Source organism: Globicephala melas, chromosome 3 (genome assembly GCF_963455315.2).
Source record: "Globicephala melas chromosome 3, mGloMel1.2, whole genome shotgun sequence".
Classification (NCBI taxonomy): Eukaryota; Metazoa; Chordata; class Mammalia; order Artiodactyla; family Delphinidae; genus Globicephala; species Globicephala melas.
In genome coordinates this window covers 170,435,545-170,502,695 of record NC_083316.1, presented here as the reverse complement: position 1 = coordinate 170,502,695, position 67,151 = coordinate 170,435,545, and the positions used below count along the sequence as shown (strand labels likewise).

The 67,151-nt window shown below is 57.3% G+C and overlaps 4 protein-coding genes and 2 non-coding genes across 16 annotated transcripts in view; 4 read left to right on the top strand and 2 right to left on the bottom strand.

The window, feature by feature from the left end:
- The first annotated feature begins 18,076 nt into the window (after positions 1 to 18,076).
- PWWP3A (PWWP domain containing 3A, DNA repair factor) lies at positions 18,077 to 43,401 on the top strand. Of its 5 annotated transcripts, none has more exons than XM_060297455.2 (14): positions 18,077 to 18,192; positions 25,567 to 25,695; positions 26,270 to 26,355; positions 27,660 to 27,730; positions 29,238 to 29,969; positions 31,103 to 31,204; positions 32,884 to 32,954; positions 34,263 to 34,339; positions 34,784 to 34,844; positions 36,285 to 36,360; positions 36,699 to 36,749; positions 37,164 to 37,600; positions 38,747 to 38,835; positions 40,044 to 43,401. In XM_060297455.2, the coding sequence occupies exons 2-14, from the start codon at positions 25,642 to 25,644 to the stop codon at positions 40,252 to 40,254; spliced, it is 2,118 nt and encodes a 705-aa protein (XP_060153438.1). In that variant the 5' UTR covers positions 18,077 to 18,192; positions 25,567 to 25,641; the 3' UTR covers positions 40,255 to 43,401. The 5 variants fall into 5 exon arrangements, with proteins under 5 accessions (XP_060153438.1, XP_060153440.1, XP_069901461.1 ...); XM_060297457.1 differs by lacking the exon at positions 18,077 to 18,192 and adding an exon at positions 24,509 to 24,558; XM_070045360.1 differs by lacking the exon at positions 18,077 to 18,192 and adding an exon at positions 24,541 to 24,681 and having other exon boundaries at positions 41,945 to 43,401.
- Positions 43,402 to 45,840: 2,439 nt separating this feature from the next.
- Positions 45,841 to 45,913, bottom strand: TRNAF-GAA (transfer RNA phenylalanine (anticodon GAA)). Its single transcript has one exon. It is a non-coding gene; the product is annotated as a tRNA-Phe (tRNA).
- Positions 45,914 to 46,045: 132 nt separating this feature from the next.
- On the top strand, positions 46,046 to 46,119 carry TRNAN-GUU (transfer RNA asparagine (anticodon GUU)). The gene has a single exon. It is a non-coding gene; the product is annotated as a tRNA-Asn (tRNA).
- Positions 46,047 to 52,640, top strand: NDUFS7 (NADH:ubiquinone oxidoreductase core subunit S7). 2 transcript variants are annotated; one of them, XM_030845459.3, is made up of 8 exons: positions 46,047 to 46,398; positions 48,075 to 48,108; positions 48,789 to 48,857; positions 49,377 to 49,494; positions 50,796 to 50,975; positions 51,146 to 51,192; positions 51,995 to 52,083; positions 52,471 to 52,640. In XM_030845459.3, exons 1-8 carry the CDS (start codon positions 46,383 to 46,385, stop codon positions 52,566 to 52,568), a joined length of 651 nt encoding a protein of 216 aa, XP_030701319.1. In that variant the 5' UTR covers positions 46,047 to 46,382; the 3' UTR covers positions 52,569 to 52,640. The 2 variants fall into 2 exon arrangements, with proteins under 2 accessions (XP_030701319.1, XP_060153437.1); XM_060297454.2 differs by lacking the exon at positions 46,047 to 46,398 and adding an exon at positions 46,465 to 47,421.
- GAMT (guanidinoacetate N-methyltransferase) lies at positions 52,312 to 56,548 on the bottom strand. The gene is made up of 6 exons (XM_030845463.3): positions 56,298 to 56,548; positions 55,126 to 55,271; positions 54,852 to 54,915; positions 54,497 to 54,564; positions 54,198 to 54,308; positions 52,312 to 53,640 (listed from the first exon to the last, which is right to left on the bottom strand). Exons 1-6 carry the CDS (start codon positions 56,476 to 56,478, stop codon positions 53,500 to 53,502), a joined length of 711 nt encoding a protein of 236 aa, XP_030701323.1. The 5' UTR covers positions 56,479 to 56,548; the 3' UTR covers positions 52,312 to 53,499.
- Positions 56,549 to 62,615: 6,067 nt separating this feature from the next.
- The window catches only part of DAZAP1 (DAZ associated protein 1), a 20,621-nt gene continuing 16,085 nt past the window's right edge, over positions 62,616 to 67,151 (top strand). For 2 of the 6 annotated variants that reach the window (XM_060297450.1, XM_060297451.1), the window contains exon 1: positions 63,451 to 67,151. This exon is cut by the window's right edge. Coding sequence is in view for 3 of the 6 variants with exons in the window: in XM_070045359.1 (XP_069901460.1) it covers positions 62,855 to 62,883 (29 nt within the window). In the remaining 3 variants the exon portion in view is untranslated. Of the gene's footprint in view, positions 62,884 to 63,450 lie in introns of those variants that run through there. The other 4 variants (XM_070045359.1, XM_030845649.3, XM_030845648.3 and 1 more) reach the window with 4 other exon arrangements.

The window sequence follows — 67,151 nt, the reverse complement described above, 5'->3', positions numbered from 1 at the left end:
CCGGTTGTCCTCCTGCGCTGTGCGCCCAGAGCTCTGCAGGTGACTGGGTATATGGTTTTCTGGGGCAGCCGTGGCAAATGACCACAAACAGGGTGGCTTCAAACAATAGGATTTAGGGCTTCCCTGGTGGCGCAGTGGTTGAGAATCCACCTGCCAATGCAGGGGACATGGGTTCAAGCCCTGGTCCGGGAAGATCCCGCATGCCGTGGAGCAACTAAGCCTGTGCGCCACAACTGCTGAGCCTGCATGACACAACTACTGAAGCCCACACGCCTAGGGCCTGTGCTCCGGGACAGGAAAAGCCACCGCAATGAGAAGCCTGTGCACTGCAACAAAGAGTAGCCCCCGCTCGCCTCAACTGGAGAAAGCCCACGCGCAGCAACGAAGACCCAACACAGCCATAAATAAATAAATAAAATAAATAAATTTAAAAAAACCCCAAGCTCATAGATGCAGAGAACCAATGGGTGGGTGTCAGAGGGGGTGTGGTGGAGAATTGGGTGAAGAGGGTCAGAAAGTACAAACAAGATAGGTAACTTACAGCTTGCTGACTATAGTTAACACTGTATCCTGTGTTTGCAAGTTGCTGATAGAGATATTTAAAGTTCTCATCACAAGAAAAGAATAATTTGGGACTTCCCTGGTAGTCCAGTGGTTAAGACTCCAAGCTTCCACTGCAGGGGGCGAGAGTTAAATCCCTGGTAGGGGGGACTAAGATCCTGCATGCGGCACAGCATGGCCAAAAAAAGCAAGAAAAAATAATTTGTAACTAAGTGTGGAAGGAGATGAACTAGACATCGTGGTGATCATTTCGTAATATGCACAAATATTTATGGAATCATTGGGTTGTACATCTGAAATTAGCACAAGGTTATATGTCAATTATATCTCAATTTACCAAAAAAAAAAAAAAAGGCAACACAGAAAAAGTTTCAATGCACTGGAGGGCACGTGGCCCCACATATCAACACGAGCACGAGTCCTTGACCCAGTGGTTCCACTTCTAGAAAAGCGTAGTCCGAGAGTCACAGCAGTCAGTGGGCACCGTGTGTCTGGGGCTGCGTCCCCGCCAGCGACCTGCACGTTCATTCCCAAGGAACCCAGGGGCTCACCTCTGTGTGGAGGGGATCCCGAGCAGCCGCTGTGAACGAGAGTATCCAGCGGTGAGGGATAGTGTCCTTGATGTGCTGGTGTCAAGCTCGCCAAACAGCATGGAAAACACTTAGGATGCGCCCCAGCAATTGCTGTGTTTATCCCTGGCGTGCATCCCAGAGAAATGAACATTCACGTCCTGCACACTATCTGTGTACAAATGTGCAGGGCAGCTTATTTTCGAAAGCCCCCAGTGGGAACCAACCCAGATGCCCTAAAGAAGTGACCGGCCGTGCCGGCTGGGACATGCACGCCATGGAATGTTCCTCAGCCGTGGGGATGGGTGCAGGCCTCTCCTGGGTACTGCGCTAAGCTCCAAAGGCTCCAAGCTGCATGGTTGCCTCTATAGAACATTCTCAGGATGACAGAGACAGAGAACAATCGTGGTGCTGGGGGCGGGGGGGTGAGGCATGGATCTTGACTGGGGTGACGGTTACAGGAATCTACACAGGAGATGCAGTGATACAACCGATACAAAGAAGTCTACACATGCTCGACATTATGTAGCATCTTAGCATCAGATTCCTGGTTTTGACCTTGGAGGGAAGCTGGGTGATGGGTAGACGGGCCTCTCCGTGCTGTCTGTGCACGTTGATGTGATTCTGTCATTAGCTCCAAATAAACAGTAGAAAAAAAAATAAAGCAGCATAAAAAATATGATCCTGTTCGTATAAAAACACACAGACTCCCTGATGGGGTGTTCCCGGGATGGTGACATCCATCTGGTCTGGGGGAGTGTCTCCTTTCTCCTTTTTCTGAATGTTTACAAAGTTTTTACACAAGGAGATATTTTTACCATACAAACAAACAAACAACAAAAAAAGCAGTTTTTAATTTTTGGAAAATACACGCCTATATTTTGGGCAGCCTGTGCGTGTGTGTCACGTCCTTCAGCGCCCGGATGGATGACTGGAAGCTGTCATTATACGTGGTCTCCGCAGACCCGACAGTCTGTGATTTTCCAGTTGTCACCGTTTCCCAGAGGAGGGTCGTGCAAGGGCAGTGATAACCCCTGCTCCGACAGGGAATGAGTGTCAGTGCCGGGCCGGGGTGCAAAGCCGGCTTCTGGATGCCTGCCCTTTCGCCTGCGGGCTGGCCAACTCCTGGGTCTCCCTGTGGCGCGTTGCCCATTACAGACACTTCTTGTCTTCTTACTGCTTGTGACAATGGCGCACCAGCATCGGAGAAGGCGTGAAAGGCACAGAAAAGCACTCCAGACCAAGCCACAAAGTTTGGCTACCAGGACCTACACTGGCACCGTGGAGTGTGAGCCCCTGGCCCCACCATGTCCGTGTGTGTGTGCGTGCGTGTGCGTGTGTGCGTGTGCGTGTGCGTGTATCTGAGCGCCTGTGTGCACGTGCTCATCGACTTTTCTTTTCCCGATCAGAGGTGTTTCGCCTGCTCATCTGTAACCCGTTTAAAGCGTAAGTGTTTCACCATCATGGCCCTTTCCCCACGTGGATTGTTCTCCTGGGACAGAACTTTTGGTGTCTGCACCGTCCTCCTTCCGGTCAGGGCCGTGGCTTGACGCTCGCTGGGACTTTTCCCAGGGGGCAGCCCCCACCCCCTGAGGGCTCTGGACAGATGTCACCTAATTGCTCTCCAGGAGGGCGGCTCAGGTCCGCATGCCTGCGGGCCGGGCAAGGCTGGGTGGACCTCCTTTTTCATCTTGGCCTATTTTAAAAGCCCCAGAGGTAGGTGGTTACTCTAACTTGTGTGCGATCACAGGCGATGCGATCCTTCCCCCCCCCCCCGGGGTATCTTTAGTGGTTGTGTCTTTTGACACCTGCTGCCTTGTCTCTGGTCCATTTTTTCCTCTGGGTCTTTGTCTCCTTCCTTCTGGCCAGGGCTTAGCTCTCCCGTCTGGCTTGGATGGTGGGAGAGAGGTGTGGCGGTGCTGAGCGGTGTGGTTTGGGGTTGGCGGGACATTCTGTCTCCTTTCTCGATGGCCCCAGGATGGCCCTGGGGGCAGAGGTGGTCCGTATCTGCAAAGTGGAGGGGACGAATGAATGGGGCTGTGCAGGTTGGCTGCCCACCCCGTTCCCCTGCCCAGGAAGCCCCATGTGCAGGCCGGAGAGCCGCTGCGCCCCCCCCCCCACCCCAGCCCCCCTGCCCACTGCTCCAGGCAGGAAATTCCATGCCGGGTTCTGAGTTTGTTTCCCTTTGGCTGCAAGCAGAATGTTGCTTCCTTTAACCTTCTGGAAATTTTCCTGCAGATTACATTCAATCCTCCCTGAACAGCCCCTGAACATTGACCCACAGCAAGCAGGCAGAGCTCCCTGATCCGATGCGGAAGGGAGGGCAGACTGGCACCTGGAGGGGGACCCTGGTGGGCTGAGAGGGGATGAGGTGGGCCGGGAGGGACCGAGTGACCTACTGGGGGGAGGGGGTGACCTGCCACTGCTCAGCTTGTCGTATGACAAGGGGACAAGGCCCAGGCCTCGGCGTCCAACCCCGGACATGCCGTGCGGGCCAATGCTCAGCGGGACCCCAGGCGTGGGGGGGCGTGGAGGGGGAGGTGGGGGCACAATGGGCCGCTGAACCCTCCCCCGGGGTCCGGTTCTCGCGAAATCGGATGGACACGGTTGCGGAAAGCTGCGGCCTGTGGCGCGGTGAGGAGAAGGGCGCACAATGCGGACTGTCGTCCCGAGTTTTCTGCCGTCCCCGCCTGCTGTCTGCCATCCCTGCAGCCGCTGCGGAAAGCGGGGACCCGGGGCCCTTCCTGGCTGGCTGTCTTTGTCGCTGATCTGTGCGTCCCTTGGGGGAGACAATATGGGACACCTTCCTTTCCACCCTCTGAACAAGGCGGGGTGACAGCTCTTGGCCGATGGTGGTCACAGTGAGACCCTCGTCGTCCGGGCACTGGGGGGCTCTCAGGGGAGCAGCGGGGGAGGGGTCCTCGCAGCCCCTCCGGCCAGCTCTGCGGGTACCGGCCACACCCCTGCCCAGCAGCGTCCTGACCCTTGATTGGTGTGTTTCCCTCGGGGGCACGGGGTCTCCCTCCACGCACAGTGACAGGGACGGTGCAGGCAGTGACCAGCTGTGACAGGGGCTGGCAGCAGGGTGGGCTTGGGCTGAGGGCAGGGGGCGATTATCTGACCACCAAGGATCGTGGCTCCGATCTGGGGGACCAGGTGGGAGGGGGGCTCTGGAACCCCCAGTCCAGCTCAGGCCAACCCTCCGAGCTGCCTGGTGCAAAATCATAGAAAATACAAAATTACAGAAAGGCGCTGAAAAGAAATGAGGGCAGACCCAACTTCCGAGATGCTTAGAGAGCAGACTCACAGGAAGCGGTGAGTCTTATTTCTTTTTAATAAGCAGCCCTCTGTCCCCCATCATCTGCCTCCAGTTGTCGGAGCAGAACCCGCGGTGGGGTTGCAGCCTGGAGGTGCCAGCTGTCCCTCCCCTGACCTCCAGAGAAGCCTGGCGGCGTGGGGACCACAGCTCCTTGTGCCGGCCTGGCCTCCCTGCTAAAATCCTGTAATGGTTACACAGAGCCAAGAACCATGAATAAAACACAAGGCCGGGCGTTGGCGTTTCCTCTCCTCCGGCGAATGCATAATTAGTGCAAAACAGCAGGGACGTGGGGCTGTGCGTGGAGGGGCCGCACCCCAGCGACTGGCAATGATTCACACCAGAGGGCTGATTGCCTCGCCGGCTGGTCCTTGCTCTGGTGCACCTCTGGGGACCGGGGGTCCGAGGTGTGCATTAGGCACCTGGCCACCATGTGCCCCCTCAGGGCCAGGCTGCGCCCCCTTCCTCACTGTGGTCTGTATTCCTTTTTTTTTTTTTAATTAACTTTTATTGCAGTATAGTTGATTTACAGTGTTGTGTTAGTTTCAGGTGTGCAGCAAAAATAATCAGTTATACATATATCCATATATCCAGTCTTTTTAAGATTCTTTTCCCACATGGGTCATTACAGAGTACTCGGTACAGTTCCCTGTGCTCTACAGCAGGTTATCTATTTTATGCATAGCTGTGTGTGTATGTCAATCCCAGTCTCCTAATATATCCTCACCCCCACCCGGGGTCTGTATTTCCTTAACTGGGGCTGCAGGTGGGGGAAGAAGCTGGATGTCTGGGCCCCGTTTGCACACAGAACGGCTTTCTGGGCTGAGAGGTGGTGGCTGTTCCCACTGGGGGGCGGGGGGGGGGTCCCTGTCTCTGTGAAGCCCTGGGTGGGGATGTCATGGCCCCGCCTATGGAGAATATCTTCCGACCAGCAGAGCAGGCCAGGGCCCGTCGGATGCCTGGCTTACAGGACAAATTCCCCCCCCCCAAAGTGGTGCCTGAAGTTCTTTTTTTTCCATTGAAGTGAAACTTGCCTAAAGTGAAAGTAACCATTTTCAAGTGAACAGTTCAGTGGCATTTGTTGTACAACTATCACCTCTATCTAATTCCAGAACATTCCATCACCCCAAAGGAAGGCCCCCCGCCACGTCCCCATCAGCAGTGACCCCCACCCCCTCCCCAGCCCCTGACAACCAGGAACCGCTCCCTGTCCCTGTGGCTCTGCCTGTCCTGGACGTTTCCCATCAGTGGGGTCGCACGCTGGATGGCTGCAGATTCTTGGTAAGCAGGCCCCAGGTGCTGCGGCTCACGCTTTCACTAAAGTTACCGGTCGTCTCTCTGAAACCCCCTTTCGGCCGACAGCCTGGGTTCCTACTCGCTGCACCTGCAGCCTCTCCGGACAGAGCCCCTCGGACACACACACACATCTGTGTGCAGCACTGCCAGCTGCAGGGGGTCATCTGCACTCCTGCAGGGCCCAGCGAAGAGGCGCAGGTGAGGCCGTGGTGCGCACGCGGGAGGGCCCACCGCACCGGGAGACCCTGAGCCCGGGAGGCCGGACCTTGGAGCTGCTGCGGGCGTGGGAATCTCGGGACGTACAGCAGAGCTTTTGCACAGGCCTGGGCAGGAAGGACCAGGCTCCTGGCCCCCAGGAGCGCACCAGGTACGCAAATTGCATCACAGAAATCTGCTTCCAAACACGAGTGAAACCCATCATCTGCCTGGAGGTGAAAATGTAAATAGTTTCAAAACTGCGGGAGACAAACGCCTCCGTGTGCCGCCTGGGGCTCCGGCGGGGTGGGAGTGGGGGCGTGTGGATGCCTACGGGTACAGAGGGACCCCCGACTCCCAGCCCCAGGTCAGGGCGGGCCCTGGTCCAGGGTGGAAGGATTAGTGGCTCTAGGGGACCGGATGTGCGGCATGCAGCGCAGGCCTTAGCCGGGCGCCCACTGCCCGTGAGAGAATGACCCCTTGGCCGCCCCCAGGACAAACCGGGCTGACTGCTTCACAGGCCAAGGAACGCCATGCTTGTAAAGAATTTTCTGGACCTTTTATTATTATTAATAGACTTTATTTTTTCAGACAGTCTTAGAGTCACAGAAGAGTTGCAAAGACAGCGCACGGTTGCCATGTGCCCTGCCCCCAGTGCCCCCCATTTGTAGACAGCATCTTACCGTGTCCTGGTACGTCCGTCGCTCACAACTAACAATCCCACACTGACTGCTGCGTCAGGGTTCGTGGAAGCCCACATGCTCTCTGCCCCAGGACCCTGCAGGGTCCCCCGAGACGCCCAGGCCCTCGTCTCCCGGGCCCCTCTGGGCTGTGACAGTTTCTCAGATGTGCCTTCTTTGGAGCCCTGGGCATTCGTGAGGGGAACGGGTCAGGAGTTATGTGGACGCCCCTCTCTTGGGGTTTGCTGGTATGTTTTTCACGGTCAGACTGGGGTGATGGCTTTTTGGGAGGAAGATCAACGCATCATACGTACCAAGGGTCCATAAAAGCAATTTTTTTTTTAATTTATTTTTTATTGAAGTATAGTTGATTTACAATGTTGTGTTAATTTCTGCTGTACAGCAAAGTCATTCATTTATACACATATATACATTCTTTTTTATATTCTTTTCTTTATATTCTTTTATACATTCTATCACAGGATATTAAATATAGTTCCCTGTGCTATACAGTAAGACCTTGTTGTTTATCCATCCTATGCATAATAGTTAGCATCTGCTAACCCCAAACTCCCAATCCATCCCTCCCCCACACCCCTCCCCCTTGGCAACGACAAGTCTGTTCTCCATGTCTGTGAGTCTATTTCTCTGTTGTAAATACGTTCATTTGTATCATATTTTAGATACCACATATAAGTGACATCATATGGTATTTGTCTTTCTCTGTCTGACCTACTTCACTTAGTGATAATCTCTAGGTCCATCCATGTTGCTGCAAATGGCGTTATTTTGTTCATTTTTATGGCTGAGTAGTATTCCATTGTGTATGTGTACCACATCTTCTTTATTCATCTGTCGATGGACATTTGGGTTGTTTCCCTGTCTTGCCTACTGTAAATAGTGCTGCTGTGAACATAGGGGTGCATGTATCTTTTTTAAAAAAATTTATTTATTTATTTTTGGCTGTGTTGGGTCTTCGTTGCTGCACATGGGCTTCCTCTAGTTGCGGCGAGCGGGGGCTACTCTTTGTAGCGGTGCGCAGGCTTCTCATTGCAGTGGCTTCTCTTGTTGCAGAGCACGGGCTCTAGGTACGCGGGCTTTAGCAGTTGTAGCATGCGGGCTCAGCAGTTGTGGCTCATGGGCTCTAGAGCGCAGGCTCAGTAGTTGTGGCGCATGGGCTCAGTAGTTGTGGCGCACAGGCTTAGCTGCTCCGCGGCATGTGGGATCTTCCCGGACCAGGGCTCGAACCCGTGTCCCCTGCATTGACAGGTGGATTCTTAACCACTGCGCCACCAGGGAAACCCCCATATATCTTTTTGAATTAGAGTTTTCTCCAACTTACATCCCCACCAACAGTGTAGGAGGGTTCCCTTCTCTCCACACCTTCTCCAGCATTTGTTATTGTAGGTTTCATAAAATCCCTTTTTAAGTTACAAAGTTTTGAAGTGGTAGAAATTTTGGAGAAAACTCAGAAAAGAGAGCAGAAAATATTCACTAAACTAATTACACATATACAAACATGTGTAAATATAAAATGTATATGTATATATTTTAAGAATAAAATATATAAATTAAAAGGTTGAGGCCATAGCATAATACTGCTTTTAAAACAAAACAAAACAGCTTTGCTGAGACATAATTCACGTATTTAGGGCGTACGATTCAATGGTTTCTGGAATATTACATTATCAATATTTTTAAAAAGCGTGTCAAATATATTGAACATAACATGCCATTTTAACCACTTGCGTCGGCACCAATTCTTGGTATTATTTTTGAAAACTGACTATTTGGAGTTAGTCCCTATTTTTAATTTCCCACGCAGGGTAACAATACCTTTCTCACGAGTTTATTGGCCATTTGTAATTCTTTTCTTATCGGCCTCCCGCTCATCTTTACGGAACGCCCCTTTTTCTTGGGGACCTGATGATTCTCTGCAATAGGGTGATGACGCCCTTTCCCAGCAAAGCTCTGCAAACACCCTTTCTGGGCGACAGCACTGCCTGTGTCTCCGTCCTCTGCACTGCAACCTGGCTCCCGGTCCTGGGAAGTAGGTCAGGGTTTCAGTTCATGGTCTACTTCCAAGTACTCTGGGAGCTGTTGAGAGGATGGTTAACAGAACAACTTGGGAACGCTTGGACAAGAAGCATTGTTAGTTTCCTGTTGGGCTGAGAGCTACACCGGCTTGTGTGCGGCGGCCGTGTGGGAACCGGCCGGCTGGTGGTTCTCAGTCCCCCACCCGGGGTCCTGGACTCGTGGTGTCCTCCTCAAATGTCTGCTCGGCACTTTTGCAGCACCTCCTGGTACCCCCACTCGGGCAGGAACATGTAAAGCGTTTCGATAAGCAGACTGTGTTTTTACTGTTTAGGACAGGCTGTCATTGAAGCATTAGGTCCTTGGAGCCAGAGGGAGCTCTGCGTGACCCTGAGGCTGATTTTCTGGGGCTTCTCACTGTAGGGCATTAACGATGGCGGCTGGAACAAGTCACCACAGTCTTGGTGGCTGAAAACCACACAGCTTGGTTCTCTCACAGTGCTGACATCAGGAGTCCGACTCGGGTCTCACGGGGCTGAATCCAGGCGTGGGCAGGGCTGGTCCTTCCGGAGGCTCCAGGGCAGCATCGGTTCCCGCCTTTTCCAGCTTCTAGAGGCGCCGCATCCCTGGTTCGCGACCCCTCCTGCATCCTCACAGCCAGCAGCGCAGCATCTCCCGTCTCTCTCGGCCTCAGACCCTCCTTCTTCCCTCTTATGAGGACCCTCACCGTGTGAGATGACATGTCCACAGGTCCTGGAACCAGGGTAGGGACACCTCTGGGAGCTGTGTTCTAACACCTGCTCTGGAAATTGTGAATGTTCTATCTGGGCTCTCAGCAGCCATCCCTGTGGCCTTGAGACAAACTATATACAAAGCTTTTGTGAGCTGGGGAATGCTGGGCGTGGCCAGGGGGCAGACACAGAGAGCCCCTCCACCCCTAAGCCTCCCCCAGGGACCCAGACCGAGGCCCAGGCCTCAGAGCGTGGGCCCTGGGAGACTAGATGGGGCAGGGAGCCACCTGGGCCCCTGCAGGCTGGCTCTGAGAATCCTGCCGAGAGAGGGGCTGCATCCTGGTGCCCGAGTTGGAGGACCGGGGAGCGGGCACTGCAGCGGTGTCAGTCCCTGCAGTGCAGGGCCTGGGGTTTGGGAGCCTCTGGGCCCACGCAAGCTTCTCTCCTGGTCCTGGCATGTGGTTTCAGGTTGATCTTTGAGCTGCCCCAGCCTCTATGCTGTTTGGAAATGGGGTCGTTGCCACAGAAGCTGACAACCAAGGGGCGGGACCCCTGGCTGGGCTCTGGGGGTCAAGGTGGACCTGCGGCCTCAGTATCACTGTCATGCGCACAGCCAGGGGTGGGGCCCCCATGGGAGAGCAAAGCTGCCCAGCAGCGCCCTCAAATCCCACGGCGGAGCTCACGGGGCAGCTGCGGGGGAGCAGGCGTAGAGCAGGTGTCCCAGCACGGGAGGTGAGGATGGGCGCCGGGCCAGGTCCAGGCAGTGGGAAGGAGCGCGCAGGTGCCCGGCCGGCCCTTGAGATCCCAAGCGAGATGCCCTTGTGCCTCCTCCCGACGTGAGAGGTCACGTGGCCACGTGGGGCTGTCAGGACAACGGGGCCTTGTGCCGCGTGCCCAGGAAGGAGGGGAGAGAACGGTCTGGGCGCCGGTGCTGGCTTCGGTCGCATGTGGACTTACGTCCTTAGAGTTCGGGTTTTGTTATCGATTGAACTGTGCCCCCCCAGAAAACTCAGAAGTTGAAGTCCTGACTCGGCACCTCAGAGTGGGACCTGTGTGGGAACGCGGTCTTTGCAGGAGTACTTAGTTAAGGGGAGGTCACACGGGAGCAGGTGGTCCTAACGCAGCAAGACTGGTGTCCTTATGAGGGGGGACGTTTGGACACAGACACACTCGGAGGCACCGTGTCCCCCGGAAGCCGGGAGAGAGCGGGGATGGGGGTGGGGTGCAGGTGGTCCCTCGGCGGGAGCCATCCTGGGACCCCTGATCTCAGGTGTTGTTTTAAGCCTCCCTGTTCGTGGTGCTTTGTTACGGCTGCCCTTTAACCGAACACAGGCATTGATTTTTACTATTATTGCAGAAGACATGCCCGTTGTCCACGTCCCTCCCTCACCGGGTCAGGGGAGAGCCCGGGGTGGGCACTGTCATCGGCTCGGTGTGTGCCTTCCCCAGGTGGCCACGGGGCTGGGCTGCACGGGGGCTGGGACCTGGCCGACCCCACGCCTGCTGCTGGCTCCTCCCCCCGCCCCCCACAGTCGGGGCCTTGTCCCTGCCCTGCGGGCGCTAAACCCGCCCTGGGAGCAATGGCTCCCTCCGCCGCAGTCACGAGGCATCGTAAAGGCCACCACCCTCGGAAGGACCAGGCGCCGGCTTGAGTGGGTCCTGGAACGGAGAGCTTACCCCGGCCTCTCCCCGGTGCTCTGCCCTCGCACACAGGGCGCCTGGACACCGTCCATCGGCCCGTGGCCACCCAGTCTCCCCTTGGGCCCACTGTCCCCGCACCTCTGTGCCCATTTCTCAAAACCAAACTCACTTTCCTTGTCGCTTCGGAATAAGTTGTAGATTTCAGAGGGGTTTTAGATTTACGATAAAATAATGATAGGAACTGGGAGCCCCACACCTGGTTCCCCTTGTGCAGAACATTTGTCACAAACAACGAACTCGAGACGTGATGAACTGACACCCATGCTTTGTTCAGATCTCCTCGGGGCAGCACCTCTGGCATATTTCACGTCATTGATAACCGGGCTCTTCTGTTTTCTAAAATTATTTCGTTTTGGCGTTATGTATGTTTTACTCATATTTTATGACCTTTAAAAATGAAAGGATACCACTTGTATCTGCAATCCTAAAGGAAATGTCTACTTTGTCCTGTGTTTGAACTTCAACGGGAATCATACTCTGAAAAAAAATAAATAAATAAAGGAAAACCTCAGATCTCAGAATCTGAAAACAAAAAGTAACATTTCTGTGTCCTTAAAAAAAATACTCAAATGTTTGGTCATTCATATTAAAAAAAAAAAGCATGCGCCCTTCCTTGGATTTCAGAAGGAAATACTTCTTTTAATCGCTGGTGGCGTCTCTCTAGGACCATTTTAAAGGAAACTGTACGTTCTTTTAAACTGAACAAGGCAGCACATCACCTGAGACACCTTTAATAGAGATTTACCCGCAGTCATGGGTCTCACTGGGGCAGTCCTGCCCCCAGGGGACACTGCGCGACGTCTGGGGACATCTGTGGCTGTCACACTGGGGGGCGCCTGGCATCGAGTGGGTGGAGGTCAGGGAGGCTGCCCCACACCCCACAGTGGCCAGGACGGTCCCCAAAGAGGATGACCGCAGATGCAGCAGTGGGGGGGGGGGAGACCCTGCCCTAGGCTGACAGAGCGCTCCCCTGTGCCCATCTGTGTTCACATGTTCCCTTTTTGTAAGGACACCATCGTGTTGGATCAGGGCCCCCTGATTACACCTGCAACGACCTTATATCCAAACAAGGTCTCCGTCTGAGGTCCTGAGGCTCAGGTCTTCACACGTGGACTTGGAGGTCCGATTCAAGCCCCACACCCACTTTCTCTTTGTACACTGGACTCGCCACTGCTGAAGGGTGTCTTTATCTTGTCAAGGTCGTTGGGATTCCAGTCCTGTCCTTGCCGGCACCTTTGTGTTGGGACTGTTGGCTTCAGGAGACGGGAGCAGCACTTAAAAGCTTCCTTTCAACTCGCCACCTCCATCCTGGGGACAGGCACTGTTTTTGGAGAGCTCTGAGGGCACCGTCCCGCCGCGACAGCCTCCCCGATTTCAGAGACGGTGCCCCGATGGGACAGGTGCTTTCAGGGAGTCCTTGCAATTTCCAGGCACCCAGAGCCAGCATGGGGGTGTCGGGGTCACTGTGGCGGTGGGGCACTTCATTTTAAGCCACTGCCCTCCTGAGGGGCACAGCGGTGGCCTCCCTCTCACCTGGAGTCCTGTGGGTTCCACCATGGCTGCGTTTTCAGGACGGCGCTTTCCTGTTGCTTCCAGAACCTCCGGTTGCTAGTAGAATGTTAACGCCCTCCTTTATCCTAACGAGGACACGCGCACCGTCTCCAAGTAGGGGACGCCGACCTTGACACGGGTTTGCAGAAACACAACGTGCTGCGGGGTGTTAGATGCGTTACAGGGCTCTGTCCCCACGGAGCTGGGCTCCATCAGGGACACCCCACAGTCCGGGCCCTCTGAGCTGCCCGCTCGCGGGTCGGGGCACAGGCAGACATCCTGCGAACGCTGAGGTCGGGAGGAACCTGGGGCGGGGGGTAGCCAGGGCTGCTCAGAGGCCCCCAAGTCTCCTGAACAGATGGGAACCGTTCCTGACTTGAGTGTGAGGGGGACGCAGAATCAGGACAGTGCAGCCCCCAAGAGGAAGGACCTGCCCATATCCCCAGGCCTCCCGCTCCCCGCCCCACCGTGCGGGCTCAAAGGCCTTCTCCATGGCGTGTGGTCACACAGGTGTCCACTCGCCTCTGTCTACCTGCAGCCCCGCCGGCCTGGGGAGAGAACTGATTTCTGGAGCACTGCCTTCATTTTTTTAAATGCAGTTTCAAACTTTTTACTTGAAGTAATTCTAGAGTCACAGAAAGGTGCAAAGAAATGTACAGGCAGTTCTGTAGGTACTAGAGCACCCTTGCTCCAGCCTCCCCAGCTGTGACATCTTGTAACCATGGCACCGAGATAATACAGCACCTAGATACCAGAGAGTAGCTAGATCCCAGACACCAGGGTAACCAGACAGCAGAGCATCAAATCCAGGCCACTGCTGCCGGCACAACCCAGGAGCCCATTCGGATCCTGCCAGTTCCACGTGTGCATCTGTCTGTGTTTCCCTGCCATTCGGTTACATGTGCAGATGTGAATCATGGCTCCTGCAGTCAAGTTACAGAAGGACACAGGCCCCCAGCACAGGCCCCCACCACAGGCCCGCCCTCGCCAGGCCGTGTCTCCATCCTGAGAGCTACTTCTGCCACTTCGCGCGCCCCCGAGGACGAGGCAAATCACCGAGCCAGCGGCAGCACGATTGCGAATACAGCAAACGCACTCTGTATCCAAACAAAAGTTTATTTTTATTATCTTTCCTCTGTTTCCCTCACTCCCTTATATTCTGATGTATGGCGCTGTTGAAAGCGGGTATCAGAGCCTAGGATTTTCATACAAAAAGAAAAAAAAGAAAAGAAAGAACAAAAGGGACTGTTTACGGAAACGTTCACAGCTATATTGTACCACCGAGGCAGTGCGTCCTGGTGAGCGCTGATGGGTGACGTGGGGCCGTTCAGCGGCCAGGCCGAGGGCGTCAGCAATTGATGTCCCAAACGGTGGGAGACACACAGACCTGGGCGGCCTGGGAGAGGGGTGCACTCGGGGGCGCGAACAGGGCAGCAGCGTGTCCGTCTTCCAGATGTGCTCGTCATCAGCTGGAAACTCGACCATTCTCCAGCTCTTGTCGCTCTGACATGCAGTCGTGGGGTTTTCAATTTTTATTGATCAGTTTCACATTCTAGAGAATGGAATTCTGGATGGTAGGGAGACCGACACCTCCCGGCGTCGTCCCACTTTGTTTTAGTAAGATTGTACAGTGAAGTCGTCTGCTCCTTATCAAAAGAATTAAAAGCCTAAATATACCACGGTGCGTGTCGTAAGCTGACCCGTGAACCGTGGCGAATATAAAATATGCCTCAACTAAAACACTACGTGCTTGCAGTTCTTATCTCTTAACCAGATCCATGATGGCCTATTCTGTCCAACGACAGACGTGTATGGACACGGAAAGTTGAACCCAAGCTTCAAAACGGCCCCAGTGTCGCCGGCGGGGGTGGGGGACGGCAGTCAGGGTTTCATGGGGACGGGCTTTCAGTTTGGGAAGATGGAACGTTCTGGGGATGGAGGGTGGGGATGGCTGCACGACAGTGTGAATGTGCTTAGTGCCACTGAGCTGTGCACTTAGATGGTAATTTTAGATTATGTGTGTTTTACCACAATTTTTGAAAACTGCCCCCGTGTGACAATTAGACACAGAAATAAACAATCCTTCGAATCCACACGGTGGAACTGAGGGGCACCCGCCCAGTGAGACGCAGGCGACAGTCACGGTGCCTCTGGTGTGCAGCCCGATTCCCGCTGGGGCCCAGCCTGGAGCCAGGAGCCAGCCCGGTGCTTCAGTTCTGGGGTCCTCCTGCAGCTGGCGGCCGAGAGTGGCTGCCGAGCTTCTCGGGGACTTAGAAAGGCAGAATCCTTATTTCCTCTCCGTGTGTCTTGGGTGGGACCGAAACGGGGCTGGGGTGACCCTGAGAAATTTGGGTTCTCGGTGCCACATTGAGTGCTGGCTTGGACCCTGGGGGGACTGGACGGGGGCGATCAGTGCCGTGTCCTGTGGACGAGTTGCAGACAAAGAAGAAAGTTACTGCCTGGAACAATGTGAGATAATATGATAGAGGACCTTGAAGAAAACAAAAGACGGTTGTAGATTACCGACATCAGGGAGAAGAACAAGGAAACAGAAAAAAGGAAGAAAACAAATCCTCACAGCGGCGCTTTTTTGAAATGCAGGTGACACTGTGCAGCCTGCCCTGAAATGCCTAATAGGTAAAATGAAAGGCTTTTTTAAAAAAATCAAAGGCAAACAGGATGGAAACTCAACGGGGCCTAATCCTGGACTCTTTGTTGAAGAGACACTGCAGCGCACCGCCCTTTCCTGGTCTGGGATCGCCGGGGATCTCCGTGGAGTGGAGGACGCAGCGACAGGAGAACTGAAGGGGGACCACGACGGGGTCATGTTCCTGGCGGGGTGTCAGTCGCCCTCTGATGCGAACAGTGAACACACCAGGAAGCATCCCACACGGTACAGGAAATGCTTGCTTGTAGGGATGAATTTAGAGAGAAAAACAATTTTATGTGGTAAAATATAAAATGTATCATTTTTAAGTGCACAGCTCGGTGGCATTAAGCACATTCACATTGTCGTGCGACTGTCCCCACCATCCATCTCCTGGAGTCTTCCATCTTCCCAAACTGAAGCTCTGTCCCCATGAAACACTGACTCCCCACCCCTCCCCCAGCCCCTGGCCCCCACCATCTACTTCCTGTCTCTGTGGATCTGACTCCTCCAGGGACCTCATGTGAGTGGAACCAGACAGTATTTGTCCTTCTGTGTCAGCGCGCCTCTCTGAGCATCACGTTCTCAGGGTTCATCCACGTTGTAGCAGGTGTCAGAATCTCCTCTTTTTATTTAAATTTATTTTTATTTTTGGCCGCACTGGGTCTTTGTTGCTGCATGCGGGCTTTATCTAGTTGTGGCGAGCGGGGGCTACTCTTCGTTGTGGTGCGTGGGCTTCTCATTGCGGTGGCTTCTCGTGAAGCACTGACTCTAGGCGAGCGGGCTTCAGTACTTGTGGCTGTCGGGCTCTAGAGCGCAGGCTCAGTAGTTGTGGCGTATGGGCTTAGTTGCTCTGCGGCATGTGGGATCTTCCTGGACCAGGGATCGAACCCATGTCCCCTGCATTGGCAGGTGGATTCTTAACCACTGCCCCACCAGGGAAGTCACTCCTCTTTTAAGGCGGAATAACATGCCAGTGTGTAGATGGACCACACTGTGTTTATCCATCATCCGTCCATGGACACTTGCGTTGTTTCTACCTTTTAGCTGTTGTGAGTCATGCTGCTATGAACATGCGTATGCAAATATCTCTGAGTCCCTAATTTCCCTTCTTTTGGGTACGTACCGAGGAGTGGGATTGCTGGAGCATACCGTGATTCTATGTTTAAATTTTTGAGGACCCTGCAGACTTTCCACAGCAGCTGTACTTTTTTCATTCCCCCCAGCCACACAAGAGGGTTCCAATTTCCCCACATCCTCACCAATTCGTTATTTCCTGTGTTTTTGTTGTTGTTTAGTATTTGCCATCCTAATGGGTGTGAGATGGTATGTGTTTTTGAACTGTGTTCTTAGTAATATCACCATGCTTAATATTTTTGGTATTTATAAAGGTGGGTTGGAAATACATAAAATGAGGATTAGAAAGCATGGATAAATTTCTTCTTATTCTATTGTCCACAACTGCAATTTTTTTCAAAGGCTTAAAACTACACACATTGATTCTCTCACAGTCCTGGAAATCAGGAGTCTAACATGGGTCTCAGGGGCTAAAATCCAGGTGTGGGCAGGGCTGCATTTCTTTCTTGAGGCTACAGGGGAGACTCTGGTTCCTGCCTTTTCCAGATTCTGGAGGGGCTGCATCCTTGTCTGGTGACACACTTTTCTCTCCAAGGCCGGGGGTAGCTGGAGCGCTCTACAGACGGGATCTATGTTGTGTTGGGATTCCCGGGCCAGGCACTCCAGCTGCTGCCCCGTTAGCATTTCATCTGAGGTGCTAGTCCCCTGCCAGCACAGCCCCCGTGGATGGCACCAAGTCCTGAGCCCCGAGCATAACCATGTGCCAAATGCACACGGCTGGTTACTGAGGTGCGTGGCTGGACTGTCTCGGGTCTCAGGCAGGAAGGTTTTGCGTGAAGAGGAAAACCAAGTTCCATTTGCCAAAATCAGGTTGGGAATGCCAGGAGATGGCGGAGGGAGAAAGATGGGGTGGGCTGACATTGGGACCTGGTGAGGGACGTCCCGGGACAGGCCGCCTGACCCCTGGGCTCTCCCCTCCTCCTGCTGTGGCCCCCGCCCAAAGGGCAGGGCTGACCTACACAGGGAAGTTCTGGAGGAAATCTGCCTGCTGTGAGGGTTGCCTTTCCCTTCATTTGTTCAGACCCCAGTAGTCAAGCATACCCTGGGTGCAGGTGCAGGGCTCGTCCTGAGGACACTGCAGGGAGCAAGCTGACCCAGGCACGGCTACTTCCAGGACTGCTGGCAGTGATGCAATTAGTCTGTGGCCGTGGGCCTCACCCGAGGGGGATTCTGCTCCCCTGGGACACTGGGCCATGTCTGGGGACATATGTGGTTGTCACGACTGAGGGTGCCCCTGGCATCGAGTGGATGGGGGTCACGGATGCTGCTCTACACCCCACAGTGCCTGCGCCCCGCCCCGCCCCCCCCCCGAAAACGACTGGCCTCAGCATCAGCAGTCGCAGGGGGAGACCCTACCCTGGCGTTAAAGCCGGCCACTGCACAATGGGGTCAGTGCTGAGAAGGGCACACGGCTCCTTCACAGTGGTCAGTGGAGCCATGGATGAGGCCTGAAGGCCAAGTGAGGAGTCTGGGCTCCCGGGACAGCTGGCAGTGGGGCGGCTGTGGGGATGGGGGTCAACACGGTACGGCAAAGAGCAGTTAGCTCAGCAGCACTTGACGACCCCTTGGGGCCTAGACAGAGGCGGACACAGATCACAGAAGAGCTAGCATTATGTTGGTGGTCTTAAAATTTTTTACTTTTTTTTTAAAAAAAACAGAACAATACAGAATACAGGCCTAAGGCAGCCAGACAAGGCCAAAGAACATGACGGAAGCCCGCGTGCCATCCCTCCAGTTCGGCCCTGCGCCCACGTCTGGCTGACGTCAGTACCAGGTGAGCTGGGCCTCGGCTCTGTGGGGACCTGGGCACATTAGGGTTTCCTTGTTTTAATTAGTAGCTTGGTTCTCCTTGGGTTTCTTGTGAATCGCGGGCGCCTTCCAGCAACCACGCTAGCATTCATCTTTGCTGGACACGGTTGTGCTGCACGCCTACCAGGTGCTGCACGGGGTGCCTGGCTGCTGGGCCCCAGCGGGCTGCTGGGCTGGGCCGTGCAGGCCAGTTCTCTGCTTTAGCTTAGCTGCTCCAGCTCCTCAAGGCTCGGGCCAATCCCGCCTCGTGGCTCGAGGCCCGCGAATGGGATGTTGGAGGTCCCTGACCCCCACCTGCTCCGCCGTCTCCCGCCGTCTCTCTGTCTCTTGATCTCCATGGGTCCCCACCTCTCGTGGCTCCTTTCCCTCTCCTCCAGAATGCAGCTATTTTCTCATGCAGAGTTTAGCTGTCTCCCTGTGGGCCCTTTCATCTCACGTCCTCAGGGCCTCGCTCACCGTCCCCTAGTACTAATTACGGTATTTTCCTAAACAAGCCCAGTTGGTCTCTAAAATGAGTTCTGATACCAGCTGGTAAAATTCATTTTTCCCCCAACCACCCTCTACGATACAGTAACGAAAGACACACTGTCTCTTGTCAGTAGGAGGTCAGTGTCTCGGGTAGATGAGTATGTAGACAAATAATTACATTACGGCATAAATCAGCGAGGCTTCGCACGGTGGTGCTGCAGTGACAAACACCCCGCAGCTCAGCATCTATAAACAACTAAGGTTCATTTCTCACAGACACTAGTGGGACTTGGTTGAACATCACCCCCCCCCCCCGCAAATTCAGGTCCACCCAGAACCTCAGAATGTGATCTTATTTGGACATAGGGTCTGTGCTGACGTAATTAGTTGAGATGAAGCCGTACTGGATTAGGGTGGGCCCTAAATCCAACAACTGGTGTCCATATAAGAGGAGACACAGGGACACCTGGCAGGGAGAAAAAGCCATGTGAAGATGGAGGCAGGGAGGGGAAGGATGTGTCTACAAGTCAAGGATTGTCAGAGCCCCCAGCAGCGGGGAGAGGGGTGTGTGGCAGATTCTCCCTCAAGCCCCCAGAAAGAACCAGCGCAGCCCACACCTCGATCTCAGATGTCTCCGGAAGTGTGGGGTCAGGGATGTCATTGTTTGCAGCCACGGGAACTCATCCACCAGCTGTCCACCAGAGCTGGTGGCGCTCGTGTATCACCATCCTCCTTACTCCCGGGCCCGGCTGGCGGGGCAGCCAGCATCAGGGGCAGAGCCGGTCCCCAGGGTGGACAGAAAGGGGATGAGGGGACATGCATGCTGGCCACGGTGCTCTGCTCACACTTCATCAGCCAAAGCAAGTGCCCTGACCACGTCTGCATCAAGTGGGCAGGATGCGCCCTACGGAGGAGAGAGAACCAAACAGACGGGAGCAGTGCCAGTGACCACCATGCTTTAGGTTCAGACCGGCCGTGGGCTCAGAGGGAGAACCTGCTCCCTGGGCTGGGCTCCCAGGGAGGGTTTCACGAAACTTGAGCTGGGACTGGAGGGGGAGGTGGCCCTGGAGAGAACAGAAACGGAGGAAGGCGGGAGAGGGAACTTGGGAACTCTGCCTCAGTGGACCAAGGGACGCCTGCACTGCAGCAGGTTACCACAAATGGCAGCTTAAAACAACACCATCTGAAAGTTTCTGTGGGTCAGGAGCCCGGGCACGTGTGGCTGGGTGTTCTGCTAGGGTCCCCTAGTGGTGATCCAGGTGTCACCTGGGACTGTGTTGCATCCGAGGCTGGGGCCTCTTCCAAGTTCACAGGTTGTTGGCTGAGTTCCTTTCCTGGGAGCTGCATAACGCATGGCATCTCCCTTCCCCATGGACCACAGGAGAGCCTCTGCAGCCTCCAGGAGAACCCAGTCTTCTTTCTCTTCTAAATGGCTCCTTCGATCTGGCCCGGCCCAGCCAGGATAATCTCCCTTTTAATTAACTACAGGTCAACTGATTAGGGACCTTCATTCCATTGGGAAAATCCCTTTGCCTTTGCCAGAGTATCATATGATCAGGATGTGGTGCTCATCACATCGCAGGTTCTACCCATGCTCAAGGGCGTGAGCCATTGGGGACCAGCTCAGGATTCTGCCTGCCACCCAGTTAAAGACACTGACAGCAGGGGGGAGACTGGGTGGAGAACGGCCAACAGGAGGCCGCTGGCACAAGAGCTTGAGGTGTGGCCATTGGCACCTGGGGTCTCGGCAGGAGCGATTCAGGACACGTAGGTGCCTTTCTCATTGGGGTTTGTTCTTGGCCCCCCAGAGTCACAGCACCAGCCTCCCCTCTATTTTACATGCTATGGTAAGGGTCCCAAGTAACAAAAATGCTGCTCTGAGTTACACAGGGGTGAGGTGTGGATGGCTTCTGCTGTGACAGTTTGTCAGCTGCCCTCCAATATCCCTTCTCCCTCAAATAGAAGAACCCCATTCTTGATTAGGCATGTGGCCCCCAGAATAAGGACAACTCTCCCAGCCGGCCTGCACCTAGGCATAGCTGGGTGGGTATGTTTGGACCCGTGGGATGTGGGGCAGACATGGTACATCCAAGGCCTAGGTGACTCAGACCCCCCCACTGCCCCTCGATCCCTGCAGTGGGCAGATGGGCCTCAAAGATGTCCACACCCTCATCTCTGGAAACTCTGTATGTATCATGTGAGATGGCAAAGGGGACTCTGCAGATGGGACTGAGGTTAGGGACCTTAAGATAGGGAGATTATCCGGCACACACACAGCATGGAATACTGCTCGATAACAAAAAGGAAGGCAGTCCTGATACACTCGAGGGCTTGGAGGCATCGCCCGGGTGTTGCACTGAGTAAGAGAAACACACCTCCAAAGGTTCCGTGCTGCACTGTCGCTTCTGTAGAACATTCTCAGGATGACAAAGATGGAGAAGAGTCCTGGTGCCCGGGGTTAGGCGTGGCGGCGAGGTGAGGGTCTACCCAGGGTAGCTGGAGGGAGCTCTCTGTGGGGAGAGAAATGCCCTGTATCTTGACTGGTGGTTACACAAATCCACACAAGAGATACAATGACTCAGAAGTCTACACGCACTGTCCCCATGTCACCGTCCTGGTTTTGATACTATATTATAGTTACATAAGATAACCTTTGGAGGAAGCTGGGTGACAGGTACAAGGGACCTCTCTGTACTACTTTTGCAAATTTCTATGAATCTATAATTATTTTAAAAATAATAAGATAGAAAAAAAATCTTCCTAGGGCACATCCAAGCCTCGAGGGACTCCTCTGTGTCACTCCACCTCCACCTTGGTCCTGGCCTCACTAGGCTTCACTTAGTTCCTCTGACGAGTTGGGCCTTCTGCCACCCCAGAGCCTTTAAACAGTTCCCTAAGCTCTGAAAGCTCTCTCCCAACCCAATCAGACATCAGGTTTCAGGGTTAAACGTTATTTCCTTGATCCCCACCCACACCCCTGCTCCAGACAAGGTTGTCTCTGTAATTCTCAAAGTTCCCTGCGCTTCTCCTGTATTAACTTCTTCAGAACGTCTATTTATTTTTTGGTACAGTGGTTACCAATCTGGACTCTGGAGTGGGACTTCCTGTTTCAAGTCTTAGCTCTGCCTTAGACAGGTGACTTAACCTCTTTCTATCTTAGTTTCCTTGAAAGTTCCCAATGAATCACATCTGCTGGTATAATCCTCTCCCCTTATATCTGAACTGGCCCTGTGAGTTGCTTTCACCAAGAGAACATGGTGGAAGTGAGACCGTGCCAGCTCCAAGCCTACACCTTAAGAAGGACTGGCAGTGTCCACCGTTGTACTCTTGGGAACCCTGAGCAGCCGTGTAGGCAACAAGTCTGCTTCCCTGCTGAAGCGAGCATGTGGAGGGGCCAGGCCCTGAGAGCATGTGGAGAGACAAACCCGACAGGCCCAGGCTCTGGCTGACTTGCCAGGTGAACACAAGCACCCATGTGGCCACTGGCGAGACCAGCAGAAGAACCACGCAGCTGAACCCAGGCCAGACTGCACAACTGTGAGCAAACAACTCGGTTCTTTCAGCTAATGGGCTTCATGGTCCTTTGCTGTACAGTGATAACCAAAACAACGGGGCTGATTATTATTTTTTATCTTTAAATGCATCATAGTAACGGTATAATTCTTTTTATTTATTTATTTGTTTGTTTATGGCTGCCTTGGGGCTTCGTTGATGCCCACGGGCTTTCTCTAGTTGCAGCGAGCAGGGGCTACTCTTCATTGCGGTCCGCGGGCTTCTCATTGTGGTGGCTTCTCTTGTTGTGGAGCACGGGCTCTAGGCACGTGGGCTCAGTAGTTGTGGCGCACGTGCTTAGCTGCTCCACGGCAAGTGAGATCTTCCCGGACCAGGGTTCGAACCCTTGTCCCCTGCATTGGCAGGCGGATTCTGTTTTTTTTTTTTTCCGGTACGCGGGCCTCTCACTGTTGTGGCCTCTCCCGTTGCGGAACACAGGTTCCGGACGCGCAGGCTCAGCGGCCACGGCTCACGGGCCTAGCCGCTCCACGGCATGTGGGATCTTCCCAGACCGGGGCACAAACCCGTGTCCCCTGCATCGGCAGGCGGACTCCCAACCACTGCGCCACCAGGGAAGCCCGGCAGGCAGATTCTTAACCACTGCGTCACCAGGGGAGTCCCGGGGCCGATTATTATACTAACATTTTAGGGTTCTTGCGTTAAATAAAATTAATAATTGCAAAGTGCATATAGTAGTGCCAGCATAAAGTGTTTCAGTCTTAGTTGTGACTTTATTAAATGTCTTCTCCATCAGGCTGAGTTCCCTGAGTGCTATTTTCCTCACCACTGTATGGCCAGTTCCTGTCACCAAGTAGTCTCTCAAACATTCGTTTAAAGAATAAGCACACACCCCAAATCATCGAGACTCACAGCTGCACCAAAGGGTCTACTTCTGAAGCAGCACAAATGACTGGCAGAGTCAGTGAGGGAACATCCTTTGACAAGATCCACCCTTCTCAGAGTCTGTTTGGCTTTCATTAAAAGTTTTTCCCCTTCTACTGGAAATGCATCATAAATATTTCTTGTTACCGAAGACATTTCAAAAAATAACTTCGATCATGTTTTAGCTAACCACACCTCTACTGTTGGACATCTCAGGGCCTCCTGATTTTTTCCACGATATAGGTAACGCTGCAGAAAACATCACTGCACACCCATCTTTGTGCACATCTGATTATATCTTTACGATAAATCTCTGGAAGTGGAAATTGCAGGGTTGGAGGGTCTGCAACGTTTTCGAGGCATTTGACAGATAACGTCAAGTCGTTTTCCAGAAAGGTACCAATTCACACGTCTCAGCAGACCCGAATCACACACACACACACACACACACACACACACACACACACACACCCGAGCGACCCAGCCTGCACCACGGCGGAATCTGTATTTTCTCAAAGAGCATCCAAATGGCCTGTGGACTGAGACACCCCGCCGTGTTTCCATGCATTCGGGGCCCTAAGGAGGCCACGAAGGGACCCCGCTCAACACCTTGATCTTGTGAACAGGGACTCCGACCGCCGCATGACCGGGGCGAGCGGCCACCTGGCCCTGCGTGGGCTGCACCGGTGTCCACGGCCCCCTCGCGACCCGCCGCGTTTGACACAAAACTTCCCCAAACGAAGCGGGCCGAGCAGAACCGGCTCCCGAACGCGGCGCCACGAGACGCCGAACCCCGAATTCTGCCTTCGACCCAACAGACACTCTGGGTCCGGGCGGAGGGGACACACTAGCGTGTGCGGCCGTCTGTGGGGTCGCCACTTCACACACCTGAACCCCAAACTGTGTCTTCACACCGACCCCACGGCGACCACCGCACTGACGCGGCCGGCGGGGTACCTGCTTCCCGGGTCACCGCCCACACAAGTGGGTCATGTGCGAAACGCACGACCACCCCTCTGGTGGGCGCGGGTCGGAACCGCCGCGACGCCTCACCGCAGGCGCCTCAGGCCATGGAAGGTTCTGGAAGGCTCTCGAGGCTTTTCTCAGGGCCTCGGCGGGGAGGGGCCTCGAGAGCCAAGGGGGCCTGACAGGCGCAGGCAGGAGGAGGCGGGAGCACGGGCCAGAAGATGGAGGTCGCCGCCGTCGCCGCCCACCTCGAGCCCGCAGGCCCGCCCGCGCCCTTCAGTCAGCCTAGCGCGCGCCCGCCTGTCTCTCTGCGCCCATCCGGGCGGAAGGGGCGGGGCCGTGGCGCGAACGCGGGCTCCCCATTGGTCGGCGGCGGGGGTGGGGCTTAGTACCGCCGCCAGTCTGGCCCCGCCCCCGGCCCGCGGGAGCGGCGGCGGCGGAGGTGGCGGCGGCGGCGGAGGCGGTGAGCGCGGGCGCGGACGGCTGCGCGTGGGGCGGCGCGGGTGCAACCGCTGTTGGACCGCCGCGGCCACCTCGCCCTCCGCACCGGGCTCGGGGACGCCGTGCTGGGGAGGCGGGGCGCTGGGTGAGCCCGGCGGGCTGCGCCCCTCGGGTCGTCCGGGCGGGGGCTGAGGCGGCGGGGCGGGCCTGGGGGAGGGGCGAACCCCGAAAGAGGTTTCCCAGGGCGGTAACCCGCCCTGCCGCGGGAGCCCCCGTCTCTGTTCATTGAACCCCTTTGCTGTCTAAACCCCTTTTCTGCCTAGACCCCACTTCTGCATTCTGAACCCCCATCTCTGCTCCCCGAACCCCTACCTCTGCTCCCTGAAGCCCCTCGTTTGCTGCCTGAACCCCTATCTCTGCTCCCTGAAGCCCCCCCGCTCCCTGAAGCCCCCATCCTCTGCTAACTGGACCCACCCTCTCCTGCCGGGGTGAACCCCTCTTTGCACAAACGAACCCCCCCCCACGTCCTTTTCTTTACTGTCACCGCCAGACCAGCCTTCCCCATTGATGTAATCAACGGTCTGCAGCTGTCCAGTCCTTTCAGGGACACGGCAGCCAAAAGAGCAGTCATTTTCCTCTGATTTTATTTTTTTGCGCTGTGGTCAACTGTCAACTCCCCAAACAAGGGAGGGTTGTAAGCTTTGATTGTTTTTAAGCTTTGATTGTTTACAACGCCTCTCCCGCCGACGTTGGAGGCAGGCTGATTTATTCAGGAGCCTTTTAAAAGTAATCTAGACAGAACCTTTGGGAGGGACTTTGGCTGTATTTTATTTATGACAATCATCCAGGCGTCTCCCTAGGCACTGAGGCCAGTCACTTCTTTTTGGCATTGAGCCCACTCAGTGCAGGATGATGGAATTGAACCATCTCCTTGAGGATCAGCCCCGCTAACCTTTGCCCTTGAGGGTTGTGTCTGCGTTGAAATGGGAAGCAAACGATGTTATAAACCACCGTGCAAATTTTGTTGCAGGGCACATCGCGTCAGACCTTCAAGTACTTTGTTTGTGCCAAATCATTACTGCTTACCACATGAGTCTAAATCACGATGGATGCCAAGTATGTCCTCTGCAGATGGAAAAAGCGATTATGGCCTGCAAAGGTGACAGCCATTCTTCTGTAATTTCAGGAATTAGAAATGACTTTCGGGTGACAAGTAAAATCTTTATCAGGAGATACCTAGGAGCTGCTTCAGCGAAATAATTGAGTCTGAACAGTTGGCGCTCCTCTCCGTTGGCACCGATTCTCCCTCCTTCCCCGTCTAATGGGGTTTTGGTTGAGTGCTTACAAGGTTATGCTTCCGAAAGTGTCTTTTTTTTTCCTCACACTGGGGAAGAAAAAAAAACAAATTTAACAGAGTCAGCTGTAAAAAGGCATGTGAGGCTGTAACTCAAGGAAATAGCTGGCCGGGAGCCCTGATAGTAAATAACAGGAGTATCTCGGGGAGACTTCCCAGCAGCATAGTGGGAAGAGGGCCAGATAAAACCCTGGTACTGGTCTGGATCTGCTGCTGCACCTTGTGCCTCGGTTTCCCTGCCTCTGGAGTCCTTTGCTCCTTTAAGAATCATCTGCTGCATTTGTATTTATGGGTCGCCACGGCTTCTTACATTGTGTTAGCTGTTTGTTGTGTCTTAGTAACAAGGCTTTGTTTTCCTTCTTCTTTTTTTCTAATGTAGGTCTTGGCCAGAACTGAGAAGTCAGCCAAAAATAAGAGAAAAAAGGAATTTTTTCTAGACGTTCAGATACTTTCCCTAGACAAAAAGTTAAGTGTTGTGTTTTTGTGATATTATCTTTTTTCCATATGGGATTTCGGATACCACCACTCCTTCCCCAAAAAAGCGAAGAGCACTCTTAAGGGCTTCTTATTTTTTTAGTTATAAATGGGATCAAAATAACCCAAAGAGGAAAACAACTGATTTTATTTCACGAAAGTTTGGAAATTGAAGATGCATACGAGGTACTGATGTCCAGCGAGATCAGTACAAAAATGGAACGAATGTAAATTAAACGGGAGGTAAACGCTCGTTGGGGTTCAAGTAGGGCTGTTTCCTTCGCACAGATGTATTTGTGTGTCTTTTTTTCAGAAACTTATGTAACAATCCCCTGAGTTTGGGGATATTTGATGTTTGAGCCTGTGCCTCTCATAAGAAACTGTCGTTTAGCGTTCAGAAGGCAAACACATGGGTGTGGGGGAAGCACGTTACGTTGTGTTCTTGATCGTCCGTGGTGGAAGGACGTAGATGACCGGGAAGGATTAAAATGCCCAGGTCATGTGTGTCTGACGGGAGAATTCCCAATTCTAAATAGAGAATGAAACCAAGTCAGCTCCTGCCCCTGCCTCCCTGCGTCCCCATCCCTCTTTCTTCAGAGCCGCTCCTAAGCCTGCTTAGTCCACAGCTCACACTTTCCCTGAGGCTGGGAAGGTAATTGAATACTCGAGTTTGAAAGGAAAGCCCATCCTTTTAAACTAAAACACACCTGCTGGTCTGTAAACAGCTTTTAGTGACATTATCCTCTACCCTGAGAATCTAACAAAGGAGTTATTTGTGCAGTTGAAAGTGGGATTTGCCGCATAAAAGTCACAATTTGAATTCTTTTTTTTTTTTTTTTTTGCGGCATGCGGGCCTCTCACTGTTGTGGCCTCTCCCGTCGTGGAGCACAGGCTCCGGACGCGCAGGGTCAGCGGCCATGGCTCACAGGCCCAGCCGCTCCGCGGCATGTGGGATCCTCCCGGACCGGGGCACGAACCCGCGTCCCCTGCATCGGCAGGCGGACTCTCAACCACTGCGCCACCAGGGAAGCCCTGAATTCATTTTTGCTCTTAAATGCAGCCAACCTTTTCTGTCTTAAAAGGGGAAAGGAAAAAACAAAAAAACATTCACCAGGGTCCTTGCTGCCTCTCACCTCAGGTGCATGAATTCCCAGTTGGCCGTGACTTTTGGTTTGAGTGGAAGGGTGCAAAGGAAGAAAATGAATCTAATTCTTTTGTCGTTTAAAGCAAAACATGTTTGAAAACGTCTTGGTGGCATGGCTGGTGGCGTATAACGGCCGTTCCTGTCCCTGCAGAATTAAGGTGAAAAGCACGGGAGCCCAGATCCTGAAGAAGTCTCACATCGAAGCCATCGCTTCCTCGTTAGGTAAGACCATGTTTTTGAGTAACTCTGAGGTTTTAATGAAGTAAGAGGCAGTTTGGGAGAAGATGGAGACTCGGGTCTGCAAAGCGACCCTGTTCAGGGTTTCCCCTTCATACAAGGGAACGTGATTTCCCTGAGCTGGAGGAGATGGGTCTGTTTTCTTCACCCTTTCTAGAATTTGCCCCTCGAGCCCATTCTGTTCTTGACTCCCAGGATGGCCAGTGGTGGCGTCAGGGTCCACAGGCCACATCCGCGGCCCTGCAGGCCGTGCAGAAGGGGGGCGCCTCCCTGAAGAAAGGGAGAGAGGCTTTTCCTCTTTTTATGTTCTTTGCTTATCGCGTAGCAAGAGTGAGGTGCTTCTGTTGCTGGTCTGGCCTCCGCCCAAGGTCTGAGAAGCAGTTGGATGTGTATTTAAATTCTATCGCTGAGCCCAGGGGAGAGAAAAGGGTGTGACTGGCACCAGCCTTGCTGCCACGGTGTCTGCGGGCTGTCGGGGCGGGGGGCGGCGTGAGGCAGGCTGGAAATGGAGCCCAGACTCCGGCCTCCTTGGCATCTCGTCGCAGGTCAGACAGACTTGGCCTGAGCCCGGCCCAGCTCTGCCCAAGGTGCACACACCCTGGGGGAGACAGACCGGGCACCGGCCTAGGCGCGCCCTTCCGCAGGCCCAGACGCGGAAGCGTTCTCCCTGCTGAGACTGGGAGTGCTTACTTCACGTGCGGAGAGCTTTCTGTCTTGCATAAAGGTTACCCAGGGTATCTTCCAGAGGTGACTGTGACGTAGGGTCCATGTTCCTGCGTCTCTGGGGAAACAGCTCTCGTTCAGAGCACGATGCCCACCTCGGGCGGCAACGACCAGCACCTCTCGGATGCCGTGACTGTCCGTGCAGCCCGTGTTGGGGGGCCACTTGCTTGTGGATGCCTTTGCCTTTAGACGGGCAAACACTGTTGATGGAGGCATAATCTATGCCTGCTGAGCTGTGGCGTCGCCTCTGTCCCCTCGTTCAGATAAAGAGCACGGCGCCTGCGCGTCAGAGTGAACGGGGAAGGCTGTTCAGGCTGAAGTTCCCAGGCCCCTGGTGCCGCTTGCTGGCTTGGAAACGCCCTTGCAGAGGAGCCTCGTAGCTGTCTGTTCGTCACCCCCACCCCAGAGTGCACTGCCCACAGAGTTCTTATTTAGTTGGTGTGGGTTTCTGTTGACCCTGATTGAATTTGAAACTGTGAGGCTGAGAGAGGATCGGACAAACTCTGAATGGGTTTTGCCGGCGGCATTGTTTTGTAACCTGGAGGAATGTATCTCTGTAACCCAATCAGGGTAGGGTCAGTCAGTTTGCTTTTGGGAAAGGGAAACCTTGCAGCCCTCAACTGTTGTTTTGTCGTCCGGGTCCCTCCTTTGGGAAGATGTAGGTGAGAAGCGTCAGCCTCCCTTCAGGTGCCGAGACCAGCGATCCCAATGAGACGCCCCAGCCGGTGGAGGGCCCATCACCAGGCTTTGCTCCTTTTCTGTCCTTCAGCCTTGCAGAACGAGGTTGCTGCCACGCCCCTGGAGGAGCTGGCCTACAGACGGTCGCTCCGCGTGGCTCTGGATGTTTTGAATGAGAGGACCCGTCCGCGTCAAGGAAGCTCTTCCAGGGAAGAGAGGACCACTCAGTCTCTGAGAGTGAAGCCCACGGAACCGGCCTCCTCGCTCTGCCACTCCAGCCCTTCGCCTTTGCTCCACGAAGATGCGTCGGGCAGTCCTGGGCACACGAGGAGGGAACGTGCGCCCCAGAGGCTGTCCGGCCTGCCCGCTCGCAAGGAGGACCCCGGGTGCAGAGTGGACCACAAGAAGGGGCTCGGGAGAAGCGGAGGCCTGCGCGCCCGAGCTGTCTCCTTGGCCGGCAGTGGTGCTCAGGACGGACGGGGATCCAGAAAACACCGGGCAAACCGGACAGTGAACCGGACAACGACACCGAGTAAACGGGAGAGGAACCTAGCACGGGGGCCCAGCTGGGGTCAGGAAGCGCCTCCGTCCTCAGAGGGAGCTCGGGAGGAAGAGAGTGAGATGGTGGCCGGCCTGGCAGCCCTGCGCTCCTCTCCCGGAGGTGGGGCCAAGGGTCCTCGGGGCGGCCCCAGTGCCCGTGGCCACCCTGCCCAGCACCTGTGCCCGGACAGCGGCCAGAGGCCGGGGCCCCGCATGGCTCCACGCAGCCCCACTCAGCTCGGCCCCGCAGAGGAGACCAGAGACGCCTGGCTCCTGGAGGGAGGTAAAAGCCCCGGAGAGGAGGAGGTGTGTGCCGGGGAGGGGGCGGCGTCTGCTTCTCCTGTGGCCCATCCGGAGCCAGACACCCGTGTTTTTTTTTTTTTGCGTTACGCGGGCCTCTCACGGTTGTGGCCTCTCCCGTTGCGGAGCACAGGCTCCAGACGCGCAGGCTGAGCAGCCATGGCTCACGGGCCCAGCCGCTCCGTGTCCCCTGCATCGGCAGGCAGACTCTCAACCACGGCGCCACCAGGGAAGCCCCACCCGTGTATTTTTAACCAGATCCTGAATTAGATTGTTACCAAGATAGATCCCAAGCAGAGATCTCCTAAGTCCTTTTCGTCTGTCTCTCCCACTGGGCTATAATTACCTCAACTGCTCCCAAATACTTGCGTGTTTTTATTTTTGTTTTGAGGCGGAGGGAGGGAGTGGAGGGGCGCGGGGCGGAAGCATGTGGCTGTGATAATGCTGCATCTGCTCCCCGAGGATTAATTCCTTTCTTCTTCCCGTGGCAGAAGCCATGATGCACTCCCGTTAAATTGGCAGGAATCTCAGAAGTGATTAACTCACTTGAAAGGCTCCTGACTTTTTAAGGATTCCCGTGTCGTGTATTTTTGTGTGGCTGCAGCCAGGCGCTATGATTCCCTCCGTTTGGACCTTGTAGCATCCCACTTAGTTTTGAAATGCTAATTTGCAAATCTTCATTTCTGCACGGCTGATACCTTGCGCTCTGCCTGCCCTGCAGTCACTCCTGGGTTTCTGCCTTTCTTCGGCCCCTGAAAGGGGCCTTCTCCCCAGCGCTGGAGGCGCGGGGATGGTTTCCCAAGGGGCCTGGCCCCAGGGCCACCCCCTCCCCGCGTGTCCGAGGGCGCCTGTGTGAAGGGACAAGCCGCACGCGAGGACCACTTGCCCAGTTCCTCCACCTTCCCTGCTTGCGCTCGCGGTCTCTCCTGCCCTCCTTTCTCTCTTATTCTGTTGAATGTGCTTTAACCGACGTGCCCTGCCTGAGCGAGGCCGCGAGGAAGTCTGCGTCGCGGCAGCTTTGCTCTCTGCGCCGATGCCCATGTATCAGGAGGTGGTGTTCCCGGGCTGAGTCCCCATGACTGTGACGGGGAAAGTCTGATCTACCCTTGTTGGCAGCCCGTCCACCTTCTGAAGAGTCAGTGGAGTTGGACGCCGTGAACTGTCTCCTGGCAGAGGACGAGGAGGACGAGGAGCCCCCGAGAATCCTTCTATACCGTGGTGAGTGGGCGGCGCCTTCCTTGGGGGAGGCCTGCGGTGCCTGACGTCCGGGGAAGGTCTCTCGCGGCGCTGCCTGGGTTTCGTCCTGAGCCGAGGGCTTACAGACAGGGAGTCCGGGGTCCGCTGTCCAGGACAGCCACGTGAGGGGGGCTCCCTGGGGCGCGACAGCCCAGCCTCCCTGCTGTCCCCTCAGAGGGGACGGAGGACGGCAGCCAAGTGAATAGATGGGCTCTGTCGCCACCACTTGGGTGTGGCCTGGCGCTGCCTCGCAGCCTTCCCGGGTGGCGTCCGGAGAAGCAGGGGCTTGGCGCCCCCATGTGTGCACAGTGCCCCCGCCCCCGGGCACAGGTCAGCTGCCCCTGTCCTCCCCGGAAGGGGGTCAGACACAGGCCCCAAGGTCAGAACCGGCCAGGAATGGAAAGCTAGTTTGCTTTCAACTAAATAACTGAGGACCGGTTTCAGTATTAGACTCGCCCGTTAACCGTTAGTCTTAACGTGGTCTGGGGGTGGTTTTGGATCTCTTTATTGTGAAACATTTACGCGTGCACAGGCTGCAGCACGAGCAGCATGGGAGGCCTGGGGGCTTCTCCTGCACGGCCGGGGGGCTGGCCTGGAGCCACCCCACCCCATCCCCCGTCGTCCCCACGCAGCAGGCTCCCTGCCCTTTCTGTGTACGCGAGTCTCGGGCGTTTCCCGCGGGCTCTGCCGATTGTTCCTGGTGGCGGCTGGTTACTGGGATGTCTGGATGCTTCCGCCTGGGCTGCAGTGCCTGGGCTCCTGGGGAGTCACTGGGGTCAGCTCCCCGCGGGCTCGCTGGGCGCAGGGGGGCCGCTGTGCCTTCTTGCAGAGGGCGTTTCCGTCCCCGTCTCCACATGGGGGTCAGTTACAGCCCCAGAAACCCGGGCGTTGGCTCTTTTCTCCCGGTTTTGTCTTCCATTTGGTTTTGGTTTGCTGGTGTTTTGGCCGGTCAGCCCGGGTTGGCTGTCTGCACCCGTGACCCGTCGTCCTGGGGGCCACGACGCTCCTCTCGAGGGTGACCAGTGCTCTGTGTGTGCCCCAGGCGGCTCCCTGTGCCCCAGGTCCCCTTTCTCTCACAGCCCTTCCTCCTGTCAGACACCACAGCGCGGCCGGTTCTTGAATATTTGAGTTATTTACACATTCTGGAACTTTTTCGGTTGAGGATGCAGTTAAATTTTGTTGAGAAGTTACTTGTAGTTATCTTACGATTGCTTGAATAGTTCTCTTTATTTTAACCCTTTAAAGCCCCCAGTTTCCCAGACAGATGAGCTTCTCAGAAATCCAGTCCCCATATGGGGTCTTCATTGTGTGCTGTGGTCTCCTTTCTGTTTATGTGCCAAGCTCTTTAAAAAGTGCTCTATTCTGGAGTAACCTGAGGCTTACAGAGCAGTGGCAGAGGTGGCACCGAGCCCCCGCCCGCCCCTGTCCCCACGAGCACGGCACACGGTCACTGCTAGGAAACCAGCTGTCGCCCTGGCCGCGCTTGTGGTCGGCATTTGGGTTCCAGGGGCAGGAGTTACAAACCTGCCCCTCAGACTCTCGGGTCGACGCTGGGCTTGAACAGTGTCTCCGTGGTTGTGTTTTCTCCAGCGGTTGCTTTTCGTGCCTGATATGGATCTAACTTGTCTCTTTTTGTTTTCCTTTCTTTCTTTCGATTCTAGAACCACGTTCGTTTGAAGTAGGAATGCTAGTCTGGCTTAAATACCAAAAATACCCCTTCTGGCCCGCAGTGGTAAGAATCCTTCTCTGCCCCCTGCTTGCTCAGTTGGTCCCCCGAGCCTGAGGTCCAGCGTCCTCCATTCTTGACACCAGGACCCGGGCAGCTGGTTCACTGTTCTGTTGTTACTGGGGAAACGCTGGGTACATGAGCATCGGCGTGGACACGTTTCCCTAAGGAAAGGGGGTCTCAGCCTTCTGGCACAAAGGATTGTGAGGCTTATAGGTCAGGTTTTTATCAAGCAGGCTTAGAAAGCCCGCCTCCAAAAAATGCCCACAGTTTGCTCATTTTCAATATTCTACATTTCAGCTTTTTAGCGAGCAGATTAGGGTGGGCATCGGTTGCACAGCAGGTGTTTGAGGTCCTGGCTGCGCCCCCAGTGCAGGGGACACCCTTAAGTGTGGCTGACGTCCTGGCTGTGCCTCCTCCGCCTGCTTGGACGGTGCCCATGGTCAGTTGGAGAATTTGTGAGGCAGGGACACCACCCGGTTGCCCTCGCTCCTGCCATTTCCACCTTAATTTCCCCCCCCTTTGTCTTCTGGCAGGGACAGGGTCCTGATGGTTCTAGCTGTAGTCCTTTAACTTTTAGGAAGAGGCAGTGGCGTGTAAATCCGAAAGATAGCTGCCACAGTGGAGCGGCTTTTGTTGTCGCGATGAGTCTGAGCTTGTCCAGGTCAGCATGGCCTCCTGACACGTGACTGACAGTCCCGGGAAGGACAGAATGAAATCTTTGCGGCACCTGTAGATAGAGCGCAGACGTGCAGTTGAACCGGGGTTGCCGTGCAGCTCCGTGGCAGGGTTTGGGGGGCTGATTATCGGGGACCCTCGCTTCCCGAGGTGCCGTGTCCCCCTGCGGTTGGCAACCTTCTCCCCGCCATTCCGCTTTCCCCAGTTCCCGGGGGCCCTGCTGGTTCATGGGTGCCAGTGGTGTGCGGGCTCCAGCCTCACCCACGGCGCTGGTGACACGGAGGGGGGGCCCCTCCGGGGTCCACAGCCTGCCGCCTCCCGCCTGACCTCTGCTGGGCCCGGCGGGGCCTCCCGGAGCTCGCTTTGCCCATCCCCCAGAGTGAGGAGGATCGCGCCCTGAGCCGAGCAGAAGTGCTGAAGGCAGCGGCCGTGATTCCTCTTGTAGAGCCCTGGCTCTGCTCGGTCGGAGCGGCGCTGAGGGCCATGCGACGATTTCTGAGCGTTCCCCGGTGTCGGCTGTCAGTCCAAGCCGGCTGCGTTCCTCGTCACATGCTTGATGAGGTGACATCAGGAAAGTGTCGAAAACCCACGACCTTCTGGGTCCTTGACACCTGGTTTTCTTGGATCTGCCAACAGGTCAAAAGCGTCAGGCGAAGAGATAAGAAAGCGAGTGTGCTTTTCATTGAAGGAAACATGAACCCCAAAGGGAGAGGGTAAACACACTGTTCTCTGCTCTTGCCGAGTGCTTCTGGGTGGAGGCTGGCGAAGGGGGCCGGGGTGGGGTCCAGAGCCCCAGATGAGGATCCCTGTGAAGGTGGTGTTCAGGGACGCGGCCAGATGGTCGGGTTTTCCAGAGTGCTTGTCGGCTTCCAGAGTCAGCCCTGCTGGACGCTCCTTGGGCCCCAGCAGAGTTGGCTCCCTGCAGGGGCCGTGAGCAGCCCCCTGCCCAGTCACCCCCCTAGTCCTCGACTGAGGGCAGGAGCACCGTCTGCCCGGAGCTGGCCTGGAAGTGTGGGCACACCTGGGCCCGGCTCCGAGGGGCTCCCTCCACCGACGAGCCGGCGCTGGCAGAGGCCCGACGCTTTCCCAGAGGAAGGATGCTTTTGGGTCGCGAGATGGGGCTGGTTCCCGTGAACCTCTGCTCTCTCTGCTTCCAGCATCACCGTGTCTCTCCGGCGACTGAAGCACTTTGATTGTAAAGAAAAGCAGGCGCTTCTGGTACGTGGATGGTTGTTTGCGCTGCTTTGAAGGGCTGGCTTGGTGGCTGGTAACCACCACGAGGCCCTTCAGACAGCGGTAGTTGTGGGAGTGGCGCCTGGCCTCGGCTGCTCCGCTGGGGGTCACTGCCCCTCGGGCGGCTGCTGGCCGTTCCCCACTGAGCAGGTTTGGCGTGGAGGACAGGGCGCCCTGCGCAGAAGGGAGGTGGGAGAGCCCAGGGCCAAGGCCCACAAGTTGCGGCTGTGTCTGAGCCGCCCCCGGGAAGGGCACCATAGACCCCGAGGCCTTGAGCCTGAGTGCCACATACATCAGGGAACACCATCGCCGTGGCCCTGTGACTGGCCCAGCCCGAGTCCCCAGGAGCTGGTCCACACGGTGCTGTCTGTTAACTCTGAAACACCCACCACTTCGTTGTCCCAACTTTCAAAAACACAGACTGCGACTGGGTCGGGCAGTGGGGCCCGTGAGCCCCGCTCCAACGTGGGTGTCTGCTTGGCCCCCGGTCAGCGGGCTCTGCGCTCGGCATGGGGTGATGCCTTCCCGTGTGGGAAGCAGCGTCTGAGCTGGTTCCCAGGGTGAGTGGGATGCGGTAGGGCTGTCGGGGCGTCTCCCGCCGACCATCTGTTCTCTGAGGGCAGCAGGCCACGGGCCTTGAGTGCGGGCACTGCTCGGAAGGTCGGCACCCACACTGGACCCAGCCTTGGGCTCTTGGGACCGGAGGGCGGGGGCAGAGGGGGGGGGATCGAGTTTGAGATTCGTGTGCCTCAAATACCTGAGGAATGGGTTTTATCGCAAAGACGCCTGGGTTCAAGAAGATGGCGCGTAGGTCTCGCGGGACCCGGATGCCTGGGCACGTGCCCTGGAAACGGGCCGTGGGAGCTCAGGCATGTGCCGGCGCCACCCTGCTGTCGCAGGTGCTGGTCAGCGGGCCTGGCCACGGCCCAAGCACCCTCCTCCTCTGGAGCTGCCTGCCCCTCCCATCACACGCCTGTGGGTCTCAGGCTGGTCTCGCTGGTCATCCCAGCTTAGGGGTTCTCACCGGGGGTGACGGCCTTGGGTTGTTGTGAGGATCACAGGCCAGGGGTCCCTCCCCCGGGGCAGCACTTCTTCCCACTGACCGTGTACAGTCGAGGGCCACGGGCCCAGAGGCGTCTTCCACAGGGTTCATCTCCTGCAACCTCACGTCTTGTCAATCTGATGGCCTGTCAGCTGCCCTGCGGTGGGTTTTCACCCTCCTGCTCTCAGGGTCTGTGGTGTCTCTCTCGGCCCCGAGGGCTTGGCTCACAGGTGACCGTTTTCTGAGCAGCCCCGGCCCCAGACATGCCTCGCAGGGAGCCCTGTGTGGGGGCGTCTGCAGGCCCCTTCCTGGACGAGGGGACTGAGGACGCAGGACCTCGGAGGTGCTCCCGGCTGACGCCCGCCGTCTGGCTTTTGTTGCAGGACGAGGCCAAGGAGGATTTCGACCAGGCCATCGGCTGGTGCGTCTCCCTCATCACCGACTACAGGGTCCGACTGGGTACGTGGGGCTCCGGTGCCCCTGCACGAAGTAATGGGGGGCAGCAGTGCGGGGCCTCCCCTGAGGGCCCCCGAGGGCGGAGGGTGGCCCGGTCCCCATAGCTGTCTAGCCCTGCCCCGAGCAGGCTTTCTCCCCATCCCTGCGGATGGGCAGGCGCCTGGTGGAGGCTCATCCTGGGTCTGAACAGAACAGTTTCCTTTGAATCGGGGTTGGTTTCCATCTGTCCCAGGTCCGGCCATGGGGGGTCCTCGGGCTTGAGGTCAGGGTGCACACCGGCTGGACGACCCGGCAGAGTCCAGTCCTGTGTGTGACCTGACTTCCCTTCCGCCCCTGTGCAGGCTGTGGTTCCTTCGCAGGCTCTTTCCTGGAATACTACGCGGCTGATATAAGTAAGTTCACCAGCAGCTCCTTTAAGGTGGGACCCGCTCTTTTGCCCGTTAGGAGCGGCAGTCTTCTTTGAGCTCTGGAGGGGTGTGTGCGGCGGGCAGCGCGCCCCAAGCCTGAGGCCTACGGTCCAGCCATGCCTGGGTCCACGGGGTCCCCTTGCTTCCCTCTGCCGTGGGGCCGGGAGGGCGGCTGCACACCCACACCTGCCGCCAGCGCCCAGGTCACCCGCCTGGCGCCGGGGCATCTGCGTGGCCCTTTCCCTGCCCTCCTGTCACTGGCCTCTGCAGGGTGCCGCTGAAGCAGGGTGGAGGGCAGAGCTGGGACGAGGGGCGGGGATCCTACTGGGGGGAGAGCCCTCGGGGACTGTCCCGGCACAGCCGAGGGCGCCCAGTCACGGGAGTGCGCTTCCTCCGCAGGCTCCCCCGTCCGCAAGTCCATCCAGCGGGACGTCCAGGGGACCAGGTTTCCCCCGCTGAGCGGGGTGGGCCCTGAGGAGGCCTCGGCAGGGAACCCGCGGGGCAGGAGGCCGGCCTGCAGGAAGGTGCTCCCTGATCGCTCGCGGGCCGCCCGGGACCGGGCCAACCAGAAGCTGGTGGAGTACATCGTGAAGGCGCGGGGTGCCGAGAGCCACCTGCGGGCCATCCTGAAGAACAGGAAGCCGTCCAGGTGGCTAAAGACGTTCCTGAGCTCGGGTCAGTACGTGACCTGCGTGGAGACCTACCTGGAGGACGAGGAGCAGCTGGACCTGGTGGTGAAGTACCTGCAGGGGGTGTACCAGGAGGCGGGCAGCAGGCTGCTGGCACGCGGGCACGCGGACGGCATCCGCTTCGTCCTGGACGTGCTTCTGCCCGAGGTGAGCGCCGGCGGACCCTGCGGCACCCTGGGGTGCCGGGGCCTGGGCGTCGTTCTCCAGAAGCCTTCCCGGGGCGGTGCCGCCTGAGCCGTCTCCCCGAGGTGCTGTGGGCTGGGTGCTGCGGCCTGGGCCCCTCGGCTGGTCCCTGGCCCAGGGGAAGGGGAGCTTAAGCTTTGCGAACGCGCTTCAGCTGGGGCGCGGGCGGTCGAGGAGCTGGTGCACGACCCCTCGGCCGTTCTTCAGTTCAGGGAGGATGCTGCTGGCCATGAATGAATGTGTGGGAAAATGTCACCAGGCTCTAAAGTGTTGAGCTTTATCGTTGTGGAGGTTTCAAATACGTTAAGAAAAATTAAGTAGCGCCGTGAACCCTCACGTGTCCGTCACCAGCTGGAATAGTGTGGCCTTGCTCCACTTGCACCTCCAGTCCCTCCTTCTGGATTGTTTTTTATCGGTGCATACTTTCATGTGTGTCTCTACAAAGGGTGATCCTGCCCCCTGGGGACACTGGGGGATGTCTGGGGTTGTCTGTGGTCGTCACGAGTGGGGGGCTTCTGCCATCCTGTGGGTGGGGACCAGGATGCTGCTCCACACCCCACAGTCCAGGACGGCCCCTGTGTCAGCTGTGCCGAGGGGAGAGAGACCCTGCTCTGAACCAGAGGAACTCTTCAAAAATAAATAGCTACGATACTATGATTTCACTCCAAAAAGTAACAGTGATCTTTTGATATCAGACATCTATTGTATATTCAGATTACTTCTTTGTGTTTTCTTGTTTTTTTCCTTTTTTTTTCTTTTTTTATGGCCACACCACACGGCCTGTGGGATCTTATTAGTTTCCCAACCAGGGATTGAACCCAGGCCTGGCAGTGAAAGCATGGAGTCCTAACCACTGGACCGCTAGGGAAGTCCCCAGGTTCTGCCTTTCGCTGCTTTTAGTGACATGAAGTTTCGTCTCATCCAAAAGAGAGCATTGTAGATTTAATTAGGAAACACCAGGAGCAGAGATTTTGCAGACTGCACGAGTGTTGAGCTGGGAGGGCCCTGGCGGCCGGGGCGTGGCTGGACCACCCGCCCACGCGGCCTCCTCCAAGCTCCGTGCGAGCCGCCGGGCCTGGCCCGAGCCTGACGTGTGCTGCCCTCTTGCAGGCCATCATCTGCGCGATTTCCGCTGTGGATGCTGTGGACTACAAGACGGCTGAGGAGAAGTACATACGAGGACCTTCACTCAGCTACCGGTAGGCAGGCCGCGCTGCGTCCCGAAGGGCTTCGTCTCCACGCGCCGGCGGCTGCGGTGGCTGGGCTGAGGGGCCCTGGTCCGAGCGGGCAGAGCTGGGCCCGCCACGCCCTGCGTCCTTCGTGGGGCTGATGTTTGCCTCCCCAGCGTTCTTCCCCGTTGCCTCGATGCCACGGCTATTTGAGGAAACAGTGAGATTAAGCAACAGCCGCTGCCCGGACGTCCCTGGCTGGCGGGAAGAATGCGGTGATCAAGATGTTCCTCTCACGTTGCTGTGGTTAGCGCCCTGGACTGGCGGTCTGGAGCCCCTAATCCTGTCTCTGGGCGGGCTGCCAGGCCTCGCTGGGAGCAGGCGGGGCCGCGTGGCGGTGACAGGCTGAAGACTCAACTAGGGTCTCGTGGTACAGACTGTCCCCAGCCTCAGCGGCTGCCCTGCACACCCGGTAAAGAGACGGTGCTCCCGGGAGAGTGAGGTCTGAGCGGCCCATCTCCAGCTGGCACCACCCTCCCGCTCGGGCTGCCGGTCGGAGGGCGTCCTGAGTTTCCCGCAGCCTCAACCGGCTGCAGGCACCCCAGATGCCTATGGAGAGCCATGGGCTGTGCCCCGGCCGCGCCCTGCCGCCTCAGGCGCCGAGCCTGGGCAGCCAGGGGTCCCTTGGGCCGGGTGTCAGTCGGGCAGTGGGTCTGTCCTGGTGCATCCACCTCCCGCTTCTTTTCACACCGTAGTTGCGTTTAGGTTCTTGTGCACAAACCATCGAGCCTCGGCACCACGACAGGGTTTGGGTCTCCTCTTGGGGTTCTTAGGCTGCTGTGTTCCGTTTACCTTTGGGTCGTCCCCCTCAGGATCATATTCCTTGTTGATCCTGAGAGGGGCAGCCAGTCAACTAACTGATCATGTAATTTTTTGTTAACAGATAGCCATTTTAAAGGACAATTTGCTGTTTCATCAATTTTTCTTTGTAGTTTATTTTTCTTCATTGTGGTGAAATACCCATAACGTAAAATTCAACGTCTTAACCGTTTTAAGCGCACAGCTCAGTGGCATTGAGCACATTGACACTGTTGGGCAACCATCCCCACCATCATTTCCAGAACTTTCTCATCTTCCCAAACTGAAACTTGGTCCCTATGAAACACTCACTTCTCTGTTTATGGTTTTTTTTTTTTGGTTTGGTTGGTTTTTTTGTTTGTTTGTTTGTTTGTTTTTAGCGGTACACGGGCCTCTCACTGCTGTGGCCTCTCCCGTCGCGGAGCACAGGCTCCGGACGCGCAGGCTCAGCGGCCATGGCTCACGGGCCCAGCCGCTCCGCGACATGTGGGATCTTCCCGGACCGGGGCACGAACCCGTGTCCCCTGCATCGGCAGGCGGACTCTCAACCACTGTGCACCAGGGAAGCCCTGTTTGTTTGTTTTTAATTGAAGTATAATTGATTTACAATATTATGTTACTTTCAGGTGTACGGCAAAGTGACTCAGTTATATGTGTACACGTGTGTGTGTCTGTGTTCTTTTTTTTAGATTTTTTTCACTACAGTTTGTTACAAGATACGGAGTATAGCTCCCTGTGCTATATAGTAAATCCTTGATGTTCATCTTTTTTATATATACCAGTGTGCATCTGTTAATCTCAAACTCCCACTTTATCCCTTCCCACCCTTCCCCTTTGGCAACCATAAGTTTGTTTATGTCTGTGAGTCTGTGTCTGTTTGGTAAATAAGTTCATTTGTGTCATATTTTAGATTCCACACATAAGTGACGTCGTATGGTATTTCTCCTTTTCTGCCTGATTTACTTCACTTAGTATGGGGATTTCCCTGGCGGTCCAGTGGTTAGGAGTTGGTGCTCTCACTGCCGCAGCCAGGTTCCATCTCCGGTTGGGGAACTAAGATCCCACAAGCTGTGTGGCGTGGCAAAAAAAAAACTACAATAATTCACTTAGTATGATAATCTCTAGGTCCAGCTGTGTTGCTGCAAATGGCATTATTTTGTTCTTTTTTATGGCTGAGTAGTATTCTATTGTATATGTGTACCACATCTTCTTTATCTATTCATCGATGGACATTTAGGTTGTTTCCATGTCTTGGCTGTTGTGAAGAGTGCCGCAATGCATGTTGGGGTGCATGTATCTGTTCTTTTTTTTTTTTAAGATTTTTTTTTTTTTTAAAGATTTTTTTGATGTGGACCATTTTTAAAGTCTTCATTAAATTTGTTACAGTATTGCTTCTGTTTTGTGTTTTGGTTTTTTGGCCATGATACATGTGGGATCTTAGCTCCCTGACCAGGGACAGAACCCACACCCCCTGCATTGGAAGGTGAAGTCCTAACCACTGGACCGCCAGGGAAGTACCTGTCTTTTCAAATTAGAGTTTTGTCTGGGTATATGCCAGGAGTGGGATTGCTGGATCATATGGTAATTCTGTTTTTACTTTTTTGAGGCATCTCCGTACTGTTTTCCATACTGGCTGCACCAACTTAACATTCCCACCAACAGTGTAGGAGGAGGGTGGAGGGTTCCCTCTTCTCCACATCCTCTCCAGCATTTGTTATTTGTAGACTTTTTTTTTTTTAATATTTATTTGGTTGTACCGGGTCTTAGTTGTGGCATGCATGTGGGATCTAGTTCCCTGACCAGGGATCAGGTGATACCCCCTGCATTGGGAGCACGGAATCTTAACCACTGCGCTACCAGGGAAATCCCCCGTTACTTGTCGTCTTCATAACAATGGCCATTCCGACCAGTGTGAGTGATACCTCACTGTAGTTTTGGCTTGCATTTCTGTAATAATTAGTGATGTTGAGCATCTTTTCACGTGCCTGTTGGCCATCTGTATGTCTTTGGGGAAATTTGGATTTAGGTCTTCCCGTTTTTCGATTGGGTTGTTTTCTGTTATTGAGTTGTATGAGCTGTTCGTATATTTAGGAAATCAAGCCCTCTTCAGTCACATCATTTGTAAATATTTTCTCCCAGTCCATAGGTTGATGGTTTCCTTTGCTGTGCAAGGGCTTATAAGTTTGGTTAGGATCCCATTTGTTTATTTTTCTTTGATTTCTCTTGCCTTGGGAGAGGGAACTGCTGACTAAAACGAAGTGATCTCCTTTTGGTTTTGCAGGGAAAAAGAAATATTTGATACGCAGCTCCTGGAAGAAAGGAGCCGGCGAAGCTGAGGCCGGTGGAGGCAAGGCCCTGCGCTCTGGAGCACAGGCGGGCCGTTGGCCTTCCTGACGGCTGCTGCCTCTGTTTTCCTGGCTCTTGTGGAAGGTACAGCTCCTGAAAGGGTTTGAAAGGACAGAGGCATTTTTTTTTTTTTTAACTTTACGTCATTACCTGTGACTGTACCGTGTAGGTTCACAGAAGGTGCACGTTTGTGTTTTGTGTTGAAAAGCACTGTACCCAACATTAAACAGGAGCTTTAAAGACTCTGATACGAACGTACGGCTCCCGCAACATCAGTGTATTTTTCCGTTTGTTTCCCTCCTGTGTGTGGCTCCTCTTATGACGGCTCCTGAGTTTGCTGTGCCTCTGTTACGTGTTTTTGAGGCAAACCCGTGTTTGTAAGAGGCAGGACCCGAGAGCCGCTGCTTTCCCGTGCTCTAGCCTCTGCTGGGACTCGTGCAGGAGAGCAGACGGACCGGCAGTCTTTCCAGCCTCTTTCCGCCCGGCCTCCATGTGGGTTTCCCCGCCCGGCCTTGTCACCGCACAGCCAACTGCCCAGATAGCTGTGACGATCCCACCGGGCTGCTGCGCCCCCCAGCCTGGCCAAGGTCATTGTGTGCACGGCCTGGGCCTGGGCCGTGGGGTCGCGGCCCGGCACCAGTGGAAACCAGTCCTTTGTCTGGAAGCCCGAAGCACAGATGGGTCCCCCAATGCCTGAGGCTTCCAGGCTCAGGGGCCCCCCCCCACCTTTGGAGAGAGTTGTGTGAAGGCCCGGTCCTTGACGTGGTCACAGAAATTCTGTTCTGGTTTAAAGCGACACACGGTGGATTATTTATTCTAAGCTGACGCGAGGCTGCCTGTGGAAGGAAACAGCCAAGTCCCCACCATGATGGCTGCGCCGCGGCATCTGAGCTCGGCCAGTCCTCCCTGAAGCCGGCACCGGCCAGCGAGCGGCCGCTGCAGAGGACAGTTGGGGAGAGGTTCTCGCAGGCGCCGGGGACACGGGCCCTGATCCTGACGGGAGGCTGGGTCCCTGCGGGAAGGAGGTGCAGAGATCACTGCGGGGACCTGCGTGTGGTGTCTCTGCTGGTTTTGCTGAAACCCAAGCAGAGGTGCAGACACGGCCCTGGAGGTCCCGCTGAGCTGCCCCCCAGGGCGGTCGGAGGGGCATCCCGTGTGGGCCAGGCTTGGGAGAATGGCCCCGCTAGCATCTCCACCGTGGCCTCGCTCCCTTCTAGAAAGGTCTAGACAGCAAGCCTCCTTGAAGTGGGTCAGGATGGAGAACAGGGTGCTCTTGTGGGTGAGGCATCCACGTGGACTATTCCGTTATCGTGAAGTATTTTTATATATCTGTGTTCTGAGCTCTGGTTGTGGAATTGAACTATTCAGACTGGAATTAAATGCCGTTTTGCAGCCCTGCCTGTTCTTTCCTGGGCCCCACGTGCAGCCCACCTCGGGCACTCGGGCCGGCCACGCTGTCCCCGATGGCTGCTTCTGGAGGCTCCTTCCCCAGCCTGGCTGGGGGGGCGGGTCCCATGTCAGCCCAGCCGAGCCGGTGTTTCAGGTGTGCCGGGTGCTGACCAGAAGTGCTGGAGGCTTCCGCCGCTCGGCGCCCAGCCCCATCCCAGTCCTGTGCCCCAGCAGGTGTCTTCAGTTCCTCACTCCCACTGTATTATGTTTTTGTTCGTCTTGAAACTTTGTCCCAGGGCCACTGGGGCAGGCAGTGCTGGGTGGGCGTCTGTTGATGCCCCAAATTGGCGCTGGGTAGTAGTTAGGAAGGCAGAGCCAGCCGACCAAGTGAGGAATGTTCCAGGAGGAGCAGTGAGGTGGCCCTGGCCCCCGGGAAGCCAGCGCACTGGGCTGCTTCTGCATCAAGAAGAGAGACCCAGCACAACACGGGGTGCAGCCAGGGCCCCCACCGGCCGGCCCGTGGCCTCCTGCACCCCCGTCCACCACAGCCCCAGCTTCCCTGCACCGACCCTCACCCGGTGTCCCCCCTCAGCTGTCTGGGCTCCGGCCAGCTGGCGTCTCAGCAGCCCACGTCTCTGCACGGCCACCCTGCTCCCCCACTGTGTCCCGTCCCCTCCCCAGGCGTCCACCCCTGCCCCGGTCACCTCCCACCACTCACAGCCACCCTTCCTGAACCTTTTTCAGCCAGACCCCTGACCCCAGACCCTGCGATGCTTGTCCTACAGTCGCTGTACCTTTCTCGCTCCAGCCCAGATGGCATGAGGGGACGATCAGACCCCCGGTGTGAGGAGCAGTGCATCAACAAAACCACTTCCTGGAAGGGGGAGTTTTCCTTGTGTTCACTTGAGCACCTCTTTAAGTCTATCATTTATCTAGGAAGCTGATTAAGACGAGGGATGCACACACACACAGAATCTCAAATCAGACAGGCACGTCTATGCAGTGCGGTCAGTGGCCCTCCCCCCAATGCATGGCTTCTATGGCCAGGCTTTCCTGTCCCGGCTCCCCTCTCAGCCCCTGCACCCCCCATCCTCCTGCCCCTGCTCCGTCCCTTCCAGGTCCTGCTCCCCACCTCCTCCAGCCCTGGCTCCCCCTCCTCTCCCCCCCCACCTCCTCCCCACCTACCCATCTGCCCTCACCCCCTCACCCTCAGTGTTCCTGGAATTATGGTGAACCCTCTGTTAACTCCCTGCCCTGTCAGACCTGCTTCTCCGTTTCAGGGCTTGCCCTTGACAGTCCCAGTTTCCTGATGCAGGCTCTTACCTCCCCTATCCACCACCCCCCCACCCCCGCTCCCCATCCAATCCATCACCCTGACAGCCGATGGCCCCTCCTGTATTAGTTATCCATCCCTGCCTTAGCAGTGTACCGGCCCCTGGCGGCTGGAAGCAACATTCTCTCTTGACTGGGTTGTGGTCTCAGGAGGTCGCAGTCAGGCGTCTGAAGGCTCGAGCGAGGCTGGGGGCTCGGCTCCCAGGTGCCTGGCTCACAGGACAAGGAACGTTAGGAGAAAACAGGAGCCTGAATAATGCCTGGACATGAGCTGGCGATGTATATACATTGGGTCATGAATTGTTAACGTCAGTGTAAAATGTTAGCAGCAGGAGAGACTGGGTGATGAGTACAGCGAACTCTGGTACTAGGTTTGCAACTTTTCTTTGAATCAAACTATTTGGAAGTACAAGGTTTATTTTAATTAAAAAATTCCAGCTCCACAGCCTGGCCAGCTGTGGGAACTGAGGGCAAGGAGGTGTAGGATTCCCAACAGACCCAGCCCTCGGCCCAGCCCCTCTCTTTTCTCCTGTGTGTCACCACCGGGATGGTGACACCTACCGGCGCCCCGCCTCCCCTTCCCGGGACCGCGCAGTCGGGCTCCAGGACACACCTGGGGTGGTCCTCCCTCGCCAGGAGCCAGCCCTGCTCCTCACCTGCGTTCCCCCGTTGGGAACGGGGGAACCTCAGTTTCCCCATATGTATTGTAAAATGGGCAGAATAGGTACCCAGCAGGACTGTCACAGTTAAACGACATCCGAGCAGAAGGTGTCTCTGCAAACTCCCTTTTGGTATTCAGTAGTGTTTCTTTTGACAATTACGTTCGTTCTGATCCTGCCACTTAAAAAATATTGTAAATGGGAGTGGGGAAGGGGGTCATTCGGGCTGGGATCATAAGTTTTGGGGGTGGACCGGGGTGGATGGGGATGAGGCCTTGTTCTAAGCCCTCCCGCATTGGCATGAGCCAGCAGCCCAGCTCCTCATCTGAAGAATGGAGAGTATTCTGGGGAGGAGAGGTCAAAACCGACACATTCTGGGTAAAAGTGCTGGGAGAAGCTGGATCAGCTTGGAGCAAAACAGAACGCTGTTCGCTGGGGGCACCAAAACGTCTGCCGAAACCCGGGATCGAACCAGGGACCTTTAGATCTTCAGTCTAACGCTCTCCCAACTGAGCTATTTCGGCTGCGCAGCAGGGGGTTGCCCCCACCCCCGACTCCACCCCACGCTGAGCCGCTTGCGTGAAGGCGCAGCTCGGGCCGCCCCTGCGGGCCGCGCATGCCTCGTAGGGTGGCGCCTGGAAGTAGGCCTTAGCACCGTCTCTGTGGCGCAATCGGTTAGCGCGTTCGGCTGTTAACCGAAAGGTTGGTGGTTCGAGCCCACCCAGGGACGTGCTTTCGCTTTTCCTTCCCCGGGTAAGAAGAGAGGGGACGGCTCGCCTTCTTTTGCCACGACCCTCCCCGCGCACTTCCGTATCCTTCTATCCCGCGTGGGGCGTCCGGCGGCGCGCGGTGCTGGGGATTCCACAGAGGCGGAACGTCCCCGCCCGAGTTCCGGTTTCCGAGCACGAGCCGAGGCACTTTGGGCGACGGCCCCGGGGACCCGGAGCTCTGAAGAGGACGGACCATAGAGGTTGTCTGAAGGCCGAGGCCAAGATGGCGGCGCTGGCGGGTGAGCATGTCGGGGCGGCGGGGGCGGGGTCGGGGCTTGGGTCGCTCCGGGCGCCTTTCCGCCCGGCCGCTTGGGGAAGCGGATGCCGAGGGCGACGCAGGCTCCCAGCCTCGGAGAGGGCCAGGGCGGGAGCCGGAGGGACCCAGGCTCGGCCCGGGATGCTGCCCTTGAAGTTTCCGGGAGGAGGCGGCGAGGGGGCAGCAGCCCCGACATCCGAGGAAACTGAGGCCCAGAGAGCGGCTGGAACCGCTGGTGGTCACGCGGCCTGTCTGGGCAGGGACGCGACCCCGGGGCACCCTGCCACCCCGGGAAGGGGACGGTCACCCGCAGAGAAGGCGTCCAAACCCTGGCTGCTCCGCGGACCTTTCCTCCGATTAGCGATTAAACGCATAGGATGGATTCACAGGGTTGCAAAGGAAAGCGGTTATACTGACAGTTGCCAAGATTCTGTCTGGGAACCGGGGGTCAGTTCGCAGCCCGGGTGCTTCATTATTCATGCCTGGAAAGCCGAGGTTTAGTGGCGGATCTGCCTACTGCTGTGACTTTGAAGGAGTGAGAAGTGGACACGTTCCTTTACACAGGGTTGGCTGCAGCCTCTATGTCGGGGTTAGGAAACCACTGTCATTTCTGTTGTTGAAAAGCCTCGGTCTCGCTAATACTGGTGTGGTTTTGGCTACACTCAGATTTTAAGGAAAGGCCAATTTTCAGTAAGACGTTGGTGACAATAGAGAGGGTATTTTTTTTTTCCCGTGCAAGCTCACCGGTCTGCTGAATCCTCACCAGCGGCCCCTTGCTAAGAATGGCTGGTCCAGAGGCTGGAATCCCCTCACCTTGGAGGTGAAGGGCATTTACTGTGCTGTGAGATTACCCAAAGCCCTACATTTTCAGGTGGGGGAGCTGAGGCTCAAAGAGGAACAGCTTGCACAAGAGTCCGAGGCTGGGCCGTTGGCCTGGACTCCTTGCCCAGCCTCTGAAACCCCGGAACTCCCAGCCCAGGGCTTGGAGCCTCGCTGATGTCTATGGGTTTGTTGACTTGACACATGCCTGTCAGGCTGAGCCAAGGCCGAGACAGACACTGGGGAACCCAGGGAAGCCCTAGCATCAGGGGGAGGCAGGCGCCACAGGAGGACATGTGGATAGAGTTAGAACAGAGTGACAGGATCTAGAGGGCCTGCGGAGCTAGTGTAGACCCAGGCATTTGAGCTGAAAGCTGCCCCACGAGAGTGGTGCTCCAGGCAGAGGGGACAGCAAGTGCAAAGGCTCTGAGACAGGAGGGACACTGACATTCCTGAGGAAAGGGAAGGTGGCTCTGACGTGGAGTGTGGGGTTGGAAGCAGGGGAATGACACTGTCTGGTTCACATTCTGAAAGATCACTGGTTTTTTTTTTTGGCTACACCTTGCGGTTTGCGGGATCTTAGCTCCCCGACCAGGGATTGAACCCGGGCCCCCTGCAGTGGAAGCGTGGAGTCCTAACCACCGGACCACCAGGGAATTCCCCTGAAAGATTGCTCTTTATCAATTGTTAAATGGAATGTAGATAGACTGAGGGTGAGAGGGCGGGTGCGCCACGTGGGGGGCCTGATGGGCAAACACCTGGAGGCTGGACCGTCTGGGCTGTTCGTGGCCTCTGGTGCTGCCACAACTCACTGCCCCCACCCGGTGGTTCTTTCTGCAGCTCCTGGCCTGCTCCGTGGGATCCTTGCTCTTCGGTGAGTGCCTGCCTGCCTGCCTGCCTGTGTGTCTGCATCTCTGATCCTGACACCCCGCAGTGAGGCCCTGGCAGGGAGGGGCTCAGAGGGGGCTGTCAGGGGGCCTCAGATCCGGGCGGGCCCTCCATCAGCACCAGGCCAGGGGCCGCCTGGCATCCAGCCCCACGTCTGCCTGCCCTAGTACCCTCAGAGCCCAGTCGCTACCTGGCGCACGAAAGGCATTCAGCACGTTTGCTCTGATGGCAGCCCCATGTAGGCCTCCTTGGGGCAGGAAGGCAGGTGGCTGCCAGGCCCTGAGATTTGGGCTGAGTTTGTTTTGATATGGCCTTTTTCCTACAGATAAAATACACACTCACTGCAAAGCAAAGGGAAGACGGGGAGAATGAGGGAAGTATCAAATGAAAACCAGGCACTCTCTAGACCAGGGATCAGCAGATTTTTTTTTTTCCTTAAAGGGCCAAATGGTAAACGTTTTTGGCTCTGCCTCTGTAAAAACAGTCCCAGACACCAAGGAAGTGAATAGGTGTGGTTATGTGTCAATAAAACTTTATTTACAAAAGCCGGCAGTGGGCTGGGTTAGACCCCCTGGTCAGTTTCCCCATCCTGGCCCCGGGGTAACCCTGTCACAGCGTGTTGGGGCGCCCTGGGCTGCTAGTCATGGGCAGTCTGTCTCCCCGCAGCTCTGGTGTGGGCGCAGCTCTGCAGGTGCGCGGGGTCCATCCGAGCTTGGCTGCTGACAGCCCGAGCAGGTGAGGTCGGCCTTCCCGGGAGCCCACACACCCTGAAGTCTCCACATCCCCCCACCCCAGCACAGCAGCAGCCTGTGGCAACTCCGGGGCACTCCCACCACCCAGCGGGGTATGTGAGGGGGTCCCTGCCCTCAGAGTTCTGCCCAGCCCGCTCCTGTGCGCGCAGGCCAATGGCTGCACAACTCCAGACCAGGAGGGCTCTCGCTAAAGAGTGTGTCGGCCGAGCCTGTTTTCCAGATGGGGAGACAGTCCCCGAGAGGACAGGGTCCTGCTGGGCCTCAGTGAGGCGGTAGAGGCCCGTCCACACCATCTTTCACTCCGTTGTTGAGCAGGCATGTCCTGCCCCAGGCCCGGGCGCAGGGATGCTGCAGACCTGGCCTCACGGCTACTCCCAGTGCTGCTCTGGGGACCCGCCGTGACCACGGCTTTGTCCTGCCCTCGGAGAGGCTGCTGTGGGCTGGGCCCGGCCAGGATACCTGCCTGGCTGATGCCTCCCCTTGCTTTGTGTCCCGTGCCCAGCACCCACCCCGCCGTGTCCCAGGCCGGAGCCGTGGTCCCCAAATCCGCCGCCCTTCCCAGCAGCCGGGGCGAGTATGTGGTGGCCAAGCTGGACGACCTCATCAACTGGGCCCGCCGGGTGAGCCCCTCCTCGTCTGCGTCCGTGGGGCCCCCTCTGGCTGCTCAGCCACACTCCCATGGCTATGGAGTGGGCCGGACTCCCCCAGGGCCCCTCCGTGTGGGGACCTGTGGCTTTGATTCTGTCTCAGGACCCCTGCCCTGCCCCCAGCAGTTCCTGGCCTGACTTCCCTCGGTGCTCCCTGCCCCCCGCATCGGCCCCCAGAGAAGATGAGCCACCTCCCTCCTGTTCTTCTCCTTCCATCTTCTGTTCATTCCTCTCTTTTCTCTCTTAACGTAAAACCCACGTTTTGAACTGGAAATACACGATGGAAACAGTAGCTCCTTCCCAGCAAATATCCTAATCCCCCACCCCACCCCCACGTTCGCCGTGGGACAGTCTGCTTGCTCACGTGCTTGTCCATGTCTCCCCCCGGACATGTGTCCTCTGTCCCAGGACAGTGGTTCCTTTCAGTGCTCTCGGGGCGCCCAGCTGGGTAACAATCCCCCATTGACGGGCGGGCTGGTGCTGTCCTGGTGTCTGTGTGTGACCAGCGAGTCCACAGCGAGTGTCCCTCCAGGCCCACAGCTCCAGGGCAGCGATGGTCGCTGTGGCCGTGTGCTGTGGAGTCATGGCCCTGCCATGTTGGGCAGCCCTTGCCTGCTGTGTGACCCGAGCCCTGTCACCTGAATTGGGACATCCACAGGGCAGCAGGGACCTTGGCCAGATCCCAGACTGGACACAGACAAGCAGAGAAAGCTCTGGTGGAGAACAGCTTGTGGGTGGGGGCAGGGGCGATATCGGGCACCAAAGGATGGAGAGAAGTCAGAGGGCAATCAGGAGGGCTTCCTGGAGGAATTGGCACTTTGAGTCCAGGTGGTGTTGGGAACAAGACCCTCCAGGGTGCTGAGCCCCGGGGTCTAGACCTGTGCCGTGTGTGGCCACTGGGCACTCAGAGCAGCAAGTGCCCATGTTGGAGGCCGGGATTTAGGATATGCTGGTTTATGTGGACTATATTATTAAAGCTAATTGCACTTGGTTTTATTTTTGTCTGTTTTACCTTTTGGTAACGTGGCTGCTGGGAAGTGTAGACCCATGGGCCTAACTCAATTGGCCCTCCTGTCACATAGTCCTGGGCTGGGGCATCAGGCCCAGGCCGATGACCAGTGTCCAGGGCGGCCTTCGGGGTCTGGAGGTCATATGGTTGCTGTGGGCAGGGCCCAGAAAAGGCTAGGAACAGATTTTTCTATGTGAAATCGTCCAATTTCTTTAAACACAGTGGGCCACTCGTCCACTTACGGGCCGACTGCCCCGCCCTGCAGAGCTCCCTGTGGCCCATGACCTTTGGCCTGGCCTGCTGCGCCGTGGAGATGATGCATATGGCAGCGCCCCGCTACGACATGGACCGCTTCGGCGTGGTCTTCCGCGCCAGCCCCCGCCAGTCCGACGTGATGATCGTGGCTGGGACGCTCACCAACAAGATGGCCCCCGCGCTCCGCAAGGTGGGCCTCACCGTCAACCCCCTCCCCCTCCCCCAACCCCTCCCTTCCCCCAACCCTCCCCTCCCCCTCCCCCAACCCCTCCCCTCCCCCAACCCTCCCTTCCCCTCCTCCCAGCCCCGCCCCCCCCACCCCCCAGGCTTGAGCTGCACGCAGACCCCTGTCTCTTCCAGGTCTATGACCAGATGCCAGAGCCTCGCTACGTCGTGTCTATGGGGAGGTGAGTGCCCGGCGGGGCGGGGGCTCCAGCAGCAGACACGCCGGTGACACGCTGGCTTGTCTCTTCCAGTCTCGTTTCTGTGCTGCTTTCTGATCGGGGTTGTCCAGGACGTCCCCTTCTGTCCTGTTACAGTCGCTCCCCCACCCCAACAGCCTGTCCAGTTTCATTCTGTTTCTCTGTGTTATGACCACAGGAAGGACGTCCTGCTCGGGGGGGCGTTGCAGCCTCCTCACCGTCTAGCCAGCACCTCATTTCTCCATATCATTAAAAGCCATTTAGTCACCTGACTTTTTTGGTTGAGGTAGAATTCACATACTACAAAGTTCACCCTTTCAAAACGTACAATTTTGTGGATTTTAATGCATTCTTAGTGTTGTGTAAGCATCACCTCTATCTAATTCCAGAGCATTCCATCACCCCAATAGAAGCCCTGTCCCCATCAGCAGTCACTCCCCACCCCCTCCCCCAGCCCCTGACTGGGGAACCCACTCTCTGTCTGTGGACTGGCCTGTTCTGGACGTTTCCCATCAATGGAATCACACGCTGTGTCCTTTCACACTGGCTTCTCTCACTGAGGGTGGTCTGTTCATAGTCCCACCGTTTGTTTCTGTCCTACCCGGTCCCACAGAAGGTCTCAGGTGGCCGCTGTCTTTCCTGTGACTTGTGTCCCAGTCTTGCCCTTTTCCTGACCGCCTGGCACCTGCTTGAGGTTGGAAGGGGGTGCGGGTTGGGGGCTGTGAGGAGGGATGGAGGCCGGGGTCGCTGGAGAGACTCTCACAGCTGGCGCTCCCCTCCCCACCAGCTGCGCCAACGGAGGTGGCTACTACCACTACTCCTACTCTGTGGTGCGAGGCTGCGACCGTATTGTGCCCGTGGACATCTACGTCCCAGGTGAGCCCCCAGGTGGCGCCCACGCGGCCCTCACCCGATTCACAGAATCCCCACAGCCCCACTGAGACAGCTTGCCCCCTTTTAAGAATAAGCAGATTTGGGTCCAAGAATAAGAGTGACACCGCAGCCTTTCCCCCTCGCTGTCTCTGGAGGGTCTCCCAGTCTGAAGAGTCTGCCCCCATTCCTTTCCAAGGGTCCTCACCGGACGCTGCCCACCCTGCCCCCCTCTGGCTCCTTTCCCGTGATGGGCCAAGCCCCCCAGCTCTCTTGGTGCAGAGCCCTGTCTTGCCCCTCCCCACCCTGGGAAGTGGCCTGGTTGCCCCCACCTGGAGCAGAGCGGAGGGGAGGGGGAAGGGCAGGAAGACTGAGGTGCCACCTGCCCCCCAGGCTGCCCGCCCACAGCCGAGGCCCTGCTCTATGGCATCCTGCAGCTGCAGAAGAAGATCAAGCGCGAGAAGAGGCTCCAGATCTGGTACCGCAGGTAGTGCCGCTGCCTGGCCGCCCTGCGGCGTCTGCGCTGTTCCCCCAGAGGCGGTCAATAAAGCCCATAAATCCGACTGGCTGCCCTGCTCCACGTGGTGTGGGGGCCGGGGTGGGGGCCTGGGAGGTGGGCGGGGTCAGGCCTGTCTCTTGTGCGTGGAGATGCCGAGGCCCCTGGAGTGGACAGCCGGGCCCAGCGTGGCCCAGTGGGAGGCCCCACCCATGAAGGAGGGGAGTGGACACGTCCAAGAGCGGGTCGGGGTGAAGCAGACGACACCGCGGCGACCAGCTGGGCACCAGGGTCCAGGGCAGACAGATCCATGGTGTCCTTGTGCTGGGGCTGGAGGGGCGTCGACTCAGAGCGAGGCATCGTGGTGCAGCCTGACTGGGTGGGACCAGAGGGTCTGGGCCTTGGGGCTGCCACCTGCTATGAGGTCCTGACCTAGTTCCACCTCCTCTGGGGACCCCAGCTGCCCACCACAGGGTGGGCGGGAGGGGCCATGGGTGACTAATTGGCAATGTCTTCAGGGGGCACAGCGGGGGGCTCAGAGGCAGGATCAGAAACTTTGGAGTGGTAGAGCCACTGCCTCGGTGGTGGTCAATTTAACAGGTTTCTTTCCTTTCACTTTCTTTTGGAGGGGCAGGAAGAGTAAAGCAAGCACACGTTTGTGTCCTCGTGCTGATTGGCTAAACCCAGTGTTAGTGTTTATTTCATTCTCAGGACCATGGTAGGAAGGTAGTGGCCGTCCCCTTGCAGAGAAGGTTAGGGAAGCTTGTTGATGTCATGTGGCTGGTGTGGGTCTGGACCAGGGCTGAGGGGCCAGAGCCTGCACTCCCGGCCACGAAGGCGCTCAGTAGGGGTCTGGGGGTTAGGGGTTCCTGAAGCCCAGAGCCCCCAGGGTGGCGTGGGCAGCTGAGCCGGTGGGCCCAGTGGGCTCAGTGCTTGGTGACCAGGGGCGTGATCATCTGCGGGAAGGCGTAATAGCGGCAGTCGGCCGGTGGGACCAGCTCCATGACCTGTGTGTGGATGTTCTCCGGCCGGAAGCCTGCTTCCAGCAGGGCTGGCACCTGTGTCTCCTGGCCAGAGGGAGGTGCCGAGTCACCTCCAGGGCCCTGGGGCCTCAGGAGGCACCCTGCCAGCCACCCCTACAAGTGCCAAGGCCCTTGGGGGCAGGGCGGGGCTGCTAAGAAAATGCTGGAGCCCAGGTCTGGGTGGGAATCTCCAGGTGTCCACACACAGCTTCCTGGCTGTCATGGGGTATCACCAGGCTGCTCACCCACACGTCCTCGCAGGCAGAGGGAACCGAGTGGGCAAAGGCCCAAGACAAGGGGTGGCTAGACCCATAAAGATGCACCCTGAGTGGACAAGGGCAGAGTGAGGGGATGCTGCTGGGGACCTTGGGCTGAATCCCTGTATCCTGAGGGCACTTGGGAGCCATCTAAGGTCCTTGAGCTAGGGAGAAACCTCTCCTGACTTACAAGTGGAGGCTCAGAGTCCACCCAAGAGATGAGCCCCCAGGGCCAGAGGCAAGGGGCCCTCCCCAGGTCTCAGGTGACCCCATCTGCCTCCCCACCCAAAGTCGCTGCCAGGGGTGGGGCGTGGGGCGGGGCAGGGAGTGCCCAGGCTGCAGCACCTCGAACATGGTGGTGATGTCCGAGTACTTGGACTTCATCAGCTTCCCCCAGGAGGTGAGGTTGCAGTAGGTAAGGACGCCCCCTGGCTTCAGCAGGCGGAAGGCATGGTCCTGGCCGGGGTTGGGGGGACAGTGGTCAAGAGGGGGTGGGGATGGGCAGAGGCGTTCCCAGCGGGCCTCCCACCAGGCCAGAGGAACGCCGGAAGGAGAGGTGCCTCCTGTGGAGACGGCAGGCGCACCCACTGGGCTGACCCCCACCTTAGGGCTGGCAGACCCCGTCCCACCGCAAGCGATCCTACCCGAATGAAGTTGAACTGGTGCGTGTGCCAGGTCTCCTCAGACAGCGGGTACGTGTCGTACAGGATCCCTGCTCGGGAGGACAGAAGCCACGTGGTCAGGACACTGGCTGCAAGTTGAGGCGGCCGGGAACCCAGAGTTCGCTATGCTGCAGCTGCCCCTACGAATTGTGTCCCATCCGGTCGTTCTTGAGATGTCCACGCACCTGAGTGCCAGGCTCCTGTATGTGTGTCTGTGCCTGCCCCCCGGGCTCTGCCACCCCAGTGACACATCAAGGCATGTGTGCCTCAGAAGCAGGCAAAGGAGGGGCTGGCAAACCAGGCAGAGGCCCCCCGCCCAGTGCCCAGAGCCTCTCACCATCGAAGTGACTGTCTGGCAGGGTGGGGGCCACCTCCTCCCACAGGCCTTTCAGGGGAACCACCTTGGTGCAGGGGAGAAAGAAAGATAAGGCTGAGGGTCAAAGGGGGACCAGGACTTCTCCACCTGTTGCAAGGGAGGGGGCAGAGGAACTCCCAAGAGAGAAGACCACCTCCCCCAAGTCTGCGGCCACCCCAGGTCCCCAGCCCACTCCGTGGGCAGGGTCTTCCCCCTAAGGAGCGTGAGGAGCGGGACCTTGGGCAGAGGCAGGCACCTTGTGTGGCTGCCGCGGGGCCCAGTCCTGGAGCCGCTGGAAGACGCCCTCATTGCACTCGATGACCCAGTGCTCGTCGATGGGGGCCTCCTGCACCTTCGTAGCTGCGATGGCCATGCCAAAGCCCACCTCCAACACCCGGCCCCCTGGGCAGACAGAGAGCCCACGCCTCACACACTGGGTGGGGCTGGGGAGGCTACCTGGAGGAGGGGGCGTGGGGGCAGGGCCTTGGCAGAGAAAAACGACTGCTACTAGGAGCGACAGGTTGCAGAGCAAAGGTGGGGGGTGGGACAGAACACAGCAGCCCTGAGAGGGAACAGCGTGGGCCCGGGGCCAGTAGCCAGAGAGGGTGGCCTGCCGGGGAGGCCACGGACAGCGGCTTCTGGTCTGGCCCACGGAGCAGGGCAGACCCTGGACTTTGAGCCCCGGCCCATGCTGTTTGCACTGAGGGCGCTTATCTCCTGATTTGGGCAGCGTCCCCTGCCCCCCCCCACAACAAACAATGAAGTCTACTAAGTAAGGGCAAGGGAGGACCAGGATTCAAGGCCCAGGCCTGGAACAGTGAGGGGCAGGGGTTGAGCCCCTTTGGGTCAAAGAGGAGGGGAGAAACACCCTAACCATGCAGGGACACTGGCTGTGTCCATTTGCCAGATGGGAACACAGGCCCAGAGCTGGTGCACCCGGCCTCTGGGGGTCGTGGGGAGCCCTCGGCACCCCGCGGGCTCTGACACCAGGTGCAGGGCCACCCCCGACAGCTGTCTCCAGGCCTCAGCGTTACCAGAGCTATTCTTAGCCAGGGCAGGGCCTCCCGCGACTCCTGGGCAGGAGCATTACCCACGTGGGCCTGGGCAGCACCTCGCCAGGCCGCCACTCCCCTGTCCTCGACCTCGGGTGGGGTCCGGCGGCTGAGTTCCGCGGCTGAGAACCCATCCCCCGGCCCACCCCGACCCCTTCCTGGGGTCGGGGCCTCGGTGCTCCCCGGAGAGAGGGTTCCCGGAACTCAGGGCGCCCGCAGCGCCCCAGGACTACCCCGCTGCCCTCGCGAGCGGCCCCGTTTTCCAGGCGAGGAAAGAGAGGAGCGCAGAGGTTCCGCCACGTCGCTGGAGAGCGGGCGGGCGCCGGGTCCCAGCGGCCCCGGCCTCGGTCGACCCCGCGCGCCCGGCGGGGGCTACCTCTGGAGGCGGCGGCGGCCGCCAGCGCGTGCATGTACGGGGTCTCCCAGCGCTCCATCACCGGCTTGCCCAGGATCTGCAGGTGCGTGTCCGACGCGTCGTAAGCCGCGGGCGCCGCCCGCCACGCGGGGCTGCAGTTCTCTCCGGGTGCGAAGATAGGGGTCGCGGCGGGGTCGCTCATGCTGCGGGCTGGACGGCGCGCCCCGGGAGCTGGGGAGGGGAACGGCCGCGTCCCTGCAGGGCCTTCTGGGCAGGGGGCGGACGGGAGGCGGGGCGGGGGCGGGGCGCGACTGCACTGCCCAGCGGCCCGCGCGGCCCCTAGCGGCCGCGGCGGGGAAGGCGGCCCCCACTGACTCCCGGACCCCCGCGACGCCCCCGCCTCCCGGGCCGCCAGCGCCTGGCGGGCGGACTCGGCACCAGAGCAGCGAGCTCTCGGAGTCCTCACCCAGTCGCTTTCCTGCCTCGGTTTCCTCGTCTGTCACCACCGCGTCAATAGCCCCCTCCTTGCCGGGGTGTGAGGGTCTAAGGATTTTCCAAACACGGTTGGAAGTGCCTTAAGTATATAAAATCACTTAGGGAATTCCCTGGCGGTCCAGTGGTTAGGACGCTGCGCTTTTACCGCCCAGGACGCGGGTCCGGCATCTAAGATGCCACAAGCTGCATGGCGCGGCCAAAATAAGTAGAATAAATAAATACAATCACTTAATCTTCAGAAGCGCTGCAGTGGTTTCTTCTATCGTCCTTATTTTACAGGTGGGGAAACTGAGGCTCCAGAGGCAAAACGGGTAATCTCATGGCCGGGAGGGTGGGGTGTGGGAACCCCTGATGAACCCCACTCTGACTCCTGTGCGGGGCTGCCTCTCCCCTTTCCTGAGCCCACCTCACTCTCCCAGGTCACCTCAGACCCCAGGGGCCTGATGAGGGGCTTAGCGCACAGGGGCCTCCAGTGCTGGGACTGAAATGCCCACCCCAGCGGTCCCCGGGCCCTCCAGCCCATGACGGCAGGCGGGGCAGCCCTGCAGCGCCCACCCTTAAAGCCTTGCCCCAGGGCAGCCCTGGGGGTCAGCTGTGTCCTCTGCCGGCCACGCTGAGACCAGCCCCCAAGGTAAGCTGGGGTTTCCTCTAGGTTCTGAAACATGACTTCCCCTTCCCATCTATCTGCACATAGGGGGCCACCGGCTGTGAGCCTGGAACACCCCATCTGGGCCAAGTGTTTTGCACATCCCAGTGAACACGTGGGGAAACTGAGGCCCCGAGAGGCTGAGGTCACAGAGTTTGAACCCAGGCAGCCCTGCCCTTCTGTGTCCACCTCTGGATGGCTGCTCACAGCCTTAACGTGGCTCCAGAGTCCTCCCCGTGGCCCTTCCCACTCCCTGCAGAGCTCCTGTGTCCCTGCTGCCCCTGGGCCTTTGCACATGCTCTCCCCTCTGCCTGGACAGCTTCCCCTCTCCCCTGGCCTGGTCTACTTCTCTTTCTGCTTCATGCCCGAGCCCACACCTCCTCTGGGAGGCCCCCCGGGTCCCCCCAGGCTGCTTATGGCCCATTTGAAGCTGTTTCATCTCTCAGTACCTCACTTTGGTATTTCACTCAGCGAAGGTATTTCTTCATGGTTATATCGTCTGTCCGACCCGTCTGGCACACAGAAAATGCTTGATGACTCCTGAGGGCACATTGGGTCTAATGTGGTCTGGATGGGACAGCATGGATTCCATGAGACCCTCAGGCGGAGGCAGGATGAGTAGATGTCACCAGGCACCAGGGCTGGGCTCACGCTGAATTCGTGAGCCCATGTGAATTTGTGTTGTCTAGTTTCCTTACAGCTGTCCTGGTTACTGTGGCGGGGGCTTTGCAGGCATCCTTATGCCAGTATCGTTGGGCCACCCACATAAACAGATGGCACTCACTACTGGCACCCAACTCAAGCAATGCCCTGGAATGCCCGGCCGGAGACAGAAGGCAGGCTGTATTCATTAGCTACTGCTATGTAACAAATTGCCCCAAATGTAGCCACTTAAAGCAACACATGTTTATCATTTTTCGGTGGGTCAGGAATCCAGGTGCAGCTTAGCCTAGCCAGGTCCTGTGTTTCACAACCTCTGGCAAGGCTGCAGTCAAGGTGTCGCCCAGAGCTGGGGAAGGCATCCGCTTCCAGGCTTGTTCACTGGCTGTTGACTCCATTCAGTCCCTGGCCATGTGGGGCTCCCTGAAGTGACAACTTGCTTCTAGCAAGATGGAAGTCAGAACCGTTTGCCATCTGATCACAGAAGGACATCCCCTCACCCTGGCCGTATTATCCTACAGGTTAGAAGCCATGTACACAAGGGTAGGGAATCCCAGGAGGCTATGAATATCAAGAAGTAGGGGTCAGTCTCAGAGGCTACTGCCCACACAGACACTAAGAGGAAGCCGAGGCGATAGTCAACTGGGATCCTTTCCTGCAGCTTTGGTGCCCAGGAAATAAGGAACCGCCCGTGTCTGGCCAAGCTGCCACCTCCCAGTTGTCACCTACATGCAGCCTGGACTCTATCTCCAAGAGTGGCTGATGGCATGGCACAATCTGGCTGGCGACTCAGCCAAGGGGTCTCTGTTCCAGCCTTGGCTGGGGTCCTCTTCTCTCAATGGAGTGACCACTCTTGCCCAGCTGATGTCTTCAAATGAATTACCGACACGTGGTCATTCATTGTGTCCACTTTTCTCAAGAGAGTCTAGCGTGCGTGTGCTGCTGTTATCTGCAGTTTGCAGACCCGGACTCAGAGAGGGAAGGTGGCTTTCTCAAGGACACACAGCAAATCGGTGGCAGAGGGGATGGGAACAGGGGTGTGCCTGACTCCAGACCACAGTCTTAAAAGATGTTTTAAAAGAAGGAAAATATTTATTTTCTGATAACAAAAGGGACACAGTTGATCAAAACATTCTAACATTATAGAGTTGGCAAACTCTGGCCTGCAGGTCACATCCCCCTTCTGTGTTTTTTTTTTTTTTTTTTTTTCGGTACACGGGCCTCTCAGTGTTGTGGCCTCTCCCGGTGCGGAGCAGAGGCTCCGGACGCGCAGGCTCAGCGGCCATGGCTCACGGGCCCAGCCGCTCCGCGGCATGTGGGATCTTACCGGACTTGGGGCACGAATCCGTGTACCCTGCATCGGCAGGCGGACTCTTAACCACCGCGCCACCAGGGAAGCCCCCTTCTGTGGTTTTGATACAGCCTGTGAGCTAAGAATGTTTTTTACATTTTTATTTATTTATTTATTTATTGGCCATGCTGCGAGGCTTGTGGGATCTTAGTTCCCTGACCAGGGATTGAACCCATGTCTCCTGCAGGGGAAGCAGGAAGTCTTAACCACTGGACCACCAGGGAAGTCCTGCTTTTTACATTTCTAAATGGTTGAAAAAAATCAAAAGACTATTTCCAGACACGTGAAAATTATACAACAGTCACACTGGCATGTCTGTAAATAAAGTTTATAGTCAGGACCACTTGTTTACATATGGACTCTGGCACTTTCCAATTTACAACAGCACAGAGTCATTGCCACAGAGACCTGAAGGCTGGCAAAGCCAAACATACTTACTGTGTGGCCCTGAGCAGAAAGCTTGTCAGCCCCCCTTACAGAGCAGCCCGCAGCTCTTTCCTGGGAAGTGAAAGTCACCCATTTATTCAGCACATACTGAATTCCTCACCTCAGGGGGCCCAGCCCTGACTCCTCTGGAGCTCATAGCCTACTGGGGGGATGGACAAGAATAAGTACATGACATAATTACAAGTCACATGGCAGCTATGACAGAACAAGGTCCCCATGATCCCTACCCTCTGCCCAGGTCTCCCCTCTACCAGGCAATGTCCACATAGCTGTATGTTTTCTGTGTATACAGTGTTACATGTAGTTATGTTTTAAAGTAAAAGGGACCAAATGGGCATTTATTTGTACATCCACGTTCTTAGCAGTATTATGCACAATAGTCAAAGGGTAGAAACAACCAAAGTGTCTATCAACAGATGATGAATAAACGCTATGTGGCCCCTCCACGCAGGGGACCATCACTCAGCCATGAAAAGGGGTGAAGCACTGATACTCGCTACAACGTGCATGGACCTTGAGAACACGATGCTCAGTGAAATAAGCTAGATGAAAAATGACAAATACTGTCTGATTCCACTCACAGGGGGTCCCTGGAGGAGTCACATCCACAGAGGCAGGAAGTAGATGGTGGGGGCCAGGGGCTGGGGGAGGGGCTGGGGAGTCAAACTGAAACTTCCCAAGTTTCAGTTTGGGAAGATGAGAAAGTTCTGGAGATGATGGTGGGGATGGTTGCACAGCAATGTGAATGTGCTTAATGTCACCAAGCTGTGTATTTATAAAGGGATACGATAACTTGTATGTTACGTGTATTTTACCACAATGAAAAAAAGAGCCAAAACTATATTCTGTGTATTGGGTATGCCTGAACCCACGTTAGGAGTAAATTCAGGAAAGTGTGCACATACCCGTTTTTGTCCCACCGTTTGCCCTGGGGTGGGAGGAAGGAAGTGAACGGGGAGGAGGGAAAAGCAAACCGTCAAGTTCATTTTTTTAAAAAGATCTGAAGCAAACGTGACAAAAACGCTAATAACATGTGTTCGTTTCAGTGGCAGGTACATAGCTGCTTGTTGTTTTAGCCCTGGTAGGTGTCTGTATTTTTGAAAGTATTTTCTTTCTTTCTTTCTTTCTTTTTTGCGGTACGGCACAGGCTCCAGACGCGCAGGCTCAGCGGCCATGGCTCACGGGCCCAGCCGCTCCGCGGCATGTGGGATCCTCCCGGACCGGGGCACGAACCCGTGTACCCTGCATCGGCAGGCGGACTCTCAACCACTGCGCCACCAGGAAGCCCTAAAAGTATTTTCTTTTTAACAGTTTGTGTCTGCCTTCCTTCATTTGACCACATCCTGTGCATGTCATTCACGCCCTTCGTGGTTTATTTATCCTGTCACCAGTGGATGGACATGGGGGTTGCTTCCAATTTTCTGCTCTTCTAATAGTGAAGTGTGAGCAACCTAGGGCGTGTCTGTCTGACTGAGCACTTGGGCCGTGCTCCCCCGCCCCCCCCCAGTGGGGAGCCAGCCCCCCCACCCCCCGCAAGTATTACTGCTTTCTTCTGACCAGAGAAACTTCACAGAGCCCCCAGGGGGAAGACAGAACACCTGCCCAATGCCACCTGAGGCCACTCCTTTCCCCTCTGCTGAGCCTCTGCTTCTCACCTGTGAATGGGGACTAATAAGTCACTCTCCTCTGGTGGATCTGATGATGCCAATGTGCTTTGCAAACTGTAAAGTGGCCAAAGTGAGGTGTATTTTAAATGTTTTATGTTATACTGTTTGCCTGTGACCTGGTTCCTTGATTCCTCACATTTGTTTCATTTTATGGTGAATCAGTTATATTGTCAGGCCACCAAGAGGCTGAGAAAGTGAGTGGAAAGTCACCACGCAGCACAAACCACCATCTGACAACATCATTCAGGTCAGCTTTTATTATGGTCCGTGTAGACCTGGGTTTCTCCGTGTTGACGTGTTGGGCAGATTATTCTTTGCTGGAGGGACTGTCCTGCCCATTGTAGGATATTTAGCAGCATCCCCAGCCTCCACCCACTAGATGCCAGTAGCACCCACCTCCGGTGGTGACAACCAAAACCGTATCTCCAGACATGGCTCATTGTCCCCCGAGGGGAGAAGGAGGCTGAATCACCCTGGGTGAAAACCACCGGTGTGGACAAATGAGGGCAGGACAATCCTTGGCACATGGCAGGGACTCAATGTGTTTTCATAATCATTGCATCTACAGCCAACTGTTGGATTTGATTCCAGTTCTTTCCTTAAGTGACCTTCGGCAGGTGAATGAGCCTCTCTGACCGTCGGTATCGTCTTCTGGGGGCAGCGGGAGCAGTCGAGGCGCAGGAGCCGAACGTGGCGCCGAAGCGTCCTGCGGCCCGGCGGGGTGCGGGCGTGGCCTCTTCCCACGGCTGACCCCATGCGTGGCCCCGCCCCGCACTCGAGACTGAACAAGGAAGCCGCAGCCGCGCCTGCGCCCCGCGGTGCCTAGCCCCGAGCGCCCGGCCGCGCACGCGCCCCGCGCCGCCGCGCACGCACGCACGCTCGCAGCACGCGCACGCACGCGGCTCGATCCGAGCGCTCTCCTCCTCGGGGCGGGGCCGGCGCCAGCGCGCGGGACTCCACTTCCCAACGTGCCCCGCGGCGGCGCTTGCAGTCGCCGAGGAGGAAGGCCGACGCGCGGCGGCCAAGCGGCGGCGGCGCGGGCCCCGCCGCACGCACGCACGCACACGGGGCGCACCCCTGGCTCCGCCCCCGGAGGCCCCGTGCGGGAGCGCGCCCGGGCGAGCGCAGGGCGGCGGCGCGGGCGCGGGGACGCGCGGTGACCGTTGGCGCTGAGGGGAGGAGGCAGCGCGGCCGCCGCCGTTGCGCAGATCCGGGCCGCGGCTGTGGGGAGGGCGCCGGGGCCAGTGACCTTCCGGAGGCGGGAGCGAGCCAGGGGGCCCGGACGCCGAGCGCCTTCGCCGCCGCCGCCGCCATGAACAACTCGGGCGCCGACGAGATCGGGTGAGGACGCGCCGGCCCGCGCCGCCGCCTCGGCCGGCCCCCGCCCAGACCCGCCCGGCCCGTCAAGGTCACGCCGCGGGGCCGTGCCGAGCCGGCGGCCGGGAGCCCGGGGGCGCGATGGGCCGGGGGCCCCTGGGGGGACCTGGGGGTCCGGACGCCCCGCCGCCTCGTGGCCGGGGACCCCGAGCGGGAACCGGGGGTCCGGGGAGTTCTGTGGGTCCGGGCGCCTCGCCGTCTCGTGGCCGGGGACCCCGAGCCTCAACGGGGGGATCCGGGGAGTCCTGGGGGTCCGGGTGTCCCACCGCCTCGTGGTCGGGGACCCCGAACCTCCACCGGGGGATCCGGGGAGTCCTGGAGGTCCGGACGCCCCGTCGCTTCCTGGCCAGGAACCCCGAGCCTCACCTGGGGGTCCCTGCTGTTTCCTGACTGGGGGAGACCCCGCCGCCGAGCCGGAGTTTACCGCAGGGAGACCCTCGATCGGGAACCCGGGGTGGGGGGGGTCCGGGGCACCCTGTCTGCCCCCGCGCCTGGATTTCTCGCTGGGCGGGGGGGGGGGGCGGAACCGTCCCCGTGCTCGTGCTTTTCCTCGGGGACCTCGAACAGGAACCTGTGGGGTCCAGGGAGCCCCCAGCCCGTGCACGAACTTGGCGGGTCAGCGCACGTGGCGGCCCGGTCGGTGGGGGGGGGGTTCCAGTTCTGCCGCCGCCCAGCTTATCCCACTCGGGACTCAGCGAGTGCCCACTCCACCATCTACCCTCCTCCCAAGTGTAGTTTCGCAAACCGAAGGCCCGAGGGCCAAGGTCATGGGGGGCCGTCCCCGGTCTGCAAGCAGCGCACCCCGCAGTGTCCACCATCTCAGCGCCTCCGCGCCACCTGATGGGGTGTCTGCAACTGTTGTTTTTATGTTGCTGGAGCCCCTTCCTGCTCAGCCCCCACCTAACCCCCATGGGCGGGTTTAAGATAAAGAGAAAGAGAAACTTGGGAGGTGGACAGACAGGCTTGCTCCTGAGGTCTTTCTCCTTGGTGCAACTGTTAGTGAGAGAAGGTTTGTTATAGCTAAGTTTCCCTTTTAATTATAATCTTGCCTAATGCTAAACGAGCTGGAGAGGAGAGTGATCCCACAGGAGCCAGGAAATCCCATTCTGCCCTAGTCTAGGGGTTTGGTCTAGTTTTCTTTGCAGAGACTGGTTTCTACAGCATCAGCGTAATTTTACAGTTAAATTCTTTTTGCGGAGATGGCAAAACAGCCTGGGCTGGGTTTCCGAGGCCTTGTGTACATTTCTCCGTGCACTTAGCTTTGAACAGATGTGGTGTTTACAAAACGCTTGATTTGGTGAGTAAGTCATTGTTGGCTGGTGGGTGGCTGGCCTCACTGAGCCCCTGCCAGGTTCCAGCAGCACGTTACACCATAGGACATAAAGTGTGTTTTGTGGGCTCCCCCCTCCAGAACCCCACAGCATTTAGAGGACCAGAAAGAAGGCGTGTAGCTCCTAGCCTGCTTTGTTTAGGAAAGATGTACAGGCACTGGAAGTCTGAGCTGTGTGTCGGGTAAGTGAAAAGTTGCAGCGCTTCCGCTGGGAAACTAGGATGTGGGCAGCAAGAAAGTTGCGGCGAAAGGGGCAGGACCTGAGGGAGCGGCAGCAGGTCTTCCACAGCCACATGGGCCTCTTTTCCTGACAGCCAAGCCTTCTGCGGCCAAGAGGCTGACTTCTTTAGGCCTGGGCTGCCTTTTCTCTCGCCTGGGAAGGCAGGGAGCCTCCAGATCCAAGAGGCTGCCCCTCGGTGTGCCCTCGAGGAGACGGCCAGACAGGGGTCCCTGGCGGTTCACCCCTACAGCTTGTACCAACCCCTGGGAGATGGTGGAGCAAGGATCCAAGGCTGGGTCTGAAGGGTCCCACCCTTGGCACCGCAGACCCACCCCAGACCCATAGGCAGCTTGGGGAGGCCGCAGAGCAAGTAGCAGAACCAGGATCAGGATCAGGGACCTGCCTGGCCGCGTTCCCCTCGCCACCCTGGTGAATGCACCCAGGTTACCTGAGTTCTAAAGTTGTAGATGTCAGGTGTCCCAGAAACTTTATTGCTTTGCCCCAAAGCATTGGTCAGTTTCTGTTTGCTGTGGGAGGCTTGTTTCCGATTGCTGTTGGAAGTCCGGGTCCACCTTGACTTCCTTATCTGTGTGGCTGTTCTAGTTCAGTGCTCGTGACCTCATCCGGCTCCCTGGTGATGGGCCCTCTTGGAGTTTCCCGTGGGGGGGGGACCACCGTTGCCCACTTGGGGTGGTCACCGTGTGGGAGCGTGCGTCATGCTCAGACCATGTGGTAGTTATGTTATGGGAATGTGACAGTCTCACTGATCGCTGACGACACCCACCCTCCCCTCAGACCTCCTTCGCTTTGGTGTCTGGTCAGCCCCTCCCGAGCGGCTCCCAGGCCAGAGGGGCGGCTCCACTGTCGAGGGTACCTGCGTCCTCAGGAAGTGGGTGGATGCCTGGGGTGCCGCCCCATCGGGGATCTGCACTTTTGAGTTTGAGCCTTTGAAGGCAAAGCTTCCCTGCGTCTGGACTGTACAGGGGCTGGTGAGGCCACTGCTTTTAGTTCATGTTTTCGTCATCTTGGCTGTCACAGTGGCCCGAGCAGAGCCGGGGCGGGTCTTGAGGGCAGAGGTCCAATAGGAGCAGCAGGTGTCACGTGTGGCCTCGTGGAGCCAGGTGCCACGGGCGAGCAGATGTCCTCCCTCCTGGGCCGCCCAGCGGGACAGGTGCTCACCTTGCTGAGGGCCGGGGAGCGGTCAGGGTTGTGTCCCGGTCTCCTCCGTGGCCTTGGAGAGTCAGCTTAAGAGGGGTCCCCGGACTGAGGTTCTGGGGGCTGATGTGTCATGGAGCCGGAGAGGAGTTTGAGGGGGGTTTTATCTGGCAGATGTGGTTCTGCTGGCGTTCCCCCGGGCTGGTGAGACAGGGACCCTTGGATGTGACTGAAGGCAAGGGAGGGTCCCAGGGCGAGGAGGGACCTGGGGGAGGGGAGGGAAAGCAGCACTGGGTCTCTGGAGAGAGGTGTGGGCATGGCTGCTCAGGACAGAAACGCGGGAGGTGGGTGATGGGGGGGCACATGAGGGCTCAGGTGACTTAGCACTGGAGGGGTCCTGGGGTGGAGCCTGTGGGTCCCTCATGGGCGTGGCTCTTTCTGGAACGGTTACTTGTGGAGGCTTTGAACGCAGAGAGCCTTCCGTTGAGCTCTGGCTGGCCCCGTGGGTGTAGACCGGGAGCATGCAGGGCCGAGCTTCCTGAGGCCTGTGGGCGTGAGCACCCTTTGGGGGGGCCGCTGTGTGGTGGGGCAAGAGGTGTCCTGCCCTGTAGGGGTGGGGGTGGAGGGCCTTTTCTCTGGGGCTTCTCTCTTGCATTTTGGAGCTGTCTTGGGCTCTGCAGGGTGTGGAACAGCATCCCTGGCCCCCACCCCCTCGATGCCAGAAGCCACAGATGTCCCCAGACGTGGTCCAGTGTCCCCTGGGGGCAGGATTGTCCAGGTGAGACCCCTGTTTGGGAGCATTTGCTCTTTGAGGCCTGGTTCCCAGTGTGTCCATGCCACTCGCTTCCGTGGGTTAGGACGTGTGTCCCAGGGCTGTTGGACGCCTGTACAGTTGGCTGTGATGCTGGGGGCTGCTCCGCTTGACTCCCTTCTGGTTCTGGCCGTTGCAGTGGGCCCAGCACCTGGACTTGGTGGCGTGCTGCCCTCTGTGCGGGGCCCCTCCTCAGAACCCCTGCCCTGGGTTGCGCTGGACCTCTGTAGCTTCAGCTCTGACTCCTCCCTTGGCAGGGCACACCGAGGCTTAGAAGGGTCAGGGGACTCGGTCAAGGTCACTCCCAGGGTGGCCAGGCTAGAATTGGGGGCACCCCTGCAGGGGAGCGCGGCTGTGTTTCGGCGGAGGTCGCTGTCTGGGGGGCTCCGGCCAGCGGGGGTTGGTGGGCTGTGGTGTCTTTTGGGAGCTGGCGCGCCTCCCACGTGCTCAGCGAAGGTCAACCCAGGCTTTCCATGTGTTGTGCGGCCCCATAGTTTGTGAGAGGTGATCTCACCGGCCGGTGGAGGGAAGCCCAGCCTGCGGAGTGAGATCCCTGCCCCGACCACTGTCTTTGGGGTGTCCAGTCTGTCACAGCAGAAGGGCTGGAAGTGGGGTGGCTCCCTGGCTGCAGAAAGGCGTGAACACAGGCTGTCGAGGAGAGGGCCGCCTGCCGGACCGTGTGAGGGGTCCTGGCCTTGGCCCCCTGTCCTCCTGGG

What these genes read in the sequence shown, in the direction of transcription:
- GAMT (XM_030845463.3), bottom strand. Translation starts at nt 56,478, where the DNA reads ATGAGCGACCCCGCCGCGACCCCTATCTTCGCACCCGGAGAGAACTGC. An exon ending in GGCCGCCGCCGCCTCCAGAG is followed by an intron (nt 55,272 to 56,297) that starts GTAGCCCCCGCC and finishes CTGTCTGCCCAG; the next exon opens with GGGGCCGGGTGTTGGAGGTG. An exon ending in CCCCGCGGCAGCCACACAAG is followed by an intron (nt 54,916 to 55,125) that starts GTGCCTGCCTCT and finishes CCCTGCACCAAG; the next exon opens with GTGGTTCCCCTGAAAGGCCT.
- NDUFS7 (XM_030845459.3), top strand. An exon ending in CGTGGGATCCTTGCTCTTCG is followed by an intron (nt 48,109 to 48,788) that starts GTGAGTGCCTGC and finishes GTCTCCCCGCAG; the next exon opens with CTCTGGTGTGGGCGCAGCTC. An exon ending in TACGTCGTGTCTATGGGGAG is followed by an intron (nt 51,193 to 51,994) that starts GTGAGTGCCCGG and finishes CCTCCCCACCAG; the next exon opens with CTGCGCCAACGGAGGTGGCT.
- PWWP3A (XM_060297455.2), top strand. Translation starts at nt 25,642, where the DNA reads ATGGATGCCAAGTATGTCCTCTGCAGATGGAAAAAGCGATTATGGCCT. An exon ending in ACCCCTTCTGGCCCGCAGTG is followed by an intron (nt 32,955 to 34,262) that starts GTAAGAATCCTT and finishes ATCTGCCAACAG; the next exon opens with GTCAAAAGCGTCAGGCGAAG. An exon ending in GGACCTTCACTCAGCTACCG is followed by an intron (nt 38,836 to 40,043) that starts GTAGGCAGGCCG and finishes GTTTGTTTTTAG; the next exon opens with CGGTACACGGGCCTCTCACT.